Raw genomic sequence first — 72,089 nt, 5'->3', positions numbered from 1 at the left:
TTCTCAAAAGGTCGTTGAGGTTCTTCTCACCTTGTATGCATGACACAAGGCCTTTCTCAAGTTGCTCCTTCAACTTAGCATTCTCCTCAACAAGGTGCACATGCTCACAACAAGGGTTAGTAGCATTTGCATTATCAATTAACACCATATGAGGAAAGGTGGCTTTCTCCTTAGTTAGCTTTACTTGGAGTTGATCATGAGACTCCTTGAGGCTAGCATGAACACCCTTCAAGACTTTGTGAGCCTTGTCGAGAATGTCAAACTCCTCTTTAAGTCTAGCAAGATCAACCCCAAGTTTTGCCTTCTCGGAGTTTAGCACACGAGACACAACAAGAGCATGATCAAGATCTTTCTTTAACTTAGCATGATCATCGTTGTATGACTCCTCAAGAGCCAAACGAAGACCACGCTCTTCATCAAGAGCATTGGAAAGATCCGAAATCTCATCGGCATAGTCACGACTATGCCCCTCCATCTTAGAGATGGTATCTTCGTGAGCCTCGATCATGTCATTGGCTTCACCAAGTTGTTCCAAGAGAGCAACGAAGTGCTTCTTGGATTTACCCTTGAGTTTACCCATAAAGGTCTCAAACTCATTTTCCTCCACATTTGTCCCCTCATGTCCATCAATGCTATCCGTCGAAGAAGGATGATTAATGATGGTAGTTTTGATGTTGGGGGTTACCTTGTTGGTGGCTTTAGCCATGAGGCACTTGGCGGTGATGTTCTCATTGGGTGAGTCGAAGAGAGACACCCGTGGAGTCTTCGCAATGGCAACGGAGGCCATGGCAACCGACTCACCATCTTCATCATCGTCATCATCCTCATTGTACTCTTCTTGTACCACCAATGCCTTGGGAGGAGTCTTCTTGGTGAAGTTGCTCTTGTTGGGGAACGACTTGGCCTTGTCCTTTCTAATGAGCTTGCCACCATTGTCTTCCCTCTTCTCGTAAGGGCACTCCGCAACAAAGTGGCTCACATTGCCACAATTGAAGCAAGTCCTCACTCGTTGCTTGCCCTTTGCGCCACTTGAATTGCTCTTGTTGAAGTTTGGCCTTGTGTTCTTCTTGCTCCAAAATTGCCTTGAAGCAAGAGCCATGTGTTCATGATAGGCATACTTCGTATCTTCGAGGTTGCCCTCCTCTTCTTCCTCTTCATCCTCTTCCTCCATACTAACCTTGGCCTTTAGAGCAAGGTTGGGCTTCTTTACTCTTTGAGAGCGAAGAACCGCATTGTCGGCGGTCTTGTCCAAGATGCTCATAGCAACAAACTCATCCAACACTTCACTTGATGACAAGGTGTGGAAGTCCGGCCTTTGACGAATTACGGAGGACATGGCTTTGTGGTAGGGCATCATTGCCTTGAGGAATTTGCGCTTGATCCAATTGTCATCCGTGTCCTTACTTCCATGATCTCGGAGAGAGACCGCGAGTTTGGTTACTCTCCGAAAAAGCTCACGAGGTTCTTCATCTTCTTTCATTGCAAACTCGTCGGCTTCATCTTGCACCACTTCATAGTTGGAGCGTTGAATGCTTGCGCTTCCCCGATAGAGGGAAACAACTTGGAGCCAAGCATCTTTGGCCACGGTGTAAGGCCGGAGATGAGGAAGATCTTCGGGTGGGATTGCTTCTTGGATGATGAAGAGAGCATTCTCATTGAATTGATGATCCACAACTTCTCTAGGAGTGAAGTTACTTCGGTCATGCGGATAAAAACCTTCTTCAATGATTCTCCAAAGGTTAGTGTTCACATGATTTAAATGACGCTTAAAACGATAGACCCAAGAATCAAAATCTACATTCTTCTCAATCTTAGGGGCCGGGCCGGCATGATTCAAATGAGTGGAAGGGAGCGGTCCACCATAGACAGGTGGAGGTTCCACATGGGCAAAGATGCCGGTCCCATTTTTACCACTAGAAGAAGGAGCTTTCTCGCTAGTAGCTTCCCCCTTGTCGGAGGTAGCATCCGTCACCTTGTTAGCGGGATCACCCACTTTCAACGGTGCGGTGGAAAGTTTAAGCCCTTCTAAGAATTTATTAAACATGCTTTCGACCTCGGTCGTCATGGAGGTTTTCAATGTGTCCAACGCCACATTGAATTCCTCACGAGAGACCGCGGTTCCCCCATCTCCCGTAGACGAGACCGGATTCACACCGGAGTGCTCCTCCACACCGTCTACGACGTCAACCATACTCTTTGGACGGTAAAGTCCTTAATAAAGAGACGAGGCTCTGATACCAATTGAAAGGATCGATATAGTTGACTAGAGGGGGGGTGAATAGGCAACTAACAATTTTTAGCTTTTCTTTACCAAATTAAACTTTGCATCAAAATAGGTTGTCTAGATATGCAACTAAGTGAGCAACCTATATGATGCAATGACAACAAGCACGCAAGCAAATAAGAGATATAACACGAGTAAGCTTGCGAAAGTAAAGGGACGAGATAACCAAGAGTGGAGCCGGTGAAGACGAGGATGTGTTACCGAAGTTCCTTCCTTTTGAGGGGAAGTACGTCTCCGTTGGAGCGGTGTGGAGGCACAATGCTCCCCAAGAAGCCACTAGGGCCACCGTATTCTCCTCACGCCCTCACACAATGCGAGATGCCGTGATTCCACTATTGGTGCCCTTGAAGGCGGCGACCGGACCTTTACAAACAAGGTTGGGGCAATCTCCACAACTTAATTGGAGGCTCCCAACGACACCACAAAGCTTCACCACAATGGACTATGGCTCCGCGGTGACCTCAACCGTCTAGGGTGCTCAAACACCCAAGAGTAACAAGATCCGCTAGGGATAAGTGGGGGGAATCAAATTTCTCTTGGTGGAAGTGTAGATCGGGGCCTTCTCAACCAATCCCGAGCAAATCAACAAGTTTGATTGGCTAGGGAGAGAGATCGGGCGAAAATGGAGCTTGGAGCAACAATGGAGCTTTTGGGGAAGAGGTTAGTCAACTTTGGGGAAGAAGACCCCCTTTTATAGTGGGGGAAGCAATCCAACCGTTACCCCCCACTTCAGCCCCGCACAGAGCGGTACTACCGCTTGGCCAGCGGTACTACCGTTCCCTCCCGCGGTACTGCCGCTGGGCCCAGAGCGGTACTACCACGGTGGTCAGGGCGGTACTACCGCACACGAGCGGTACTACCCCCCACTGCCGCGGCAAGTACCGTAAAACCCGACACGGAAAAAGACCCCTCAAATCGAGGCGGTACTAGCACGAAGCCGCAGCGGTACTACGGCTGGGGGCTACAGCGGTACTACCGCTGTGGAGCGGTACTGCCGCTTGTAGTACCCAAGCGGTACTACCGCTCCGGCCCGCGATACTACCGCTGGGACCAGAGAGGGCACACTGAGAGAGGGGAACGAGCTTATCAACGAAGCGGAAAGGCTCGGAGGGTGTGCAAAGGAAGTGTACGTGATGATTCCACCCTAGCCTTTCCAAAGCGGACCTCCTCTTGATAGTACGGTGATCCCTACGAAACTAGTCCACCAAACTAATTCGAAAGTACTACACCGTCTTCGCTTCAAACTCCGAGGGGAGGGAATCGTCTCGTGCCAAAGGATGAATCTCTGAAAAACTCAATGCACACGATTAGTCCGCAAAAGCATTGTCATCAATCACCAAAATATCTTAGGGATAAATATGCCCTTACACTAGTCGTATTCACGCCGTGGTGGCCCAGTAGGTGGCAAATTTTTTATCTTTTCCCAGTTTTTTGTTTTCTTTTTTGCTTTATTTATTTTGTTTTGTGTCTACTTACAACAAAATACTTATTTATTTTATTTTATTTCGTTTCTAATTACTTATTTATTTTATTTTATGATAATTCTTTTTGCTATCAAAGTTTCTAACAAAAAAATTTCTTTATGAAAATTCTTTTTGCTTTTAATGATTTTGAACAGAAAATACTTTGATAATTTTAGTTGCATCAATTTTACACAATTTTAGTTTCAATAATACTAGAGGTTGCTTATAATGTTTTGAACAGAAAATACTTTGATAATTTTAGTTTCATAAATTTTATTTATGTTATTAAAGTTTATTTTATTTTATTTTATTTTGTTTCTACTTATATATTTTATTAAATTTTATATTATTTTGTTTCTAATTACTTATTTATTTTATTTTATGATAATTCTTTTTGCTATTAAAGTTTGTAACAAAAAAGTTCTTTATGAAAATTCTTTTTGCACTTAATGATTTTGAACAGAAAAAACTTTGATAATTTTAGTTGCATCAATTTGATATAATTTTAGTTTCAATAATAGTAGAGGTTTATAAAAGCATTTACTGATTATTTTGAGCTTCATTTTTTATTTTTCATGCATTTACTGATTATTTTGAGCTATAAGACCCTGAAATTGAAAAGTATTTCAAATGAACTCTGAAAAGGTTGAAAGTTGGCATGGTATCATTATTTCACCCACATAGCATGTGCAAGAAAGTAGAGAGGGTTACGGCAAAAACTGGATGCACTTCGTGTACAAAACGGACAATCTCGTTCGAAGTATCAGAGTTTCATACGGAAACTCGTATGTTACAAAAGGATTTCATTTTTTTGAACTTATTTGAACTCCATAGTTTTTCTGTGTTCGAAATGCACCATTCAAAGCCACATCATAAATTTTCAACCCTTTCTGACTTCATTTGTTATTTTTCATGCATTTACTGATTATTTTGAGCTATAAGACCCTGAAATTGAAGGCAACATATAGCTCTCATGAATAGATAAGTGACCAAATTAATAGAAGTTCATCATCACATTAAAACCAAAGTACATACATAGTTCTCATTGAACAACATATAGCTCTCCAGAGCATCTAATTAAACCATACATTGAAATTATGTAAAACATTTCAATGCAACAACAAATGCGGTCATAATCGCAACCAAGATAACAATTGATCCAACTGCATAATGATACCAAGCCTCGGTTAAATGACATATTTTCTAATCTTTCTAATCTTCAACCGCATTGCATCCATCTTGATCTTGTGATCATCGACGACATCCGCAACATGCAACTCCAATATCATCTTCTCCTCCTCAATTTTTTTTATTTTTTCCTTCAAGTAATTGTTTTCTTCTTCAACTAAATTTAACCTCTCGACAATAGGGTCGGTTGGAATTTCCGGTTCAACCACCTCCTAGATAAATAAAATCTATGTCACGTTGGTCGGCAGAATTGTCATAAACAATAAATGAACCAAATAGTTATAAAAAGATAATATATATATATACCACATCTGAATCATAGACAGGACGAGGGCTGACGGGGGCGGATACCAAAACCATCGCACTATATAATAACAAGGAATAATAAAAGTAAGAAAATTAGACAAGTATCTATCTGAAGTAAGAATTTTTTTTCTTTCAGAAAGAAGATAAGAACAAGAGGCTCACCATGGTGGTGCCGGCGACGAGATCGGCGCAGGCGGTCGACGGCGGTGAAGACGGGGACGGGACGTGACAGACCGCTAAACCTAGACAAATCTCGGGGAAAATGGAGCTCGGAGGTCGAGTTTCGAGAGGAGAAAGATTAACTAGGGTGGCTCAGACATTTCATCGAACACCTCATGTGCATAGGAGGTGAGCTAGAGCACCCAAATGCCCTCCCCTCGCCGGCCAAAAAAAACAGAGCATTGTGGAGTGCTCTGCTGTGGAGATGGGGTATATATAGGCAGCTCATTTGTCCCGGTTCGTGGCTGGAACCGGGACTAAAGCCCAGCCTTCTGTTTCGGTTCAAGCCAAGAACCGGGACCAATGGTTGTGGGCCAGGAGTGAGGCCCATTGGTCCCGGTTCGTGCCTAGAACCGGAACAAATGGGTCCACACGAACCGGGACCAATGCCCACGAGGCCCCGGCCGGCCCCTGGGCTCACGAACTGGGACGAATGCCCCCATGGGTCCCGGTTCGTGACTGAACCGGGACTAATGGGCTTGCCATGCCCGAACCAAAGCCCTATTTTCTACTAGTGAACCCCTCCTACGGAAACGGGTGGAGGCAGTGAACCCGTATTTTCCCTACTCACCGACATTACAATACTCAAGTGCGTAGCCCCTGACGAAGCCCAAAGATGGGCCTCCTACTTAATCTTCATCACAATCATCATCGACGCGGCGCTAAGGCTTCGGAAGACCCTGATATTCCGCTCTTTCCAAATTCCCCACGTCACAAGTATCATCAAGGAGGAGATGTCATTTCTATTTTGGTCCCTCATGCTAGCCATCATCACCGAGGTTGCGAGGCACCAATCTGAATCCAAGACGCGATGTAGTCCAAGCCAAATGGTGATATCCGTCTATACCCGGCGTGTGTATCGGCAATGACAGATGAGGTGAACAATGAACACTTGTGTGATTGCAAAGAGGACACAACCCACAATTTGGCCAACCACGACGGAGCAATCTGTGAGCGTCCAAACTATATCTTGGATGACAAGTCAGGCAAAGAACTTACATTTGGGGAGCCCAATCTCCCCAAAGCATGGGGACCAGGCCATGGAAGTTTACCCAGGAAATTGCGCCTTGTATGTTGAAGTCGTGGAGTATTCCCTATTGAAAGTGAATTTCCAGGAAATGGAGTCCTGAATTCCATGTGCAAGGTGAATATGCTCAAGCGTTTCACAAAGCGCAACGAACTCCTAATGTGCTCCACTGAGATGCCAAGGTAGGTGTCAATTTGACGAGCCAACGAGTTACTAACCGTGCAACTCTTCTTGTGCGAGAGTTCAAAAATCTTGTGGGCGATGTCCTTCAGGCGAACCCTCAAGCCAAGGGGGTCCGGAAATTTAGCTTTGTTTCCGTCTCCAATAGTAAATTTGTTGGTGGCCGCCATGATGCCACGGTCATTATCATCACAAGGAGATCCAAGACCCAACCAACTCTTTGGGGTGGGGGTGGGAGGGGGGCTTGGATAAGCAATCCAGTGACGAACGTCTCCAAATTAAGAATACACGACCCACCATAAGATTTTGGCTTCCAAGCTAGCTCCCGGTTAACTTTGCACTTGCCTTCAGTCATCTGATCACAGCCCGCCCAAAGGTATGCGCTCCTCATGTTTCAATCTTCTTTAAAACCTCGACCGGAACATCCAGCGACATAAGATGGTAAATCGCAATGGCAGTCACCACAACCTTGAAAATAACAACCCGGCCGGGAGTGGCCACAAGCTTGCCAGCTGATTTATCCTCAAGGTATTGGAAATGGATGTGCCTTAATCTTCTAACCGACGGCGGGAGCCCAAGATATCGCATCAGGAAGGAGGTACAAACCTTTGGGAAGGCTTGCAGGATGTCATCGAGGCCGATGGAGTCACATTGAATGGGCGCAACATGACTTTTACTGCAATTTGTGACCAGCCCAGTGACATTACCAAAACCAAGAACTGGATATCGCTTTTGATGAGAACAACAACAAAGGTAGCATCATCCGCATATCGTAGATAAAATGGAATGCCAGGGGTAACCTCTTTTTCTCTTGAGATCGTTCACTTCTGCTGATAGAGCAGACATATCAGTACATGTACAACCTTGCCATTGCAGGACTTAGGAGCACCATACCACACCAAAACTTGCAGCAACATCCATCGGGACCTTCTAAGCTACCCTATGTTATGTACTCACGCACCAAAGAATCTGTCAAGCCTAAGCTAGAAAGAAGAAGAATGGGATCAAGAGGAGAGGAGCATGACGACGCATCGGCGGATGATGTAGAGCCTGGCCTTGTGTTGCCTCAGCATCTTGCTCAGCCCCCCTCCTACTCCTCCTGATCCCTTGTGCTTGCTGCCATGGCTCTTCACCTTGTCCATCGTGAGCAAGATAGAGCGTCTCAACAGGAGGGTGGTTGTGCTAGCTAGGCTCTGCTCTTGCTCTGCTTCTACTGGATGTTTATTTGATTTTTCTGCTGTGGTTGTGGCCAAGTAAGTGTCAAGCGCTTATATAGCAGAGAAATGGCCACATGATCCTCTCACCTTTGCCTACTTACACGTATAAAAAGCTGATGTGACTGCATTGGGAAGAGCCATTTGGACGGGGGCATATACCCCTTGTAGGAAGTGGGGGCCGGGCTGCCGCTACCTCCACACCCACACATGCAACGACAGCCACGCTCAAGTTGCAACGGATTCCAATGATCGCCTTGTGGACAGCGGGAAAAGGGTCGCTCTTTTCCCATTTCCACTAGCTTCTTCCTCATTTAGGAGTGGATGGAGTGGGGTGGCCAGGCTAGGCGCCTTTCGTTGAGGAACTGTCCGGTCGGATCTCGGAGTGTAATATATATATGCTCAGGCCTGCCTATGTCGTCCTCAAATTAATTGGAGGAATCGTTTTACTATAATAATGCATGATGATAATGTTTCCACCATTTCAGTTTTTGTATCCACGCCTTAATCATTTTGTTCGGCTACCATGATCATCATTAGGTGTATGCATGAGTCCGTACATGTAATTGCAAAACTCTGTGCAGGCGGAGAAAAGGATGAACACTCGTTTGATGATTAGCTTTCGATAATGCCGGGGGCCCTGCAAGCAGATAACCTAAACAAAAGAAGGCATTTTTCTATAGTTTTATCTTTAGTGATTAAACAGGATTTCATTTAGACAATCAAGCCCTCTTCCTCTTCTCCTCCAACCACAGTGGTCTACTCTTTCGAGCATACCCGACGAGGGTAATTTTTCATTCACGTGTTGCCAATCGATGCTGCCCGATCGGGGTCATGCGCTCATATTCAACAGCCACACGCGCAGTTTGTGTCCCTGATGAAGCAAGCTACGCTTTCGAGCGACGGAAAGGCCGCCAAAACCTACCGTATCATTGCCGATGTTGGGTAGTTTATTTACTTACTGGTCGGTGGCGGCACGACGGCGACCTCGGGGTCGGGGAGGATGAAGATCACATGGAACGCGAGGGGGCAAGCGCGTGTCTCTCTCTAAAACCCAGCTGGCCGCTTGCTCCTCTGGCTCCTGCCATGGCTGGACTGGCAGGCGGGTGGGCTGACGGACAGCTCCGGTGTTGGTTTTCAGAGAAGTAGATATTTCTGTCTGATGCCCCCTCAACGAACAACCTGATATCCGGATAGGTAGTTCTAGCTAGGATATGTGTGTGTGCGTGTGTGTGATTAGGATGATGTAATCCTGGTCACCTAGGGACAGGAAACTATTTTATCATTGCTACAGAGTGTTGTCTCTTTGTTTGGGAGAAATTGGGATACGTATCAAGATGGCAATTGCGGATTTGTTGTACGCCTGATGTATGTTTCATGATACTCCTATGTGTTTTTCTGCACATAAGATTTGTATTATATCAAACTTCATAAAGTTTGGTCAAGTTTATAGAAAAAATATCAACATTCGCAATGCCAAATCAATATCATTAGATGTATCATGCAGTTAATTTTCATATCGTATATGTTTAGGAGTATTGTAGATGCTGATATTTTTTAATAGAGATTTGGTCAAATGTTTTATCATGCTAGGGGCAGAAAATCATTTCTCTACACTTGTGTATTTTTTGGTGGAAGAAGCCGTGATACGCATCGGAACGGCAACTGCGGATTTGTTGTATGCTAACTATATGTTTCAAGGTACATATTTTCAGATGAATATGGTAACAATTCGGTTTAGTGCATTATATGCATTGGGTGGCGTATTGTGTGCGACGAGTAAAATCTGTAATACACCTGCCTGAAAAAAAAACTGTAATACACCATGCAATGCTTCCCGGTGACGAGTTGCATAACGTATAATGACCAACAAAATTATAATTTTGACTTCTAAGACAAATACATGCACATAATTTTTCAAGCTCATTCGGATTTTTTTTAAAAAAATTAAGACACGAGACATGATCCGAAACATGAGTAGCGGATTTTTATTTAGACCTTTTTACCACACATATGCCACCTCCCCTGCGCATGTCTCTCTCCACTCTCATTTTTTATTCAAGTTCACACTTTGTCCAGTAAATCCACCAGTAATGAACTGGACTAAGGGGATCTTCAATGTGGACGCCTATTTCTTTCCTATATGTTTGGACCGAACGGTCCAGACACTTTTAGCCCCCTCGATAGTCTACGGGGCGGTCTGGACGTAAATTCGCATGGGGGTCCGCATTTTTTTGTCCATGGACATCGCCAACTCAGCCGTGTATCCCACAACAAACTCATTTTCCCCTCTGCCTCTTCTGTTTTCACTTTTCATTGGACAAGGGGTGGAAAAATCAAAAAAAAATTGGGATATAGTGTTGGATAGCAACTGTTCCTCGGCTGTCCACGTACATTTGAGGGAGTCTACTGAATAGCGTTGGAGATGCCCTAACCTTGCCATGAGGTACAACTACCTCTCACACATGGATGCAACGAACATAAATGCGTGCAAAGCGTGACATCACCATAATTCTCTTAATTCATAGAATTTAAATATCTCTTCAGGTAGTAAACCAGATTGATGACCTGCATTTATCGTTGGCTTCGTTACAACAAGATTTTTGAAACTGGTTTATCCTCTACATTTATTTTTTGCAATCTACAATGTTAGGGTGGTAACCATTCACTAGATCTAAGTCATAGTTTGCGTACTTAGGGAGTTGAAAAAAAAAATCATCTTGGCCAAATGAGATTTTGTTTTGAAAGCTTTATGGGGATGAAGTCAATGATGAAAATGTATCACAAATCAAATTAACAGTATGGAAGCAAAACATTTTTAATTTACAGATTAACAATCAATATTGATGTTTCAACATGAACCATGAGACTAGCCACATATCTTGTATCTCCATAGGCGACGGGCCAGAATATACCCCGGAACACTTGAATTCTCAAAGATACATCCGTGCACTAATTCACGATCAATAGGCGGGAGAGCTTCGTTTTTAGGTGGTTTTTTAATTGGTAAGGATTTGTTTCCTACTCCTTCCAATCTACGCTTCTTGACGACAGTTGTTGTCCAGTGAGCTGATCTTATGGGGCCTTAACATGATAGACTTGACACTACAACAAGTTTTGCATTGCTCCGGTCAGGGAGGAGCGATGATGGTGGCCGGCGCGCCTTCGGCTCGTTACAGTGTTTGTAGTCGTCCTTACGTAGTTTGTGGACCTAGATGTAATTTAAGTTACTTCTGGTGCTCTTTTTATTGCCTTAACAGTTGATGAATAGATCGGAAGTTTTCTTGGAAAAAAATATAAACATGTACTTCTAATGTTCTTCTCTTTTTTTAGATCATCTGATTTTCTTCTCTATCTTTAAATAATGCATTTGTATTTTTCTCCTTTTTTGAGATATGTATTTTTCAACTTTCCTTATTTGAGAAACCAATCACGCTCAAGTCCAAAATGGTCATGGGCTAACTTGCCTGGTCCATTACAGTCCAGTACATGAACCTTTTTTTTGTTCTCCGGAATGATGCGCTCGCCTTAAGGCCACCCTAAATGGCCAACCCAACTTCGCATTCATATTTTTCTCTGTTCGTTTTTCTGTTTTGGTTTACACTTTTGCAAACGTTACCAATGCATATATTTTTAAAAACTTAATATACATGATTCTTTTGAATGTTCACTCTGAATTTGAAAATGTTAACACAATGTAATTTTAAAGAATATTGATAGTATATAAAAAATGACCATATGTTTCTAAAACATGTATGTGACACTTTTTCATAAATCTTACACAATATAAAAATGTTCATCTAATTAAAAATATGTTATGGGGCATTAAAAATGTTTGTTACATTTCAATAATTGTACATGCGTTTTAAAAATATGCCTTTAACATTTACAATTTTTATAAAATGTAAAAAACTCACATTGTTTAAACAAATTTCAACGTGTATTTGAGAAATGCATGACATGTAGTCAAAACCATGTCTTAGAAAAATGTTAGTCATATATTTAAAAATGTTAAATGTGTATATAAAAATGTTTTATATTTATACAAAAAAGAACAATGTGTATGAAGAAAATAGACAGAAAACTTATATTTGAAAAATTGCTAATAATGTATTTGAACAATATTAAACATTTATCAAAAAAGTTCCTGATGTATACGAGAAACATACACTGAAAAAAAATGTAGATATGCTTCAAAAAAGGGAAAAGAAGAAAAAATCAATGAAAACCTGAAAACCCCAGAGAAAGAAACAAAGAAAACCGACAAAAAATAAATAAAAAGAGAAAAATAGAAACCAAAGTATACCAGAAACCATTGCAAACAGTGAAAAATCAATAGGAAACCACATAAAAGAACGCGTCCGCTGCTACAGTATATGCTGGCCCAGTAGTCCTTGCGTGGTAGGCGAACCAGAACTCTGCCTCGTAGTAGGCGATACATACCTCTAGCACCAGTGCATATGTTTGGGCGTGGCTCGGACATGTCTGCTCATTTGTTTGGGCATGTTTGGGCGTGGCTCTGTGCTGCTTACTGCGACGCCTAACCACGGCTCGCCTGCTGGGAGCCCGAACTGGATGGCCCAGTAACCACAAGCAGCATCACGTTGATATCCTGTGTGATAATTTTTTGTTTTTCATTTGTACATCACATTTTTATTTTATTTTTTATTAAAAAAATTAAAATATTCCAAATATATGAATATCTAAATGTTACAAAAACACGTTACATAAAAAAATTGAAAATATTAATCCTGTATTTGATAAAAGTTAATCTTGTATATGAAAAATGTAAAACATGTAGAGAAAGAATTCTGGTATATACAAAAATATGTATAATTTCAATGAAAAACTTAAAAATGTTAATCTTGTGTACCAAAAAATGTTAGTGTGTGTGAAAAATGTTAATCATGTGTATTAAAAATGTTCGTGACATTAAAAAGGTCACAAATTTAAGAAAAACATATGTGACATTTTAAAAATGTTTACACAATATAAAATGTTGTCTGTGTAGGCCAAAAAGAATGTTTCCTACATTCAAGAAGATGTATGTCACATCTAAAAACATAAAAAAATTCAAAATTTGTATTTGTGACATTTTCAAATAAAGTTTTGAACAATTTAAAAAACAATTGCATAGTTCAAAAATGATTTTTATCATTCAAATGTTTTTCCAACATGTATGAAAAAACGTTTATCATGTATTTTAAAAAACATATTCAAAATATGTTTTAGTAAAAATGTTAAAATGTATTTGAGAAATGTTAACCAAGTTAACAAATGTTTTACATATATACAAAAAATGTAAAATGTGTATGTAGACATGTGTTGGAAAATGCAAATCTTCTATTTGAAAATGTTAACCTTGTATTAAAAAAATTCTAAACATGTATAGAAAAATCTTGTGTGTACGAAAAATGTATAGCATGAATGAAAAATGTATAAATGTTATTCATGTGTACCATAAAATGTTAATCATGTGTAGGAACAAAGCTTGGGACAATTAAAAAACGTAACACATTTAAAAAATGTGTAACATTTATAAAATGTTGAGACAATACAAACAAAGTTTTTTGTAGATCAAAAAGAATGTTTCTATATTCCAAAAATGTATGTCACGTTCCAAAAACATCACAAGTTTCAAAAATTTATTCGTGGCATTTTCAAATAATGTTTGTACAATATAAAAAATACATAGTTAAGAAAGTTCTTTATCATTAAAAAATTGTTTCAGCGTGTACTAATTTTTTATTATGTATTTGAAAAATAAATTCAAAACATTTTTAGGAATAATGTTAAACATGTATTTGAAAAGTATTGAATGGGTATAAAAAATATTACATGTATATAAAAATATACAACGTATATGACAAAGTAGACATGTGTAGGGAAAACAAAACATCCGAAGTAAGAGACAAAGTAAAACAAAGTATAAAGAAAAGAAAAAACCCACAAAAAACCATTGCAAAAGTAAAGAAACCGAAAAAAGGAAACAAAAAGAGAAATAAAGAAACCCAAAAGTAAAAAAACCAAAGAAAGAAAGTGAAAAACCCCAATGAGAAAAACAAAAGAAAACCAAACAAAAAACGAAAATGAAAAACAAAAGAAAACCAATGATCCAAAGAAAAAAGGAAATGAAAACAAAAAAAGAATAAGGAAAAGAAAAACCCAAAGAAGACGGTCGAGCGAACCGATCGAGCCAATGACAGCTAGTGTGTGAGCGAACGCTTGAAAACGGGTCGGCTTGGTACTGCAGCGCATATATCTCAGTACAAGTGATACATAGACGTCAGGGACCAACCTCCTTGTTCGGCGCTCTCTGCACCAGTTAGGGCTGCTGGGGCCTAGGCGCGACGCTGAGCGGGCCGACCCATTAAACGCGAAAAAATAGCTGGTTGTTCCGCTCGTTCCGCCAGCGATCGTTTCGCTCCATTGTATCTACACTAGTATCAAGAACATGTTTCAGGACGGACGAAAACTCTAGCGTTCGCATGCCCACACAGCGAAAACAACCGCATCCTCGATCAGCTCCCTAATTTTCGCGCCGATTCCAACCGAATCGTGCGTCCTCGATCCTTCTTTCTCTTCTCAGTCTACATCTACACTAATATTAAACAAAACAAGAGAACATGTTTCAGGACGGACGAAAACTCTGGCGTTCGCACGCCCGCACAGCGGAAACAACCGCATCCTCGATCAGCTCCCTAATTTTCGGGCCGGTCAACCGCGCCCAACGCCCTCCTTCGTTTTCCCCCCCTCTCCCCACTAATCTCTCTATGTTCCCAAACTACAGGACGCCATGGCCACCTGGGGCAGGGGACGCGGCAGCGATGGCCCCGAGCTCAGCGGCGTGCAAGCCATTGGAGTCGCTGGCGAGGCCGAGGTCGGTGAGCCTGGCAGCGGCGGTCGGGTCCATTGAGCGCATGTCTTCCCCGCCACGGCGCCCCGATGCTCTGCACTGCCATCGTTGCCACCGGATTCGGCAGGGAACAGACTGATCCGAGGAGCCCGCGTCGTATCCGCCGTCCCAGCTTCCCGTTGCTCCACCGGTATCCTGGTCCGTCCTGGTCTTCGTCACCGGGCAAGATCCCTTAGCACCGCCGCCCCAAACGATCTCCAGCCGCCTCCACGCGCACGGGATCGAGCGAGGCCGCGCCTGCGTCCCACGTCCGCGTCATCCCGTGGGCCGTCAGCCTTCGCTTCGGCCCAGCTGCCTCGCGTCCAGCCTACAGCCGCCCTAAGGTGTAATGTTGTTGTTGATTATTTAAATGTATTGTCATAAGATGTGATGTTATAGCATATTTACTTGGAGAATCTCATGGATTATTCATTCGGTATATGTTTTTTCAACTTTTTCTGCTGATTAATATATCTGAAGGAGCAATCCTCATTTAGCATTTGGAAGCCCAGGTTTCCGTCACCCCGGACGTTGACGGACGGCAGCTCAAAGGGCGCGTGGCCACGACGAAAATGGCGCAGCTACCGGTACAATCCTTCTTGCTTACCCTCTGTCTCTCTCAATGCCACTATATGCAGGTTCTGACATGTGCTTTCGTTTGAACCCGGCTTGATTTTTTCTTTGGTAAGATTCAATGATGGTTGATGGAAGCCCATGCTTCTCACAAGTTGGATTGAAGTTTGATGTTCCTCTATTTGTACTATTGTTTCCTTACCAAATGTATCAGTACTGGGGTAGAAAACACTTACCTATTACATAGTTCTTCGCTGACAGCCGAATGTGCTGTTTGAACTGTTTCCCCCTATATGCAGGAAGTACAATTTGCATGTAATTTTTTACTTTTAGTTTCAGGTTATCCTCTTTTCTGTGTGCATTTACTAGACGCTTATATGAATCTATGTCATCTTTCATCGAGTAAAATGTAAGTCAGTTCAAGTTTACGTTGAGCATTTTTCAGTTCTCTCTCCTATTAGGCTAATTTAGGTAGTTTTACTGGGCCATGCATACTTGCTTCGTGTCCTTTCTTTCAGACATTTGGCAAATTAAAATTTCTCATCCAATGTTTAGCTATTTTCTCATTATATTTTCCTGAAGGTGTCCAAATACAATCAATTTACCCCCCCCCCCCCCTGTAAGTGCACCCAATTCGATGTTTTTGTCAATTGTATTATTTAGAAGGTCGCAAATTTCTGGCAACCATATAATTTAGAAATGGTATGATATATGTTGTCGTCTTGTGACCCCTAGTTGACAAGCAATTTTAAGTAAAAACACCATTTCACTCAGTTTGATTATCATTTTGCAGTCCTGGTATAGCAGAACTAGAGTTGAAGCTCTCTGAGTATACCAAAAAGATGTCATATCTGCAACAGATGGTTCAGGAGCTAGCCTCAAAGGTATAAATTCAACACTGGATCTTATTTCCGTATTCACACAGTTGTGATTTGGTCATATATTTAAAATCAATTTATACACTTCTATCTGAAATTCCCATGCATATAGTATTAGTTAGTTTGTTGACAGTACACTGCAGTATACTATTTGCACTAACAGGGTAGTCTCTGCTGCCCAGTATGACTATAATCCAAACGAAGACTATGCCGAGACAGAGCTGAAGTTGAGGGAACATTGCAATCGTTTATCGGAACAGTAAAATCCTTCAATATGATATACAGTAAGGTGAATATCATTTGTACTTCTCATTATCATTTTCCATGTGTTTTTCAGTTGTGAGAAGATATAAATTATTTGTCATTGTACGAAATCCATCCTTTGGCGCACATGATGGAGGCGCCATGGTTGCATGGGTTTGGTCCAGCTGCGAACCGCTTGTTAGAGAGGCTTATAAGTTATAACACAATTTAAAGGCACTTTCTACAGTTTTTGAATCGTCATATAAGTTATAAGTTATAACCCTAAGTAGACCATCTCCGGCAGAGCAAAAACTTCTGCCGAATCGACATATATGCTCCGCACCCAGGCAGGCGCTCCAGCAGCGGCAGCGGCGCAGTCATCGTCATCGGTGTCGATGAGGGGCGTAGGCACAGAGATGACGCCGATCGACAGTCAGGAGCAGTCGAGGAGTGGCACTCTGACCGGTGCCACCACGCCATCCCTCAGCCAGCTCTGCTCTAAATTCTGAACTCTTAACAAAACTGTGAAACAAATGTCAGTTGGCTGTAATTGTGCAAATATATTTCAGGTGCAGGCCGACCAATTGAGGGCACGGCGAAGAACAACATGACCAAGAGACTGTCCCCATTGGGCCACAAGGTGGAGAAGAAGCGGGCGAGGCAGAACTGGCGGGCACTCCGGTTGGCGCGGCAGGTGGAGTGCATGTCGTCCCGGTTCTGGTGCTGCAACTGGTTCCTGTGCTGAAAACCAAACAAAATTCAGATTGCGTCTGCAATGCGACCCGACTGAAGAAGCCTCAAGGTCACAGTGCAAGCTTCTGGGACAAGATGTACATGAAATTATTTGAAACAATGTGCTGTAGGTGTTGCTTTACTCTGTAATCTGTACAATCTTAATGGTTGTGACTTGAGATTCAGTAGCATGTTATGAGCTAACGGTAATGGCCTGCTGACTAATGTACTCGAAACTTTAAGTCATCTTTTCTTTAAGCTTAGTGGTAATTGTAGAAAAAGGAAAAACATGAGTTAATACTATGATCTTTTATCTTCACACTTATTGGCGCTTATTTTTCGGTGTTATATTTTATCTCACTACTTTCTGGTTGCTTCCTAGCTTTTCTTCAGGAACAAATATTAAATTGTGAATTCATTTGAGACCTTGCCATCTTATAATGAAGAATCTATAAGAGATTGTTCAGTTGACGTGTCTTCTCACACTTACATTGTGGGGTTTAGACTGTTTTAGGTGAAACTGTGAAGGGGTTGTGATATGTTTGATAACATTCAAATATGGAATTTTGATAACTCATTTATGTGCATGAGACCAGTAGATGGTAGGATGCCTTGGATGTTGATTCAGTAATGCCTGAAAAGAGTCTTCGGAATTGTATAGCTATTCTATCCGAGTGGTAACAGGGATAGATGTCGGTGATGTATTAAATCTCGGTACATTGTAGGAGATCTCATCAAAATTTAAACTCGCGGAGTTTAAGGAATGTATCCAAATCATTACACATATATGTGGATTGAAAATTTAAGCTTTAAAGTATTCGAATTTTGAATTCTGACAAGACGTGCATCGCACGTGCACACTTACTAGTATAACAAAGTTGATTGTTGCGCTCGCTCGATCGGGAGATCTCCTGGTTGACCTGCTACCCAATTGACTGTTGACTTTAGGAAAATATTCATAACAATTTGCAAAAGAATAGTAAAATCGAAAAGAGTGCACAAAAAAGTTGAAAATATCTCAAACCTGAGAAAAGTTCATAAAAATGACAGAAGTTCACAAAAATAAGAGAAGTTAACGAAGTAGAAAAAAAGTTCATCAATTTTGGTAAAAAGTTCATCAATTTGAAAAATAGTCCATTGAATTTGAAAAAAAATCATCGCTTTGGGAAAAAGTTCACCCACTTGAAATAAAGTTCACAAACTTGAAAAAAGTTCACGGATTTCAAATATAAGTTCATTGATTTTGAAAACAAGTTTATTGATTTTGAAAAAAGCTCACCGATTTTGAAAAAAAATCATCGATTTTGAAACAAATTTCATCGATTGTGAAGAAAAGTTCATCAAATATTTAAGAAAGTTCACAAATTTTGAAAAAAGTTAATTGATTTGGAAAAAAGTTCATGGATTTTTGAAACAAAGTTCACATATTTAAGAAAAAACATCGTTTAAAAATCACATATTTAAGAAAAAGAACAAAAAAAGAAGAAAAAGAAAAAGAAACGTGAACCGGAGAAAGAATAAAAAGGACGAAAGAAGTTACTATGCATAAGTTTGCGATGTTCATAGTGGTTAGCACGGCGCGCTGTGAAGCTACAAGTCTTGAGTTGGAATCTCGCCCCTTTACCTTTTTTGCACTTTAAAACAGATAGAGAAAAACGCAAACTGGGCCGGCCTAGATGGCAGCAGAGCACATTTGTAACGGGCGTCCATTTGCAAAATGGCCTGTAACGGGCACCCGCAGCGCCAAATAGGAACCGCCTAGACGTAGCACATTTGTTTTGATTGCTGCGAGACGAAGCATTTATCACCTCAAGGCATTCTATAGTGGACAAGCCAATATGGACACTTTACCGTTTTTCTCGTTTTCTATAGTGAGCCTTTTATTTTTCCTTTTTGTTTTATTTTTTCTTACTCATATTTACATCCTCACTATTATCACATTATCTTATTCAGCCAAGATTTAATAACTGATTCATTCTCATCCTCGTAAACAGTGGCGGAGCTATGCACAAGCAAAATTGTGCTATGGCCCACCCAACCTATGGCTAAGACAATAGGTGTCAAGGATAAAGTTAGCTGAAGAACTTAAAATTTTCAGGATTCCCTTTGGCTTATCCAATTCTGGCCCGCCCAACAAATTGTCCGTAGCTCCGCCACTACTCGTAAAGTCCATCGTATTGTTATAGAAATGCAGAGAAATAAGCTTTAGTTAATGCAATACATATATCCATTGTCATTTCCGAAATTCCAAATGCTTTATTCATTTGGAAAATCACTGTTATGTAGTGGTCGGCCTTATAGAGATACCTGATTGTAGAAACCGAGGTTTCTTACCTTCCTCAAGACCAAGTCTCGGAAGGCGCTTTGGGCAGGTTCTGTTTCCCCGAGTCGATCTGCCAGTTCCGGTTTCCTTACCATTTCACAAAAGATCCTCTTTCTTTAGAGATTTGATTCCCAACTCTTATATGTCCAAGGTCGATATGGAAAGTCTTTCAGCGGTTTTCCCTCACTTTGTCGTGTCAACAAACAATTCGAAATACCTCAAATTTTTCAGAACATGTCCGAGTCAAATAGCAATGATTCGAAGCGCTTCTTTTACCAGTATTCGTAGGGGTGGAAACGGATCGGATGCGGATCAGTTAGTGCTCTTACCACTTCCGTTTTCATATTTTCAAAATGAATATGAATGCGAATATGGATGTCATCGGATACATATGCGGCTCGGATGTTATTCGAATACGGATACGTATCGGATGTTTTCTTGATTCGGAATGGATACGAGTAATAGCAACATATTGCTTAAGTATATTAGTCAATAGCTATGTGACATGAAATAATCAACTTGTGACATACAATAAGTCAATGATAAATAGGTATATGAATAGATACTATTGTAATGCATAATAATTTCTAAGTTTAATCATACAAAGAGTAAATTTTGGCCACTTATTTGGCTTTTATGTTGGATAATTGGAATATTGGGGCTTGAATTTTGAAAAATACTTCCCATAATCTTATTCGGATACGGATATATCCACTTCCATATCCATATTTGTGTCAAAATCTCATACCATATTTTATTTTTTATTTGTTAAATAAACCCGGATACGGATAATTTCCATTTCCATTTTGGTTCGGATGCGGATGTTTCGGATACGAATAGGCATTTTCTCAAATACGAATATCGGATATTTCGGATTATCCGCTACCACTTTCCATCCCTAAGTATTCGACACTGGGTTATTCATAGCATTACTATACCTTAGCTATTCATAGCAGGTCGGTTATTTGTCAATACGAGTTTAGCTTATGACGTGTTCGGAAGTCCTACAAATTCATTATAAAAAACTAACTTTTTCTATTTTCTACTATCTATTAATGTGTATCTATCCATACCGTAACATTTTTTGAATGTTATGGGATTAGAGAAATTTACATGCTTTCTCATTGAATGATAAGAAATTCATGCTCACTTGTACAACACAAGGAATATTTTTAGGACCCTAGAAGAAGAATATAAGACTCGTGGGGAAGACTCAGTAGAGGAATATGAGACCCTATAAGACAAATACAGGACCCCAAAAATTTCTCGAATAGGAATTTTAGGATTCCATTCTTTTATCGCATTGGGATGTTTTGAATTCTTCAATAAACCATTTGTGGCGGATGTCAGTGGTTCGAGTCGCTTATCTCCAGCCCATGAACTTAGTGGATACTATGATAGCGATAGCACCGAATCCTGCCAAATTGGAAGCTCGGGTCGGTCGGAGACCCTTGGACACCAAAGGCGTCCTTGGGGTGATCTCGTAGTTCCTACGGGGTAGAGACAATGGGGTTGGTCCATGGATTTTTCTTTCTTTTACTACATTTTTCTCAAAGGGCTGAAGGGAGATAGTAAAATATCCTTGTGCTTCTGGCCCCCATAGTAGCAACAAAGAGTGTGCTAAACAATTAGCAGTGGATTGACGTATGAATACTCTATGAATAGTTTTTGAACTACATGTTGTAAACGACCAAGAGCCAATCCCAATTGATCTTGTAACAAATCCGCAACCAAACGAATACGTTTATTTTCCAAGTGATTCATACGAGGTCTGATAGGAGGTTACTTATGCAAACCCACGGGGGCGCTACATCCCTTTCCCAAATTAAATTGTTGTACAATGTCATTGTACTCAATTCCTGTCTTCTTTTCTGCAACATAATTTTCTTCTTCTTTTTCTATCTATAATAGAACCCTCATGTCATTTCTTCTTTGCTGTTATGTTTTCATCTAGGACTTTTTGAGTTGATGGTTAGATTAATTCATTGATCATCCTGTACCTTTTAGGGAAATTCATTTTCTCCATGGGTTCCAGATTCCGTTACTAGTCTTCGGAAACGGAAAACATTGAACCAATAAGAGTTGGGTATGTTATGTAGGATTAGACCATAAAGAAGCTATCATATCTCATTTCAATTGCTTTTGCACCGATAACCGAAGATTGTGTAGGTTGTAAGAGATGTGAATCTGCTTGCCCAACAGGTTTTTTAAGTGTCCATTAATACGTCTCCAACGTATCCATAATTTGTGATTGTTTCATGTTATTATATTATCAATCTTGTATGCTTTATATGCCTTATATCATTTTTAAGAACTAACCTATTAACTCAGTGCCAAGTGTCAGTTGCTGTTTTCTGCATATTTTTGGTTTTATAGAAAAACCATATCAAACGGAGTCCAAACATGATGAAACTTTTTGACGCTTTTTTCTGGACCAAAAGAGACCCAGGAAGCTTCGGGGGAGGTCCATAAGACAGACGAGGAGATGGCAAAGCAGCACGGCGTGCCCTCCATTTGACACTATAGTTCCCAAATGTTCCAAAACCCCCAGAGCGAGACTCGAAATAATTAAATTATCCCACCACCGCAAGTATCCGTTCTTCCGTGATCCCATCTAGAGGCCTTTTCCGGTACTCTGTCGGTGGGGGAATCGACCACGGAGGGCCTCTACATCAACCTTGCCACCTCTCCGATGATGTGTTAGTTCCTCACAGGACCTACGGGTCCATAGCAGTAGCTAGATGGCTCTCTCTCTCTCTCTCTCTGATCTTCAATACAATGTTCTCTTCGGAGATCGATATGATGTAATCTTTTGTGGTGCGTTTTTTGGGGTTCGATGAATTGTGGGTTTATAATCAGATTATTCATTGACTTGACACGGGATGACGATGCTAGTTCATCAATTTGATAAAGAATCACAAAAATTGAAAACACAATCACGAATTTGATATTTTTATGAAATATGAAAAAGTTCACTAATTTATAAAAGTTCATGAATTTGGAAAAAAATGTGAATTGTTTTCACAAAATCTTGAAAAATTCATGAATTTGAAAATAAGTGCACTAATATGAAAATAAATTTAAGGAATTACAAATATTTGACATACCAGTATAGTAAACAAATCTACCCCTAATAATAAAGGGACTATTGCTTCTGGTCGTCTGTCATGAAAATTGCCCCCGATGTTGCCATAAATTACCCACTATGCCATCCATAAATAAAACAATTCGGATTTATTTCAAAACTGCCACTGGGTTTGGTTCTTATAAGGTGATACACGCATGTAACACAAGCACACAGGTATCCCAATGGCTAAGGCGTCGGTCTACCACACTAGAGACCAGGGGTTGATCCCTGGTTCCTACCCCATTTTTCCTCTGTAGGAAGCGCGCCTCCTCCTCCCGCACGAGCTAATGGCCCGGCCCATGTGAGGGTGGTGGCGCCCCCTGTTTTCTATTTCATTTTTTCCTTTTACCTTTTCATTTTTGTTTTTGTTTTTCCTTCCTCAAGTTAATTCTTGGATTTCAAAAGAACCAAATTTCAAAATGTTGGGAGCTTTAAAAATATTGAGAAATTATAAAATATTTTATGAATTCAAAAGATATTTGTAAAATCATAAAATGTTCATGATTTCAAAAAAATGTTCGCATATTATAAAAAATCATGATTTGAAATTTATGTATATGAAATAAAAATGTTCATAATTTTCTAAAAATAATCCAGTGTTCAAAACATATTGTGGTATTAGAAAACAAATATACATGAAATTTTAGAAAATGTTCCCAAAAATTAAAACAGATCCGTAAATAATAAACAAAACAAATGGCCGCTTGCATAGAAGTTTTAATAGGGGATTTATAGAGGTCATTTTATGATTTTATTTAGTCCCTCGCATCGGCTTAAAAAAAGTTTTCCGTGTTTCATAGAACGCCGAGCCCCCAAAAAATTGACCTAGCTTTCTATGGGTTAGTTTTTGAAAGCTATATAAAAATGACTACATGTCTATTTTGCCTCCGTACACAACGATGTTTATTCTGGTACCACAGTAATGGGTATGGTAAACACCATTACGCTAGGTCAAAACGAGACAAATTATTCATCTGTCTAACTCAGGCAGGGTCCATCATTGAAGTTTGCCTAGCCCATTTTTTTTTGCGTTGTGGCGCCTTAGGAAATCAAACCGTGATACTTTTTAAAAGTCCCTTATCTCATCATGACATCACTTAGACATGGTTTGTGAAATGAAATTTTAAAAGTCCTTATGTCATCCTGGCATTTGATTCAGACTTTTCTTTATATCTACCACACCTGCATAATCTAATAGTTTTTCTCCCGTTGCAGCGCACGGGCATATTTGCTAGTAGTAGAAAACTAAAAGCCCAATAAAAACTGGACGGGAACCTAAAACGGAGAACAGCTAACTGGGCCAGGTCAGCGGTGTGTGTTTTCTTGTCCGTTTGCTTGACAAATGGAGAAAAGCTTGACCCAAAGTGGTGTGTTATTTTACTTTTTAAATCTATCTTCAATTGTTTTTTTTTGGTCTAATATAAAAGGAGAAGTCGCGTACTTTAAAGTTGACATCACAAAATCTGGATAAAAACTCGGTGACGATTCAATACTTAGCACTTGCATCACCAAGTTTACAGCACACCAAGTCACTGTAGGTCACACACACGTACGCGTCATGCACGACTGTGAGCGCCAGCCAGCAGCAGTCGAAGCGATCGTTCTCGCGTAGCAAAGCCCACAGTCACGCCACTGGTACTCCTTCGTCATACCACCACCAGTTACTTCAACGCATAGAGATTTTGACGTGTTCGACGCTGACCGCAGGGCACTAGTGGCGTGACGGTGGACGCCCCGCGGCTGGGGAGCGGGGAGGAGCTGTCTTCAATCTGTCACCGTCGCTTTCACCACGGGCGACTGCGAGCGAAGAGTCATCTCCGTGGCTCCGCCAGCAGCCAGCCTCTCTTTTTGTTCATTCAAAACTGGGACGGGGCACATCGGCTGGTACTAGTACATACACATTTCTAGCATGGACCCCTGGACGGCGACGTCCCTAGCAACTGGATCGATTTCTTTTTCAGCTAGTATTAAGCAACATGATTCTCATTCTTTTGGTGTTAGAGTTTAAAACGTATATTTTCGGCAGGGAGAGTGAAAAACGTACTCTATGTTATAGGGCATAATATGCTTAGCAGCCAGGTAGACCGTTGATGCATGCGGAACATGTGTTTTTTTTTTACTTTTACCTCTTGATGAAACTTTTTACTCCCTTGCCCTCACACTGTTGTACAGCTTTTTTTTTTTTGCTAGCAAGGTTACTCTTTTTGTCGCCGAATATTTGAAGTACCTCGGTTTTGAAATTCAGCATTTTTTTGTTATTTTTAATATAAACATGTAACTGGAAGGTTCTCAAAATATCGTACTTCCTCTGCTCCATATTAATTGTTGTTGACTTAGTGTAACTTTGTACTCAGAGAAAGTAAGAATAAACCCTTTTTCTATATACAGAACAAAAATACAATGTATCATTTGCACATAACTAGTGTCGTGCCCGTTAGCCGGCACGTCACTACTAAGAGGTATTTTGGCAAATTACCAGTGGCGTGCAATTTTGACCTCGCGCCACTAATAACTTAAACCTATAAGAGTTTCTCTGTCTCTACTAGTGGTCTCTTCATTTTTGTCAGTCGTCTCACTTGGATATCGCTCTTTCAGTGATATGACACAAGTTCGGAGATTTCAGTTGCAAGTAAGTTTCATGAATTTCAATTTTGGGCCGGTCCATTTCATTTGTGAAGAAAGATGGAGGTACGGCCGGAGCACCGAGTCCGACGCCGATGGCGCAGGGGCGAGTGTACTCGAGGCCCGGGACGCCGACAAGGCCTCAACTAAGAAAGAACAAAAGCTATATTGATATGATATTGACAATTATTGTTCTGTTTTAGCTATGATGGGTTAAAATGAACACGGAGTGAAAGAAAATAATGTTTTGCTTTAAAAATGTTTCCTATGAGAAGAAAGTTATCTTTAGCTGGTGAAAATGATGCAACTAACCATGTAGACATGCATGACAGGAGAATTATATTATCATGTGGCTAAAATGTATCATAATTCGAGAACTCGGAATAAGTGGCACTTATTGTAATCCATTATTATAGTGCTACTAAACTATATGGGTTTCATTTTTGAGCCAAATCTAAAAAAATGGCAATAGCTGAAAAGGCAAGCTTCTTAATAACAACACATAAATACCATAAATACTTATTGAGCGTGACAGACTAAAATGGGAAGAAGAATGTAGTATATGTTCCCTTCTCTAGTTCATTTTCTAAGTCAGAGATTAGAAGAAACAAAGAAGATCAATTTTGTTTTACCAATCAGGATATAAGTATTACTGCTTGAAAGCTATAGAGATAGATTGTATGCGACAAGAGCTAGCTCTCCACAACTATCCAAATGCTCTTTTATCTGTAGACATTTATAATTAAACCAAATTTCCTGCTCCTGTCTATATGTTGTTGTAGTTTGACTGCTATTACAACAATTAGATTCCACCGTGTTGACTGGTGTTATTGAGTCAAAACAGAATGACATTTAGCTCGAAAAACTGAATCTTTTGAGAAACATTCTTATGAACAAATGTAATATGAAGCAATGGATATTGACTCAAGAAAGAAATAGTTAATTTTCTTGGTTAACGATACTTGTTGTTTTGCAAATATTCATAGGAAACGTTAAAAAATATCCTCTAAGTGATAATGAATTGTGTGCTAGAATTCACCTTTACGAAATGAACATTTCATCTTCTTTCACTGTATACTTACCAAGCGAAGATGGATAATTTTGTCAACCAAAAAAATAGATGTAGTAACTAAGCATCATCAGTATACATGGCAACTGTAAAAAGGTGAGTGTGATATCCTATTACCTGAAATAAAAAAAAGTTAGGAATATTAGGAGTCTAACTTGGACCTTACTGAGGAATCAATTATTCATTACGATGTAAAGCACATAAACTCTCCATTTTAAAATCCAAATATTAAGAAGTAGCACAAAATGTCATTTATGTACTGGAAGAAAGAAGTGTAAGAATTTGACTATTGGAGCTTGAAGGTAATCTACCATTTATGCATGGATGTCATCCAAGAAAATGATTATCCAATAAAATGTAGCTATCATCAACCATCATTCGAGTTAACAAAAAAATCAACTATCATTCTTAACCCTGTTATTGCTTAACAAATCTCTCATATTCCCAACATAAAGAAAAACAACCATCATTCCGTTGCTCTTTACTTGGAACAATTTCTTATACTGTCGGTTTGTTTCCCTTTGAAAATGTATACAACTCTCGGTTTATACATTATTACAAAGCAGAGCAAAAAAAAAGAGTTTCAGTAGGCGACTAAGGAATCTCATATGTCAATCAATCATACTAATATCTTCAGTAGAAAAAGTGTCGATGGCAGATAATTAGCACATCTTAGTGAACTGAATACACTCTTAAGTGTTAAATCATATGGTCGCCGTAACAAACTGGCACTTTCATCATGTGAGACTAATTTCCCTCCAATGACAACGACAATGGAAGGGAAATGTAGCTTTTTCTATACAAGATTGAATAGGACCAAACCATATTTTTTTTTCAAAATCGCAGTCCATTCTTCCACCAAATAAACAGATGTTGCACCACACAACTATGCACAATGGACTAATCGAGTATTTCATAAGCAGTCAGATTTGGCAATGAAGAGGAAGGAAGAAGGACATGTCCAGTTAGATTGGAGAGGAAGGGTGGCGAGGACTTACGCTATTATCTCAGAGCGCAGGTCTCTCTACTCTTGCCTCTCCCACGAGATAGCATGCCATCCTCCATTAATCGCATTCGGTGCCAATCAATTTCGACTATTGTACCGCATAACTAGAGACCTAGCGTCAACGACAAGAAGAGAACGCGACACCGGCAAGGTGGAATCTGGGTCAAACTGGTCGACTGGATCTCACGAAACGTGCATGTATAGGAAGCAAAGCATGTGGATATATTTCCACACCAGGAAACACAAGAGACTTAGGCATGCTAGAATTATGATGCCTGCAACATTTGTCGTTGGACCCAAACTCTTCTCCATGAAAGTTTTTTCTGTTCCACATCCGATATCTCAAACAATTCCGTCCCATCTTCCTTTTCTCCAAAGCTGGAGAACGCCATGGAGCTGGGGCACAACACAAACATGTTGATGGCTTAACCCTAGGTTGGGATCGAGTTCAGATCAAATCATACGCATGGTAGTTTTACGGGTAAAAGAGATGAAACGCGTATGCATGGTAGTTTATAGGAGTAAAATAGATGAAATATTTTTCCTATAATGGCACTCGTGGGTTATTTCGGTCAACTTTAATGTCAAAGGGCCATTGGTAAAACCTAATGGTTGTTATTTTGTAGTGCGTTAATCATATGGCCAGATGTTACTGATTATTGTGAGATTTTCTATCAGTTTCCTCTATTTTTCACCATTTGTCATTTTAGTAAATAATAGACTATTCCTTGTTGCATCACTTCCAGGTTAGTCACTTGTTCGGAGTTGCCATCCTAAGACTCATTCATGTGTTGACTGTGACGAGAGGATGCCACAAGGTTGGTCGGGAGTTAAATTGTAGGTTCGTGCCTTCCAGATTGGTTTACGCCTTATTTCATTTGTAAAATGATATAAGGCGGGTTGCGAAAAGAAAAATAGGTTGCTCAAAAGAGAAAATACGTTATGCCAATTTGACCATTCACACCAATGTTCTCAATGTATAAATTTAGTCACGAACATCTGAGAGTTATTCACAATCCCAAACAAATAATGTCGCACGCCAAACCTCCAACAACCCAAGTTGCACGGAGCAACTGCTCATAGGACATGGTCTTCATGCCAACACATTTGATATCGTTGCCCCTTAGTACGCATAGACCGAGCCGACAACCCCACTGAACCCGTGGACACATAATTGCCACCCAAGTCACGATGAACTACTCCTCAAACACGTTGTGGCAAGAAGAAGAAAAATAACCACTCCTCACGTCTTTTTATGCTGGTGGTAGTTAAAAGTGTAATTTTTTTTAGAGGATTAAAAGTGTAATTAGTGTGTGGATGATCATATGGTCCAACTATGAACCATCAAGGATGAAAAAAAGTTAGATGGCATAGAATAATTGGACGAAACATAACCCATGTTATTTTATATTGGTATATACTATTACCTCTGTTCGAATTAAGTACCGCTGAATGAGTGTGTCCAGAAGTCTACTCACTTTGGACATAGGGAGTAGATAATACTCTCTCCGTCCCTAAATATGTGAAATTTAATCAAACCCAGAGAAGTCAACGGCAGCAAATGAAAGTCAAAGCCATCCAGCATAACTCCCCTGAGAAAAAAAAACGTCTAAATAAGCAGAACCGCACCACAGTTGCAGACAAACGCCAACAAAACCAGCGAAGAACCGCACCAAGTTTACACCACACCAAGTCACTGTAGGTCACACACGTACGCGTCATGCACGACGGTGAGCGCCAGCGAGCAGTCGAAGCGATCGTACTCGCGTAGCAAAGCCACTAGTATTTCGTGATACCACCACCAGTTTACTTGAGCCGGAGAGATTTTGACGTGTTCGACGCTGACCCAAATTAACTATGCGTCGCCCCGCGGCTCGGGAGCTGTCTCCAATCTGTCAGCGTCGCTTTCACCACGGGCGAGAGCGAGCGAAGAGTCGTCTCCGTGGGTTTCCGCCAGCCAGCCAGCATCTCTTTTTGTTCATTCAAAACTGGGACGGGGCGCATCGGCCGGTACTAGTGCATACACATTTCTAGCATGGGCCCCTGGACGGCGACGTCCCGAGCAACTGGATCGATTTCTTTTTCAGGTAGTAGTCGTATTATGCAACATGATTCTCATTCTTTTGGTGCTGGAGTAAAAAACGTATATTTCTGCGGGGAGAGTGAAAAAACGTACTAGTATATGTTATATAGAGTAGCTTATAGGGCATATGCTTAGCAGCCGGGTAGACCGTTGATGCATGCGGAACATGTGTTTTTCACTTTTACCTCTTGATGAAACGTTTTACTCACTTGCCCTCACACTGTTGCACATCTTCTCTTTTTGCTAGCAAGGTTACTCTTTTTGTCCCCGAATATTCGAAGTATCTCGGAAATCTTATTATTTATTTGCAGTGGCGTATCTAGGGGGTGGACAGGGTGGTCCATGGACCACCCTGGAATTTCCCCATAATATATATAGCATAGAGAAAAATATATTTTTATAATAAATAAATATATTTATGTGAATATTTTGCATTGGTGGACCACCCTGGCATGTTGGGCTAGCTACGCCACTGTTTATTTGTGGCCTAGAAAAACCCTTTGATTTTGGATGGATTCCAAACCAGAAACAAGGATCGCATACCAGAAAATAGAGTTTAAATGATTTCTATAAGCAATTCTTCCTGGAGCCGCAATCAAAGAAGCGCTTCGCTTCTATTTTCTTTCACCAAAATAACTGCCATGGCCAATATCATAAAGCTTGCATGTGCGGAAAAAAAAATCATAATGCTTGCCCACTACTGACAAGAGATTTTTCTAACTTGAATGTCTCACATTAGGGGCAGCCCATCACGTAGATCTGATCTCGACCGTCACGCCGGCAATATTAAGAACCAGATCATATAACCACATTCAATGAAATAACTGAAATTCGATGAAATTTTGGAATAAGAGATAAATAAACAATTCTATCCACTTTTCTTAAGTATAAGTAAGGGATAGGTACTTATTCCCGAGAACGCACAAGCACTTGACCGAAGGGGACCAACGATTCTACTCCTCCACCGAAAGCAAGGGATGTCGTGAACGGTGGGAGGTCAAAGAAAGAGAATTGACCTATGAATATAGTGATCCATTTTTTTTGGTAAAGAGGAACTTGTCATTTTGAATTCTTGGGCTCTGGTTTGAAATTCAGCAAATTTCGTTAATATAAACATGTAACTGGAAGGTTTCCGAAATGTTGTAGGATAAAACTTTTTTTCCATAAAAAAATACAATGTACCATTTACACATAACTAGTGTCGTGCCCGTTAGCCGGCACGTCATTAATAGTAGGTATTTTGGTAAATTACCAGTGGCGTGCGGTTTTGGCCTGGCGCCACTAATACCTTAAACCTATAAGGGTTTCTCTACTGGTGGTCTCTTAATGTTTGTCGGTTGTCTCACTTGGATATCGCTCTTCCAAAAATCTGACGCAAGTTCGGAGATTTTAGTTGCAAGTAACTTGTATGAATTTCAATTTGGATTCAGTCGATTTCATTTGTGAAGAAAGATGGAGGCGCGGCTGGAGCAGCGAGTCCGACACCAACGGCGCTGGGGCGAGCATACTTGAGGTCTAGAGACGCCGGCAAGGCCTCAACTAAGAAAGAAAAAAAGCTACATTTGATATGATATTGACAATTATTGTTCTGTTCTAGTTATGATGGGTTTAAGTGAACACTGATTGAAAGAAAATAAATTGTCTGCTTTAAAAATGTTTCCTATAAGAAGAAAGTTATCTTTAGCTGGTGAAAATTATGTAACTAACCATGAAGACATACGAAAGCAGAATTATATTGTCATGCAGCTAAAATGTATCATAATTTGAGAACTCGGAATAAGTGGCACTTCCTATAACCTATTATTGTAGTGCTAGTAAACTATATGGGTTTCATTTTTTAGCCAAATCTTGAAAAAATGACAATATCTGAAAAGGCAAGCTTCTTAATAACAACACATAAATGCCACAAATACATACTGAATGTGACATACTAAAATGGGAAGAAGGACTTAGTACATGTTGCCTTCTTCAATTCATCTTATAAATTAGAGATTAGAAGAAACAAAGAAGATCAATTGTGTTTTACCATTCAGGATACAATTATCAGTGCTTGAAAGCTATAGAGGTAGATGATATGGGGCAAGAGCTAGCTCTCCACACCTATCCAAATGCTCTTTTATCTGTAGATCTTTCATGGTTAAACTGAATTTCATGCTCCTGTCTATAGTTTGTTGCAGTTTGACTGCTATTACAACAATCAGATTACACGATGTTGAGTGGTGTTATCGAGTCAAAACAGAATGACATTTAGCTCGACAAACTGAATCTTTTGAGAAACATTCTATGAACAGATGTACTATGAAGCAATGGATAGACTCAAGAAAGAAATAGTTATTTTTCTTGGTTAAGATACTTGTTGTTTTGCAGATATTCATAGGAAACATGAAAAATAGCCTCTAAGTGATAATGAATTGTGTGCTAGAATTCATCTTCAGGAAATGAATATTTCATCTTCAATCATTGTATACTTACCAAGCGAAGATGCATAATTTTGTCAATCAAAAAAATAGATGTGGTAACTAAGCATCATCAGTATACGTGGCAACTGCAAATAGGTGAGTATGATATGATGTTACCTGAAAGGAAAAACTTTGAGAAAACAGGAGTCTGGCTTGGACCTTATTGAGGAATCAATTCTTCCTTAAGATGTAAAGCACATACACTCTCCCTTTTTAAATCCAAATATTCAGAAGCAGCAAAAAATATCATTTATGTACTAGAAGAAAGAAGTGTAAGAATTTGACTATTGGAGCTTGAAGGTAATCTACCATTCATGCATGAAGGTCATCCAAGCAAATTATTATCCAACAAAATGTAGCTATCATCAACCATCATTGTTATTCACACAAAAAATCAACTATCATTCTTAACCCTATTATTTCTTAACAAATCTCCCATATTCCCAGCATAAAGAAAAACAACCATCATTCGGATGCTCTTTACTTGGAACAATTTCTTATTTTCTTATAATACTGATTTGTTTCCCTTTAAAAATTTATACAACTCTTGGTTTATATTACATTATTACAGAGCAAAGCAAAAAAAAAGAGTTTCAGCACGCGGCCAAGAAATTTCATATGTCAATCAATGGTACTAATATCTTCATTACAAAAAGTGTAGATGCCAGATAATTAGCACATCTTAGTCAACTGAACACACATCTTGAGTGTTAAATCGTATGGTTGCAGTAACAAAATGGTACTTTCTTCATGCGAGACTAACATCCCTCCAATGACAACAACAACGGAAAGGAAATATATCTTCGTTTCTTTGCAAGATTGAATAGGACCAAACCATATCTTTTTGGGTCAAAATCGCACTCCATTCGTCCACCAAGTAAACAACTGTTGCACCACACAACTATGCGCAATGGACTAATCGCGGATTTCGTAAAGAGGAAGAAAGAAGGACATATCTGGTCAGATTGGAGAGGAAGAGTGGTGAGGACTTACGCTATTATCTCAGAGTGCAGGCCTCTCTACTCTTGCCTCTCCCACGAGATAGCATTGCCATCCTCCATTAATCGCATTCGACGCCAATCAATTCCAACTATTGTAGTGCATAACTAGAGACCTAGCGACAACGGCAAGAAGAGAAGGCGACATCGGCAAGGTGGAATCTGGGTCAAACTGGTCGATTGGATCCGGTGGGATCTGCATGTATAGGAAGCAAAGCAGGTGGATATATATCCACATTAGGAAACATAAGAAACTTAGACATGCTAGAATTATGATGCTTGCAACATTTGCCGTTGGACCCAAACTCTTGTCCATGAAAGTTTCTTACGTTCCACGTCCTATATCTCAAACAATTCCTTCCCAACTTCCTTTTCTCCAAAGCCGGAGAACGCCATGCAACTGGGGCACAACACAAACATGCTCATGACTTAACCCTAGGTTGGGAATTCAGATCAAATCATATGCATGGTAGTTTATGGGTAAAAGAGATGAAACGTGTACACATTGTAGTTTTATAGGAGTAAAATAGATGAAATGTTTTTCCTACAATGGCATTTATAGGTTATTTCTCTCAACTTCAATGTCAAAAGGCCATTGGTAAAATGTAATCGTTATTATTTTATACTGTGTTAAACAGATGGCCAGATGTTTCTCTTATTATGGGATTTTCTAACTATTCAATCTATATTTGACCATATTGTTCATATAGTGTATAATAGACTAGTCATTAATGTGCCGCCGTGGGGTTCGTCACTTGTTCCGAGTTTCCCTTCTAAGACCTATTCGTGTGTTAACTGTGACAAGAGGATGGCACAAGGCGTTTTGGAAGTTATACTTTTATCTTGGCGCCTACCGGATTGGTTTACCTCTTTCTTCATCTGTAACATGATATAGGGCGGCTCGCGGAAAGAAAAATAGGTCGTTCAAAAGAGAAAATACGTTATGCCAATTGACCATACCATTGAGCATTCACATGAATGTTCTCAGTGTATTACACGAATTCGAGAGTGTTCACAATTCCGAACAAATAATGCTACACTACCCAATCTCCAACAACCCATCCGATAACATTGCCGCAGGACGCCAATACATCCGATAACATTGCCACAGTATAAGTCAAAGACAAACCCGCTCGGAACACGTCAGCCGAGTCGACAACCCCGCTGCACCAATGAACACATAACTGCCACCCATGTCAGGATAAACTACTTCGCAAGCACCTTGTGCCAAGAAGAAAGGAAAAAAATACCACTCCTCAAGTCTATTTACGGTGGTGGTAATTAAAAGTGTAATTAGTGTGCGGATGATCATATGGTCCAACTTTAAATCGTGAAGGATGAAAAAAAGTCAGATGGCATAGAATAATTGGACGGAACATAACCCGTGTTTTTTTATATTGGTATATACTACTACCTCAGTTCAAAATTAAGTGTCGCTGAAATGAGTGTATCTAGAAGTCAACTCATTTTGAAGTTTCGCAGAAATGAGTATATGTAGAAGTCAACTCATTTTGAGCGAGGGAGTAGATAATAAGTGATTATCAACTTCCGGAGAGAAGTCAACGGCAGAAAATGAAATTCAAAGCCATCTAGAATAACTTCCCCGTCAGAAAAAAAAAGAGTCTAAATAACCAGAACGGTACCACACTTGCAGACAAACGCCAACAAAACCAGCTACTGTGCGCCTGCCGACCTCCCTCGCGGCCACGTCGGAGGGCAAACCAAAACCACCTGAACCAACCAGCCAACCAGCCGTCCGCTTGACCCCGTTCTGACCCTTTCAACGGAAAGACGGACCTCCACCCCACTCCCAGTCTCCCACGATTCCACTAGCGTCACCACCGGCGTCACCCTCACCGGTCACGTCCACACGCTGACGCCGTCGGCTGTCCCGCCCCGGGAGGGAGGGCAACACCGGAAATAAACAACCCAACCAACCAACCCAAACCCGAGGGCGAGGCCCCGAAAACGCGCACGTTTCGCACGCGAACCCCGTTAGCCTTAACCAGCGGGTTTGTTTAGCCGGCTAGCTGTCCCCGACCGGTGCGATCCAACAAAAAGGGAAGGGGATTTCCGCAGGCAGAAAGGGGAAGAGCGCACGGACGAGCGCGCTGCTCTGCATGCGCCGCGTGCCCTGCGACGTCAGCCTCGTATATAACCCTCGCCCCCGCCTCCCCTGTTCCCGCTCACTCCAAACCACCTGAACTCACCACACTACAGCAGCTCTCAACCTCAAGTCACCGCCACCACCAAGAACACCACAAGAACACAAGAGCACGCAGAGACCGACACGCATGACCTTCAGCGTCTCGGCGGCGATGGAGGGGGGCCACGAGTACATGATCCGCTTCGACGGCCACTTCGACGACCCGTCGCCCAGCACTGCCACCGCCGAGCCGCCGCCAGCGCCGCCGCAGCCGTTCGCGGGCAGGGCGATCTCGCCGGAGCAGGAGCACAGCGCCATGGTCGCCGCGCTGCTGCACGTCATCTCCGGGTACACCACGCCGCCGCCGGACTTCTTCCCGGCGGCCGCGAGCAAGGAGGTGTGCCCGGCGTGCAGGGTGGACGGCTGCCTCGGCTGCGAGTTCTTCGGAGCGGAGGCAGGGACAGGGCCGGTCGCGGCGGCATTGGACGCGCCGAAGGTGACTGCGGCGACGGCGGGCGGGCCGCAGAGGCGGCGAAGGAACAAGAAGAACAAGTACCGGGGCGTCAGGCAGCGCCCGTGGGGCAAGTGGGCAGCGGAGATCCGCGACCCGCGCCGCGCCGTGCGGGTGTGGCTCGGGACCTTCGACACCGCCGAGGACGCCGCCAGGGCCTACGACCGCGCCGCCATCGAGTTCCGCGGCCCGCGCGCCAAGCTCAATTTCCCCTTCCCCGAGCAGCAGCAGCAGCTGGGCGACGGGAATGCCGCCGCGGCCAAGTCCGGCACGTGCTCGCCCTCGCCCCGCAGCGCCGACGTCGATGTCCGGGTCCCGCAGGCGTGGCAGCAGAACGGCGGGCAGGAAACAGGGGATCAGCTCTGGGACGGCCTGCAGGACCTGATGAAGCTAGACGAGAGCGAGCTCTGGTTCCCGCCATCTGGAAATTCGTGGGACTGAACTGAACCTGCTTGATTAGATCCTAGCCGTTGGAGATCCTAAAAAAAAAGATCCTAGCCGTTGGAGTGAGTGGACAAGACCATTTCACTTTTTTTTCTCTTCCATTTTACCTCTGTTGCATTATTTGGGCAAAACAGAGTCTGTGAATTATAAGTAGGACTGTATGAAGATTGAAGAGTATACATATTAACAAGGCAGTTTTGGGTTTGTGCTTCACTTTTTGAATTCAGAGATGGACCAACAAACCATCTTCGTTTTTACTCTTTGTTCCTTTATTAGAAGATATATAAACCAACTATATGAAAATAAAAATCAAATCATGTACATTTATGAACTGATTTCAGAAAGTAGGGAAGGTTCAGCTTACATTGTTGTAAAATGTAGAGAGAATAAGTTTTGTGACTTGACATCCACCATGTACAAACATTGATAAAACATAATTAAAGGGATTTTCTCCTGTGGTACATCACTCTCCATCACTTGGCTAACACTTTTTTCTTGCTGGATAACAGATTGCATAACTGGATCGATAGTTTACAAGTATCTGGCAAATGAAAAGCTACATTGGTCATTTACTAGTAAGCCACCGGTAGCCCATTGATATGGAACAACAAAGTGATACGTATAGAGACGTTGGTCGAAGTGTTGTTCTATTCCGTTGTATATGCCGAGCACGATATCACAAGTTCACAACAGAAGCAAATATACTCCGCTTGCTTTCCTCCTCTCGGCAACCATACCCTTTGATTTCCTTCGTCCATTAGGTGTGTCTTTTCCATCTACGTTCATGCGGGAAAACAAAGTGTTCCCGACCCCCTGTCGTCCTTTCTCTGCGCTACCCTTGGCTCCATCCGCTGTCTCCCTAGCCTGCTCAGCACGGCTATGTCGTGGCACATGGCAATCTTCTTCCTGATGGTCTAAATAAAATAAAATACTAGCATTAGATAGAAGTGTATTACTACTCAAAATTTGTACACAAACTTGGCTTAAAAAAAACAAATACAAGACATGAGAACTAAATGTATTATCTGGACAGGAATAGATCGAAAACAATTACTTCCTCACAGTTAGTATAATGCAACAAGGACACATTGATACTAGCAGCAGTGTACTAAACATATACGACTAACTACTAAGCAGAAACTATAGACAAGCAAGCCCTCAAAGAACCATATTTGTAGCAACCAGTGGCGATTGAACCCCTCCAGCTCCCATAACAAGTAAAAGTGGCGCTGGCACAACTGTAGATCGCAAGGATTCGATAAAACTGGCTCGAAAATTTGGCCAAGTTTGTATTTAATAAAGAGTTGCTACCCCGGAGTTCAGACTTCACCATAATCTCTACTTACCTATTAACCATTCAGGAATCCAATTACTACCGGTATGTATTATCTCAAATAAAGGATCAACAGATTGCAAGATAACATTTGGTGAGAGAACAACCAACCAATTACACCAATAAGTACTGGTGAAACATTGCTGCATTGCCAAGAGGTATTAATTGGATCCCCATATCCTAGTCATCACCAGCAGCCAGGGTAGAGGAATGAATTACACTAAAAAAACTGGCATGGGATCAGATGGTGTGACAGGCAGTATCGTGAACCAACAAAAATATCTTATTCTGTTCAAGCATGCATCTTGAGTAGAACATGGTGAGGCTCAAAAGGATGTTAAGATGGCCTTCCCACAGATTATTTCATTGTAAACAAACAGACCAAACAAGATACACACACTGAAACAGAGTATAAGAAAAACAGAATTTGGTGGAATCACCTTCAGCTGCTGTTCTCCTTGTAGCAAGGGTCGCGCCTCCTGCTGCTACTCCCAGTTTTGATGATGGCGTCGTCTTCGCCATCTCTCCGGTGAGGCTGTACGTGCGTGTCTTGGGCTCTTGGCCGATTGCCGTCAGAGCACCGCGAGGAAGAACCAGAGGATGGAGCTGCCTCGGCCCTCAATCAGTCATCAAACCGCGAGTGCGTGCGGCGGCAGATGACCTGGGTACAGCAGCAACCGCGATGAGCCGTGGCAGCCTGGCAGGAGAGCAGAGGGAGAGGATATCGCCGCCTCGCTGGTATTCCGTGCGGTATTCTCCTCCACCTCCTCGCCTCCCGGGGAGGAGGCCGGAAGACGGCGGCGGCCATAGCTTCCGCGGCGGCGCTGATCTGAGGGCAGCAGGGGGGAGGGAGAAGGGGAGTCCCCTTCGCGCGTGTCCCGGCGCCTGGCAGGAGTAGGAGCAGCGGGCGCGCCGCCGGGGATGGACGGAGGGGAATCCAGCCGAGAGAAGGGGATCGGGAGGAAGACGAGAGGAAATGAGACAGGGGTAGGATCGACTTGCGCAGGGCCCAGCTGTCAGAGAGCAGATTGTCAAAGTGTAAAGAAATTAGGGGCAAATGATAATGATAGTGAGGGGCAAAGTGTCAATATTCAAGGAAAAGGATGGTTAAATATCTATTTTTCTTGCGAGTACGCTTGAGAGCATATCATTGCGTTGATAGAGGAGAGCAAGTACAAGGTAGCAGAACTGGCTCCTCTACCGTGGTGAATGCACGGTAGGGTGCTACAGTATCCTACCTTTGAGCCACCTATCAGCCTTCAGATCTAGTATGAATGGCTCAGATTTCTTGCTACAGAACATAAATAGTATACATGCTACGGTGCGAAAATAGTACATCTTGCTACATGGTTCAAACAGTAAACCCCACTACAGTGTAACCTGTCGTGCCTTACGCGTTTTGCATTGCACGGGGTACTGTAGCACCCTGTCGTGCCTTGTGCACAGCAGAGGAGCCGGTTCCAGCACTCTAGCCACGTACACCAGAAGACGCATGGCTAAATATCTATTTCCTTTCTTGGATGCCCTCCCATCCTCATCCTCATGCATAGCAACATCATGCCATCGGTGAAAACTTGATAGTATTTCTTCTTCGCCCTCCATCTTAGTGATATTGTGTGTGTCTCATATCCGCGCTCATGTACCATTGACACCACTCTAGAGCCATCCTCTGTAAGTAGAATGATGATAGTAGAATTGAGATGTAATGGAGTCTGTAGATCAACCCATTAGGGCTTCGGTCCAAATAATTATCTTGAGTGGAATTGTTAAGGCAAACATGATTTACTTTGAGTAAATTTGTAATCCTTCGGCACGCGTTATCGTGGCCAATGGGCACAATGAATCTGGTGATTCGCACGTAGATCAGGTCCCGACAAGCAAGGTGGTGTGCTCTTCACAGCATGAGTTGCCACTAAGGGATGACATGTCTTGGTGATCGGTGGTCGATTACGAAGGTGCACAACTTTCTCAACTTCGACAAACGCAATGCTCTAATTCGGGTGTTCTAGATATGTTGGCCTTTTTCCTCGAGAGCAAGGGTTCTGGGCGAAAAGTGTTACCCCAACCCTGGGCCGAGGCCGCTGGTGGCGGAGTCTTTGGGCATCGTTTCCCTTCCAGGTATCCTTGGGAACTTTGTTTCTTTGTATGTGAATAGCTTGGTTTCTTGGGTGAAAACCTAATCTCCGGGTTTCAAAGCAGGCAACGTCGACATCCACATCGTTTGCCTTGAGAGGGCGGTCTCTCACTTTAGTTAATGAAAGTAAAGCTTTTTACTCTAATTTTTAAAAGTAAATGTGTTGGCTCTGCAATGGTATATGGTAGTACATTGGGCACGTAAACACAAAAAAGATATTTGGATGGAATAATGAATAACTATCGGTTGTTTGTTCGACCACTATATTTATGTAGTGAGATTATGAGATCATTCATGTGAATGCTCAATAAATAAATAGTATTAAATTACCATATAGTATATCCATTTTCGAGCAACCCGGCCCATTTCCTATTTCGGATGGAGAAGGAGGTAAATAATCCGACTAGCGGGAGATGCTATCTAAGGAACTACTGTGGAAGAAAGTGATCCTAGCTCACTTGGTTAGGGAATATGATGTACAACCCAACCATCTCAAATTCGAGACTTCAGGGATGCGGATTTAAGTTATTTCAATAAAAAACGATGTGGGGCCTCCCTTATCGATTGCCTTTTAAAAAATGAACTATTGTGGACCGAGTGGCGAGCTGAACATATTCTACTATTCATATTATATCTGGCAAATAGAAAATAGTTAGGTTTTATCTTTGTGGAGAACAATGGAGCTTTATTGCTTAAATACAATGTGTTTGCAAATCCTTTTTTCGAAGCTCAACAATGTAGATCTAAGCCGCCAATTGCCACACCATACAGACAATCCGCACAATTAAAGTAGCTAACTCATGAGCAACCAACTTATACTCTCTACTCTTCTTCTACAGAAAACTTATACTCTCTTGACACTTGAACACATTAAGCTCGGTCATGAGCCTCGGGATAGCAACTCGGAAAAAGTGACTGAACCAAGAGCAATCATCTTCTTTGAAGTGTAAAGCGGTTTGTTACATTGTATAGTTCCCATGGGAATAAGGTTTATGGTACCAATATTTTTCGTAACCTTGAACACACATGTTTACATAGAAGGTGGCGTGGAAGATGTTGAATATGAAAAAAATAAACCCTAAAACCATGGAACTTCAAATATCCTGTACAAAAAGGGTAACTTATAGCCCCGCAAAAAAAAGAGGGTACCTTATAGTGGTAGGGAAACAATCGTACAAGCGTAGGGGAGTAAAAAGGATAAAGAGGTAAAAGTAAGAAAAATAATCTGCACGAATAGTTACTAGCATGACTGGTTACTAGGGCACCAAAAGAATGAGAACCATCAACCTCGCTAGCATGAGTATTTGACAAAAAATACCACATTAGGGGTTACCGTCCCACAGAACTACCACTTTAAAAAAAGTGACTGATAACTACCAATTTTTTTTAATTTTGTGACTAAAAACTACCACTTTTGAAAAATGACCAGTTTAGATGATTTAAACACGTTTATGACATGCGGGACCCACCCATCAGGGCTGACGTGGCGGCAAAGTCAATTCTGTTTATTTTGACCGTTATTACACCGTCACCCTAAACGCTGTTATGACATATGGGACCCACCGGTCAGGACTATCTTCTTCTTCTTCCTCCACTTCTCTCTATTTGGCATTTCAACAAACACCTCCTGTGCATCGCGGACGGACAGCTGCAGCAAGGTGACGGTGGCGATGGACTCGGCGTTGAGCTTGGATGATGGCAGGCTGACGATGGGGCGGCCCTTGAGCACGACCTCGACAGCGGCCTGGCACGCCTCCTACTGGCCGGACCAGAGCAGGCCGACGGAGCCGTACACGGGGTTGACCATCCAGCCGCACACCTCGTAGAGCAGCAAGTGGAAGAGCGCCGGGCGGAGGCCGGCGTCGGGGCTGGCGGCGAGCAGGTTGAGCAGCTCGACGCGGCCGTAGAACTTGGCGAGGAAGACGGTGGCGTTGGCCTGCGCGTCGGGGCTCCGGATCCAGTCCAGGCAGGGGCGGATGGTGCAGCCCTCAAGCTCGTCGCCGACCAGATCCGCTGCCTCGCGTCCGCCGCCTCGCCGGAGTTCCCTTCGGTCGCCCCTCATCTCCGCCTCCCGTGGTTGGTGCCTAGCGCCGTCGCCCGCTCGTCTTGGTGCGCGAAGAGAGAAAGGAGGAGGAGGAAGAAGATTGATGCTGACAGGTGGGCCCCAGTTGTAATAACAGTCAACATAACGGTCAAAATAAACGGAGTTGACTTTGCCGCCACATCAGCTCTGACGGGTGGGCCCTGCATGTCATAAACGCGTTTAAATCGTCTAAACTGATCATTTTTAAAAAAATGATAGTTTTTAGTCACAAAATTAGAAAAATTTGGTAGTTATCAGTCACTTTTTTGAAAGTGGTAGTTCTGTGAGACGGTAACCCCTAATGTGGTAGTTTTTTGTCAAATACTCTCGCCAGCATCTCACTGTCGACAAACGAAAACCTTGCTAAGATCATGCAAGCTGTCTACCCCCGGCTGCTAAGCATAGACGCTATCACATACACGTTTTTTTACACCAAAAGAATGAGAATCATGTTGGGCAATACGATACCGAAAAAAGAAATCGATTGTAAGTGTTCCCATCATGGGGTCCATCTTCGAAAAGAATCCAACGGTGCGTAGTACTGTACTACTAGCCGATGTGCTTCGGAGCGTAGGTGACTCGCTCTCGCCGGCGAGACGCCCGGGGTGAAAGCGACGCTGACAGATCGGAGACAGCTCTCCCCGATGGATGGATAGTTTTAATTTTATTCTTCGGTCCACGTCAAAATGTGAGAAACTCCTTGCGTTGAAGTAACAGCTGGTATGTCAATGGGATCCTGCCTCCAAAACTTCAGCCATGTCGGACTCCGGTCCCAACGGAACAGCCGAGGAGAAAGACGCTGCCTTGACGTCGCGGCAAACTCACGTCGACCCGCCGTGGACCACCCAAACCGACGTGGACGGCTGGCGCCGGTGTTCACCGTGCAGCGAGCGCTGGACCAGCTCTCATGCGCCCATCAATTTTGTCACTCGCTCAGCACGCCACAGACTACACCAACACACGATGCTCTGCACTAATAACCACACACTTGCCTTTCACATTGGCTCTCGTCCTCCGCCTTTTTTTTTTTTGGCGTTGCAAAGCCTCTGTCTCTATCGAAGAATTCGAGATCCCTCTTTTCTCCCTGTACAGTTGTGGGCAAGTAGAATGATGCAACAAACACACTTTTGTATATACTTCGACTTTGTATACGCACTGATTTTTTCACCAACTTTATCGGACATTGTAATTTCGCTGCCAAAATCACTGTTTTGACCCTTTTGTAACTTTAGCACAAAATGAATCTCGTTCAAAACTTTAGGCCGGTCTAGCCTTTTTTAGAAACGATTAACATTCTGACATTTCTGCTACACTATGCAACGTCAGGGACTTTGGCATCGCGGCCCCTGAGCCACCATCGGCAACCACTGCACGGGGAGAAACGCCAGATACTATGGTGTTGCCAAAATATGAAATGCCATGAACTTCAGTGTTTCTTAGTGACCAGCAACGCCGAGTACTTTGGGTTTTCAAAAGAAGGTTCTGATCACGCTAAAATTTCTAGCGAGGTTCATTTTTGTGCTAAAGTTGCCTCAAAGGGTCAAACGATGATTTTGGCCTAATTTTGCAATGTGGTCATATTCTCATGAAATTGTATGACATGTCTTACATAAGCACAACCTGATAATAAATACGATTGTTGAAGGATTACTAGGGCTGCTTATTTTTCGATGGATCGGCGTTGGCGACAATCTATAATAAAGAACAAAGCATCAAAAGGCTTCGAATAAAGCCACCTCCTTCACCTCCTCATTAATGGGCACTTGAGGAGATGATTCCTAAGGCTTTGGATCCCGTTTGGCACGGGCATCGCCAAGATATGATAGAATGCATTTGGTGCCCTTTGCGCAGGCCAGACACTGGAAGAGTTTTAGAAGGACAACAATAAGAAACAAAGCATCAACATGCAAATGCCGATGGAGAAGCATGACAAGAGAGCGGTGGAATAAGAGATCAATCTTCTACGCATGAAACAAGAGATGGCGGTTGTACATAAGAAACGCTAGATAAAAGCCATGACGTTTAGAGAGAAGACATGAAACTGCCAAATGCCAAAGGAAACAGGGAGGAAAGAAAAATATTGGTTAAGCAAGGTATACTCCCCATTCTGTCGCACATAGTTATGTGCGGCTCAACTACATAGTTACATTGTCAGAGAGATGGGCAAACTTTGATCTGGCTGACTCTGTTAGCATTGCCAAATCTTCTTAATTTTGGCAAGTGTCACGACAAAGCATACTATACAACTGGCACGATGATGATTTTTTGAGGGAAATGTTATTGTCCTGAAGTTTCCTGTGTGGGCATGGCAAAACAAATGTTTTTTTATGGCAATTTATGTCATCGTAAGGAAGGAAAATCTTTTTGCGAAGGTACAACAAAAGACAATTTTTCTCATAACAGCAAAAGGCGCCTTTTTTAACACATGATTGCACCATACCAAAGATTAGTCGGGTAGACATGAACATAGTAATCATACGTTTTTTGTATCCTTCGAGTAGGTCTCTAGGGCTAGTGTCGGCTAACCTACTCGAGAAGCAGTGGTGGACCTGATCCTTGTGGGGGGCACTTATCCCCCGCGCCTTTCCGCCGCTGAAGGACCAGTCTAACGATGACGATGATGACGACATGGACTGCGACAAAGGTGCCACCGTCCAGGCCGGCGAGACTTACGATGTCACCGTCCGGCGTCCGGTTTATAGGAAATACTAGCAAGATGCCCATGCGTTGCATGGAACATCAAGATGCATTTGTATGAGTAGTTCATCTTGTGCGAGAAAAGGATGGACGAGGGAAGGCCTTATTTGCAAATGTGGAGAGGGGTGTGTGTATCTTTTTGCAAAATTGTCGTAGTTTCCTTCCTATCCGTCGGATATAAATCGGATGGCCTATATTGCAGGATGGCAGGCACACCATCATCACCAACTCTGTTTTTTATAAGAGTAGAGATATCGAAATTATGTTTGTTTGCATGAATTTCATCGTGTTTGCATGAGTTTTATCCAAATCTATCCGAATCTAATTGTAATGCTGGCGGAGGTTTACGACAAGCGTTGGATGGTCGGCTTCTCAGTCACTGCCCGCAGACAAATATTATGTCTGTTTTGGGGGCCGGGGTCGGAGATGCCCTCAGTCTTATTATTAAAGTTTGTCTGGGTTTACCTCAAATAATGTAAAAATCTACAGTACCAAATCAATATCTCCAAGACATGCACTTTGATGTTTTTATAATTTTCTAATAACTAGATTCATGTAAAATACTTCCGACAACTCTACCATTTTCAAATGCCTACCTGATTATCCCGCATGTCCGAATAAACTCGATGTTATCTACAATTACATTCAAAGAGAGTAGAAATGGTCCATGTAACTAAGAGAAGACCTCGTGGCCGTCGACACGAGGTAGAATCTTTGCAAGGTTCGTATCTAAGCTAATTCAACATTTGCTTCATGACGTTGGCGTCAACATGTTTTGTCCGGCAAATAGACATGAAAGAGTAATTCTACACATACTGATGGCTTACAGGCTTATTAGGAATGAATGGTTGGGATTTAATTTAGGGGACGGGCACACAAATGAAATTTGACCGCGGGGGTGGGGTGGGGGGTGGGGGTATAATTAGAGGAGCACACGCCATCGGTTCGTACCTTCCGTTAGGCAACACCTGTAAGTCTAAGATTATTGTCCATGGAATCTATCTCAGGTACCGTCAAGGTTTCCTATTGAAATTGATGCGTCGGCCGCATTATGTCCACCCGGCCATTTCTGTTCGAAATTACGATGCCATCGCCATTGGCTCTGTCTTGCACAAACGTTAGAGGTGCCGCGATACGTTGGCATTGTTTAAGCTCATAGCCTCCAAGATATTCGGCAACGGATTCGGTCATACGGTCATTTAAACCATGTAGCATCCAGCTAATGTTAACATTGCTTGCCAATGAACATTTATGTCATGTGGGTTTGCCTAGTCGGTGAGAGTTGCGAGTGACTCCGATTGTCATCGTCTTCATTGGCGAACCAGGATCTCAACACTAGGGTGCCATGATTTAAAATGTATGCAAATTTACACTATAAATAGTTAATTTTGTCTAAACACCATTAGAGTTCCAACAAAAAAATTGAGCAAAAGGGGTTTCCCCTGGTTTCTATTAATAGAAACCATTATAGTTCCAACAAATAAGCCCCAAATTGGATTTGTCTACATACAACATGGCAGATGAGTATGGTTGAACACAACTTTTCCATTGATCGGGTGCCTATTTATGCAGAATTACAACCGAAGCTAGGACGTGTGCTAACCACGTAGTGAGCAGGATTAGGACTGCTGATTGTCTATCTGGTACTCGCTAATAGTCTAACACTAGTAGCAGAGGGGTACCCCTGATCCTGATCGTCTCTTCCCCTCTATGTGAAATTTATCCGTGTTGTCGACCGGGAGCAGTAAGCAGAGGTCGCTCTCGTCCAGCTTCATCAAGTCCACCAAGCCGTCCCAGAGCAGGTCCCCTGTTTCGTCCTCGTCCGCGCTGCGGGGCGAAGGCGAGGGCGAGCACGCGTCTGACTTGGCCGCGGCATTGCCGCTGCCGCCTAGCTGCTGCTGCTGCTGCTCGGGGAAGGAGAAGTTGAGCTTGGCGCGCGGGCCGCGGAACTCGACGGCGGCGCGGTCGTAGGCCCTGGCGGCGTCCTCGGCCGTGTCGAAGGTCCCGAGCCACACCCGCACGGCGCGGCGCGGGTCGCGGATCTCCGCCGCCCACTTGCCCCACGGCCGCTGCCTGACGCCGCGGTACTGGTTCTTCTTGTTCCTCCGCCTCCTCTGCGGCCCGCCGGCCGCCGGCGCTCTCGGCGCGTCCGATGCCGCGACCGCGCGCCCGGCCTCCGCGCCGAAGAACTCGCACCCGAGGCACCCGTCCATCCCGCACGCCGTGCACGCCTCCTTGCGCGCCGGGAAGAAGAGGTCAGGCGCCGGCGTGGTGTACCCGGAGACGACGTGCAGCAGCGCGGCGACCATGGCGCTCTGCTCCTGCTGTGGCGAGAAAGCCCTGCCGGCGAACGGCAGGGGTGGCTCGGCGCTCGCGGCCGCGGAGCTCGGGTCCTCGAAGTGGCCGTCGAACCGGATCATGTACTCCTGGCTCGCCCCCGTCGCCGGCGAGACGCTGAAGGTCATCTGTGACTCTGTGTGTGTTCTCGCCGCCGCTGATTGCCTGATTGTGTCTTTGAGCTGAGTGATGGCTGGAGGCTGGAGGTAGCTCGGTGGTGATGGTTGTTTGAAGTGAGAGTCTGGGGAGGGAGGTAGGTATATATATGGTCCGGTCGACGTCGCAGGGGACGCGGCGCATGCAGAACAGAGGGCACCGACCATTTTGGATTTTGGATGGGGGCTAGCTCAACAACGCGTGCGAAACGTGCGCGTTCGGGGTGCCCGGGTTTGTTTTGTTTATTCCGGTATTGCCCTCCAGGGAAGGGACAGCCGAGCCGAGCCGACAGCCTGCGTGTGGACGCGATGGGATCGCCAGCGGTGACGCTAGTGGAAGAAGAAGAGAGTGGGGATCGGGATGCGATGGACCCATGGCCCATGGGGCTTGGAATCGTTACGGATAAGGTCGGTCCGTCAGTCCGTTCGTTGAAAGGGTCAAAGAGACGGTTCTCAGATGGTTTTGCTCGCCTCACGTGGCCCGAGGTCGGCTGATGATGCACCCTACTAGTAGCTCGATTGCTTGTTGTGTTTTCCTTTTTTTTCGACAAGACAAAAGGCTATTTATTAAGTATAGAATAAAACATTAGAAAAACATCTTTATAAAAATAAAAATACATCCATCCATTTTTTAAATTTTTTACGGGAAAACATCCGATCCATTCATCTTCAATAATGATAGTACAACGAACACCGAAAATAATAAAAAATACATCCAGATTCATAGACCACCTAGCGACGACTACAAGCACTGAAGTGAGCCAAAGGCGCGCCGCCGTCATTGCCCCTCCCTCAAGGGCAGAACTTGGTGTACTAGACAGTCGAGAAGTCATCGTCCTAAGGCCCATAAGACCAGCGCACTAGAACAGCAACCGCCGTCGATGAAAGAACGTTGATTGGAAGGATCCAACTTGAAGACACAAAAAGTAGACGAACGACGAACAGATCCGAGCAAATCCTCCATAAGCAAATCCATCGAAGACACACCTCCACACGCCCATCGATGATGCTAGATGCACCACCAGAACGGGGGCTAGACTGGGAGAATCTTATTCCATCTTCAGAGAGCCGCCGCCGCCTTCGCCTCGCCTTCCTAAGAAGAACACAAACCCTAACAAAACTCAAAAAAACATCTAAGAACAGAGCACTCCCACTGGCAAAGGCCCAGATTCACCGCGCCCCACGGCCCTAAGGCCATCGGAGACGAGGCGGATCGGCGCCGATGCCGAAGGGAGGCGGAGGAACCCTAATTTTTTAGGGAGGAGGCGGCTGCGTGGAACTATAGGGAAATAGCATGGTCACATAGCTGTAAATACATCCAATTTTTTGGATGCCAAAGTATTCTCTCTCCTGCATCCATTGGCAACATGTTATGTGTAAAAGTCGTTCCCGTCTCTAAGCTTCCATCTCAGTGGAGCAAACTTACTTAAACTTGAGAACTCGTAAAATCAGCTGTAGAGAAATTGTGGATGTAGTGTTTTGTCGTAACGGGGCGTAAGATAGTATTCCCTCCGTTCAGGTTTATTGGGCCTACTAACCAAAACACAAAGACCAAGAAAGAATACTATTGGGAGCCACCCGTGAATTCCGGAAATAGTAACACCTAACTAGATTAATTGGCGCTTATTCCAAAGCATCAGAGCAGTCGGCTGCCCGCTCGGCTTTGGCATGCAACCAGCCACGCACACGTATAGTGGGAGGTAGTTATTACCTTGTATCTAGCATCTAGTTAATGCTAGATACATCCATTTGAGGGGCAAGCTTGGGATAAGCTTTTTCGGACGGAGGGAGTACTTTTCTGCATGCAGCGATTCAGGCAGACCAATCATGCATGAGTTCATCCTAGGAAATCGAGAAAAGTAAACACATAAATCTAGCGGGGCCTTAGAAAACATACCATGTCTGAGTTGCTAAAGGGCCTAATAAACCCGAACGGAGGGAGAACTTCTTTTCATTCCAATTGAACGCATAACTGCAAATTCCGAATATTTAAAACCAAGATATTTAAAGCACTATATTGGGAAACAAAAGAAATAACTTTCAATGCTAGCCACAAGAATTGTACAAGGGTAAAGAGGTTAAAGTAAAAAAAAACACATGATGAATTGATGATCCGCATGCATAATTAACTCATGTGTTACTGTGGAAAAAATGACAAGAAGATACTGGAACATGAATTTGAAAGAGATGATAGAAGCAAGAGTTCATTTTGGTCATGGTATTAAGAAATGGAATCCTAAAATGGCTGCTTACATTTCGGCAAAGCGTAAAGGTACTCATATTATAAATCTCGCAAGAACGGCTCGTTTTTTATCAGAAGCTTGTGATTTAGTTTTTGATGCAGCAAGTCAAGGGAAAAGTTTCTTAATTGTTGCTACCAAAAAAAGAGCAATAGACTTAGTAGCATCAGCTGCAATAAGGGCTCGTTGTCATTATGTTAGTAAAAAGTGGTTCAGTGGTATGTTAACGAATTGGTCGATTACGAAAACTAGACTTTCTCAATTTAGAAACTTAAGAGCAGAAAAAAATTGGGAAAATTCCACCATGTCCCAAAAAGAGATGTGGCAATCTTGAAGAGAAAATTATTTACCTTGAAAGGTATCTCGGCGGGATCAAATATAGAGAGAATTCCTTATTTGGCCCTTTCTTAAATTTTGCTTCCCTTTTTGGCCCAAAAAACTTGTTTCTTCCCTTTTCGACACTCAAAATTTATTTTGTTCCCTATGTGACACTATCGTCAGTTTTGGCTAGTAACGGTGTTAAGTCTGACCTAAAAAGACCGTTTTACCCCTAGTGTAATATGTGACCCGATTATTTACATGCAAACACAGAGGTCTCATTGTTGAATAAACAAACAAAAAATAGTACTATGTGTATAATCATAAAAAAAGTATTGCAGGGAATGATAATAATAATAATATGAGTGAAACAATGACGACAAATTTTTTTTTGCGGGATAAAAAGAACAATGACGACAGTCCAATCGATCAAGAGCTTAGCTCTACCGGTGGCGTGAGGTAATAGACGAGGGTGCACTGTTCCAGGCAAAAATCGATTAAGCTGCTAGCATCCTTGCTTATTGCTTATTGTGCTTGCTTTGCACGTAGTGTGTTAGCTCCTTTGAAGCACCGATACCCACACAAGTACTACACGACAAGCATGCACACACACTCAGTAAGCACGCACGCATTGACGCATGCAAGCGGCAGCAAGCGCGCTGCCATCACACACGCAGCACGGTACCAGCAAGGCAGCAAGCACGCGGCGGCGGCGGTGGCAGCAATAGCCGGGGGCACGCTCGCGCAGTCGAGCCCAAATACTCGATCCAATCTTTTTTTCTGACATATTACCACCAGGGGCAGCATTGTCTTTCTACATGCCATTTAACAACGCCGGATGGAAAAATGATTGAAACTGTCAGATAGGGAACAAAATGAAGTTTAAGTGTCAAGAATGAAAGAAAAAAAAATTGAACCAAAAAGGGAAACAAAATTTAAGAAAGGGCTAAATAAGGAATTCTCTCTTAAATATATGACGAGATTGCCACACATTGCGGTCAACATTTTTTTACTCTGGCACCAAGAGATGAGAACCATGTCCCTCAATCTCAATGCCTAAAAGAATCCGCTTTCAAATGCTCGGGACATCGTTGTCCTAAGAGCTAAGACGCACTAGGCGACGTGCCCCGTCCCTGTTTGGAACAAATCAACAAAAGGCTGGTTGCTGGTGTACATGGGTGCGCACTGAGCCACGGAGACGACTCTTCGCTCTCGCTGCCAACTCGTCCGTGGTGCAAGCGACGATGACAGATCGGAGACAGCTCCTCCCGAGCCGCGGGGCGTACGTCCACGGATGAATTGTTTTGTTCTCCGGTCAACGTCGAAAACGTCAATATCTCTTTGGCTGACAACAGGGAAAGGAATTGTGTGACGGTTAGCTTCGGTTGCTTTCGACCGTTGGTGTTTAGCGTCGTGCATGACGCGTGTGTGTGGCCTGCGTTGCACGTTGTGACTTGTATGGTGTAAACGTGACATATCTGGGTTCTTGTGCCGTGTCCTAGCGATGGCGGAAGGCGCGCCCCCAACGGCTCCTGTACGGCCGGGCGATCCCCGCGACGCGTACGGGTGGCGGGCGGCAGCTGAGGTGTGCGACGAGTCGGAGGCGTGGACGGCGGTGAAGAAGGGCGTGGGGGGCAGGGCGGTCCAGGCCGCGCCTCCCCTCTGGCCGGCGGCGTCCGGTGGTAGTCGCTTCTGGGCGCTGGCGGGGACAGCTCCGAGGACGACGAGGTAAGTCAGGTGAGTGATGGTGGCAGTGATGGTCCGTCGCGGGCACGGCGCCCGTGCTCGCTGGCTGATTTTGTCGTGCACGCCGAGGAGCAGGGGAGCTCCTCTCAGGCGGGTCGCCGCCGGCGTTTTGCGCCCGGTGGTCGCGGTGCGTGCCGCCTTGTGGCGTCGCGTGGCGGGGTGCCGCGGGTGTGCCAGGGGGCGGACGCGCTTGCGTTCTTGTCGGTGGCTAGGGAGGCCACGACACAGGAGCTCGCTCGGCTGGATGCGGAGCCCATGCGGCCGGAGGTGGTCGCGCCGGGCGGCGGCGGCGGTGCGGCGCCGTCCTCGCTCGTGGTGGAGCACGCTAGGGTTCCCCTGGCTGGGCCGCTGTCATCAGTTGGGCTGTGCGGCCCAGTTGGGTGGCCCATCCATCCGCTCTCGGGGCCTAGCTCCACAGGGGTGGGGTCGGAGCTGGATCATGGGCCCGCTCTTGCGGTGGTGTCGGCCCAGGAGGCCCTTTCACCGCCCGCGGCCCGGTCGGGTGGGGAGATGCTAGGGTTGCCTCCCCGCCTCCCCTATAAATGGGTGTGGGTGCGCCGGGGCGTGCTAGATCCCACTTTAGGGTTTCCAGCCACCGCCGCTCAAGTGCGCCGCTACGGCAAGCAAGCTCGTCGGGTGCGCCGCCTGTCCCCTCCCCCTCCCCTCCGGCGCTCCTTCGTCGAGGTGGTGCGGATGGGCTCGCGCGGGGGAGCGGCGTGCGGAGAAGTCGCCGATGTCGCCTCCACTGGATCCGGAGGTCGAGAGGCAACGCGAGCGTGACCTGCGCGCCAAGGCCAAGATGCAGATCGCGATCCAGGAGGCGGAGGCGGGGGGATGGGGGCCACCCCCTTCGTGGTGGATCAAGGAGCAGGAGTGTAAGCACCAAAAGAAAGAAGAACACCGGCGTCGCGGTCTTGAGAAGAAGGAGTTGAAGCGCAAGGAGATGCAGCATCCCCTCTACGGCGACCGGGTCGGAGACCCCTACGCCAAGAAGCAGAAGCAGTGGCCGGGGTCCGCGTCCGATCCGCGGCGTGCGCTGCCGCCGGTGCCATCGTCGTCCAAGGGCACGGCGGCCGCGCCGATCCAGGTGGAGGGGGAGGAGGCGAATGGGCCGGAGTTCTTCAAATGCGGGCGGGTCGGCCACTTCCAGAGCGACTGCACTTTCAAGCCTCTCTGCATCCTCTGCCATGAAGAAGGCCACGCTTCGGCCTATTGCCCGACTCGTGGCAAGCCGCTGCAGCTGCAGATCATGGGGAATGCGATCACGGGCCAAGGTTTCTTCTGTCTGCCGTATGAGGAGGGGTCGGCGGACACGGCTGCGGGCGCGGATCTGGGCTCTGACGCGGCCTTCATCTCCGCGGCTCCGGGCCTGCTCTCCTCTGCCGTGCTGGAGGCGGAGCTGCCGCACCTCTTTGAAGGGGAGTGGGACTGGCAGGTGCTGCCAGTCGGCGCGGACTGCTTCTCGGTGGTGTTCCCCAACAAGGCGATGCTGCGGATGGCGACGAGGAGCGGCAAGTTGTTCCTCTCCCTCAACAACATCATGGCGAAGATCCGAGAGGTGCGCGAAGAGGAGCCCAAGGCTATGTCAATGCCAGAGGTATGGGTGAAGCTGTGGGGCGTCCCCCCAAGCAGCGGCAGACAGACCGGCTCATGGCGGCCACCACCATGATCGGCCGCCCCATCGCGGTCGACAAGCTGTCCCTGATCAGGGTGGGTCCGGTGCGGATGTGGTTCGCCTGCCGTGCACCTGACAAGCTGCGTGGCCGCGTCGAGCTCTGGTTCAACGGGGAGGGCTACGGCATCAAGTTGGATCCCGAGCTTGTCGTGCCGGGCCACGGAGCGGCCCCTCCCCCGCCTCCTCCCTCCAATGGCAAAGGTCCCGGCGGCAAGGACAAGGACACAGACCAAGACAACAACAAGAGCATGGGCGACGACTCCATCGACACCGCTGCGTGGGACAAGCTGGGCATCCACGACAAGACTCTGGACAAGATGGCGGGCACGTCCAAGCGCAGAGGGGCGGCTGCGGCGCGCGGTCCGGTGGACGCCCCTCTGGAGGTGAACTAGTATGACTCCAATCTGGCTCTCGACTCCGAGGCGGAACGGGGCGCGACGGCCTCGTGCGATTCTGGTCGCCGCTCCTCTCTGCTGCCTGGCGTGCGTTCTTCGGGGCTCGCAGGTGGTGACCAGGGGTGCGGCTCCGTCATGTGGACATCCCCTCCTTCAGGTGGCGTGAGCAAGAGCGGCTCGGTGAGGCAGGCGAAGAAGACTGCGGGGCACAAGGCGACTTCGACGATCCCCCCGATGGAGACCCTGGGCGCCCTGGCCACTCCGAAGCAGGCGGTCATGGCGCTGGCCTCTCCGCTGGCTCCGGCTGGTGGCGGCCCTGCGCAGCCTCTGCTGATCTTGCCGCGGACCTGCTGGCGGAGGCCGTGACGCTCCCGGTGGCCAAGGCGAGGCGCTCCAAGGCGGTGGCCACGGACCCGACCCCGACGCACACCATCGGCCGTCCCAAGGGAGCCAAGGGCAACATGCCATCGCTCCAATGTGCTCAACTTCTGCAGGCCGAGAAGAACATGGAGATCGAAGGTAATCCCCCCACCTCTCGGTTTACTATTCTCGATTCCTTCTCGGATGCTCATTTGGGGGAGATTTTGGGGGATAGTGGGGTGGATTTGGTGAGTGAGGGATAGGCCCGTGCGCTGATTTCTCTAGTCCGTTCGAAAGAACTTGCGCAGGCAGCACTAGCGAGTGCTGCAGCTGCGCGCGCGGCTGCGTTGGTAGGGGGAGCAGGGGAATCCTCGACCGTGGCTGCGATGCCCGATCAGAGTGTGGTACCAGCAGGGGCTGCTACCGCCTCTCCTCCTCGTCTGCCCCAAAAGACGAGGCGAGTGGCAAAAGTGGTGACCTCGCGTGGGATACGCCTACGCAACCGCATAATCTAATGTGATTCCTCTTTTGGAATATCCGTGGCTTTGGCCACGCTGGGAGACGGACCCAGCTTAAGGAGTACATGCGCAATGAGGGCATTGACGCGGTTGGCATCCAGGAGACCATTAAGGCTGATTTTCGTCACCACGAGCTGCTGGCGATCAACCCCCTGGAGCGCTTCGCGTGGCATTGGTCTCCTGCCCGCGGCCACTCGGGTGGCATGCTGCTGGGCTTAAGCAATGCCTGCTTCGAGGTGCTGTCGTGGGAGACATGCATCTTTTTTTATCTCTGCCACGTTAGTCATAGGGCATCGCTGCGGGAGTGAGTGGTGCTCGTTGTGTATGGCCCCGCTGACCACTCGCGCTCGCTTGAGTTCTTGGACGAGCTCCAGGCCAGGGTGGGACTCGCAGTTACTCTTAATTTGCCTCTGGTGATGGGGGGGGGTGACTTCAACCTGATTCATTCGAGTGCGGACAAGAACACCCCAAACATTAACTGGAACAGAGTCTCCATGTTCAACAACGCGATTGCGGCCATGGCACTTAGGGAAGTGGCCAGAACTGGGGCGCGGTACACCTGAACCAACAAGCAGCTGTCTCCGGTGCGATCTGTGCTCGGTAGGGTGTTTGTCACGGCCGATTGGGAACTGTGGTTTCCCATGTGCTCTTTGGTAGCCGAAACACGTATTGGGTCAGATCATGTGCCTCTGGTCCTATCCACAGGGGAGGACAGGCTCAAGCGAAGTCCGCGTTTCTTCTTCGAAACAACCTGGTTCGAAATCCCAGATTTTGATCAGGTTTTCAGGCAAAAGTGGGAGGCTTGCGTCAGCAGGCTAGGCCCCCAGCGCGGGCCCATGGAGCTGTGGGTCGCGTCTGGGGCGGGCCCCCGGGCGTCTCTCAAGGGCTGGGGGGAAACCAGGGTCGCGAAGACAAACTTCGACGGGCACGTCTTGTCCAGGAAATCGCGGCTCTGGATGCTCAGGCCGATGCCCGCCCTTTCTCAGAGCCAGAGTGGGCACACCGCTACGACCTGGAGGGCCAGGTGGAGACGCTTCTTTGGGCAAAGGAAGAGTACTGGCGACGGAGAGGGGGGCTTAAGTGGACCTTGAAAGGCAATGCGAACATGAAATATTTTCACGCCTACGCGAACGGTCGTCGCCGCAAATGTGACATCCTTCAACTGCAATCGGAACAGGGGCTTCTGTTGCGCCAGGGTGACATTGTGCGGCACGTGTATCAGTTCTACATCCAACTGATGGGCACGTGTGAGCCGCCTCTGGCTCGCCTTCGCTCGGACATGTGGGGTCCGGCTGGCAGGGTTTTTGAGGCCGAAAACGACGCGCTAGGCCTCGCCTTCACCACTCAGGAAATCGATGCCGCCATTCATGGCATGAAGTCTGACACGGCTCCCGGCCCGGATGGATGGCCGGTGGCCATGTTCAAGCGCTTCTGGGCCCTCCTTCAGGGCCAGATCCTTGGGGTTTGTAATGGTTTTATGCGTGGAGAGGTAGACATCTCCCGTTTAAACTTCGGGATCCTCTCCCTCATCCCTAAAGTGCGGGGGGCTAATAATATTAGGCAATTTAGACCCATCGCGTTGATCAGTGTTCCATTTAAAATATGTTCTAAGGCCTGCTCGACGCGTTTGTCTCCGGTAGCCCATCGTATTATTAGTAGGAACCAGTCAGCATTCATTCGTGGGCGCAACATTTTGGAGGGACCCCTAGCCTTGCTTGAGCTTGCCCACTCGCTCAAACGCACGCGTCAGCCCGCGATCCTTCTTAAAATCGATTTCGAAAAAGCTTATGACCGTGTAAATTGGGATTTTCTTAGACAGGTCCTCTTGGGAAGAGGCTTCTCGCCCGTTTGGGTCCACCGCATGCTACAACTGGTCTTGGGGGCCAAACGGCAATTGTGGTCAACGGCGAAGTTGGCCAATACTTTCGCAATAAGCGAGGGTTGCGTCAGGGAGACCTGACTTCTCCGCTGTTGTTTAACTTTGTGGCCGATGCCTTGGCTGCAATGTTAGATCGAGCTAGATCGGCTGGCCACCTAAGGGGGGTTGCCAACCAGTTGGTTCCGGGTGGGGTTTCCCACCTTCAGTACGCAGAAGATACGCTGCTACTGTTCGAGCCTGACAGGCATAACATTGCTACGGTGAAAGTGCGTTATATCGACTAGAGGGGGGTGAATAGGCGATTTTTATGAATTCTTCACTGAGGAATTTGCGGGTGAGGAAATTCCTTAGCGAAGAACTACTAGCAGCGGAATAAGTACTCAAAAGTAAACATAACAGAACACAGGCATGGTCATCATGATGAAATGAAGACAAGCACAGAGTACAGAAAGCGTAATCACATGATAACACATGATGAAGACAAACAAACTGAAGAAATTGAACTGAGTAAATTTAGAAAGTCTTTAGTCAAAGTCTTCAAACACAGATATGAACAGGCACACAACACAGTAATGAGGAAATGAAAGAGCTGAGGAAATAGAACTAGTAGGCTTGGTGAAGACAATGATTTGGTAGACCAATTCCAACTGCTGTGTCAGTTGTACATTTGGTTGAAGCGGCTAGGTATTTAAACCTGAGTACACCCAGTCCCGGACACACAGTCCTCACCGTATTCTTCTTGAGCTAAGGTCACACAGACCTCGCCCAATCACTCGTGGCAAGTCTTCAGGTGACTTCCAAACCTTCACAAACTCGGTCACTCGGCGATCCACAATTCCTCTTGGATGCTCTAGACCATGACGCCTAACCGTCTGGAAGAAGCACAGTCTTCAAAGGTAACAAGCGTCGGATCCACGGAGGATCAATCTCTTCAGTGATGCTCAATCACTTTGGGTTTGTAGGTGTTTGGGTTTGGGTTTTCCTCACTCGATGATTTTAGCTCAAAGTCCTCGGAGGATGGGATGCTCTCAAATGACAAGTGTCAGTTTCTCTCGGAGCAGCCAACCAGCTAGTGGTTGTAGGGGGGCGGCTATTTATAGCCTAGGGAGCAGCCCGACATGATAAGACATAAATGCCCTTCAATGATATGACCGTTAGGTGGGTAGATATTTTGGGACAGCTGGCGCGTAGCACAGCAACGGTCGGATATTTGAGGCTCAAATTCCTCAGGGCTATCATGTTCCTCACTGTGTAGGCAATCCGCACTGGCGAATTCCTAACTCCTCAGTCAGAACAAATTCCTCAGAGACCAGAAGAACTTCGTCTCTGTCACTGAAGAAATTGACTGAGTTGTATGAGATTTCCAATGGCTTCACTCGAAGGGATTGGTAGGTGTAGGATTTTGAGTTGAGCATCACATGGAAATTTTTCCTTAGTATTTCCTCGACCCCCTTTAACAGTACGGTGTTTCCTATGACTCAAGAAAGAGAAAATGAAACTACGAAAACAAAAGTCTTCACGCTTCATGTTCCTCATATGAATGCCAAGTCTTCAAGGTTACACCAATTTCTTCACTTTCAAAGTCTTCAGAAATCCAAAGTCTTCAGTCGAAGAACTTCATTTTTAGGGGTCGACTTTCTCTGTAAATATAAAACTCCTCATAGACTTATAGACCTGTGTGCACTCATAAACACATTAGTCCCTTAACCTATAAGTCTTCAATACACCAAAATCACTAAGGGGCACTAGATGTACTTACAATCTCCCCCTTTTTGGTGATTGATGACAATATAGGTTAAGTTTTCAACGGGGATAAACATATGAAGTGTAAATACTGATATTGAGGAATTTGATTGCAAGATATAGGAGAACTCCCCCTAAAGATGTGCATAGTGAGGAATTTGCTTTTGAAGCAATGCACACTTGAAGAGTAGAATCATGAAGATCTCCCCCTATATCTTGTAATTCATACACGCATTTGACATATAATATGAAGAATTTGAAATGCATGATGAAATATGGTGACTGATGTAATTCAGCATGCGTGCATTAACATTGGCGAGGAATAAGCATGCAGAAAATCACAGCAAAAGTATCAGGTCACCATAGAGTTTAAGTTTACAACTCGATCCAGCAAAGTCATCAGAAGAACGAGAGTTGTAACTTAGAAAACAACGCCCATATAAGATAGACCCGCTTGAAGACTAACTCAAATTTCCCCCCCTTTGTCATCGAATGACCAAAAGGGTTGAAAATGAGGACTAACGCCCCTGAAGAATATCATGTTGATGGAGGCGCGCCAGCGTTGTTGGGGTCGTTTGTTGATGTTGGGCCTGCCGCAGTGTCGTCCAAGTCTTCATGCTCGTCGGTGTCGCGCGATGAAGAATAGGAGCTGGCCACCAAGGAAGGAACCTTGACCTTCTTGTACTTCTTCGGTGGAGGAGCAGACCCGTCAAAATCTTCCTTGAGACCCATTTTCTTCAGATCTTCTTCGCTATAAATGTGAGACAGAACAGCCTAGGTACGGTTGAAGGTTTCATGGAGGTAGTAATGGTTTTTCTTCACTGCATTGTGGGTAGCAGTCATATTGTGAAGAATTGAACCAAACTGACGCTTGACCCATTTGTGATTTCGATCAACCTTCTGGTGAAGACTGAGGAGAAGCTCACGATCAGTCATCACCCTGGGAGTTGTGCCTTGAGGATTTGGCTTGGTTGCGTTGGCGGCAGAGTCATGAGTGGCAGAGTCGTCACTGGTGGAGTAGGATGCAGCCTTGCGAAATTGACCATCCAATGGACGAATGCCTTCATCAATAACAGCTGGTGCCTTGCCCTTTTCATCATCTGAGGAATAGGTCCGCTTGAGGACTTCAATCGGGGGCAAGTAGCTGAGGTGATTCTGAAAATCAGCCTTGTAGTTGAGTGAAGACCTTGTCCTGAGGAATCTCATAATCCAAGGTGCATAAGGCTTCAGCTCAAACGGTGAAAGTGCAACAATTGCCAGAGTCCTCATGAAGAAATCATGGTAGTTGACGGGTATGCCATGAATGATGTTGAATACCAGATTCTTCATGACGCCAACAATTTCCTCATCATAGGAGTCGTGGCCTTTTATTGGACTCATAGTCTTCGTCAGAATGCGATAGACTGTCCTTGGTACATACTGCAATTCCTTCACGAGGAATTTTGTTCTTGGGGCCTGACCTGGCTTCAATGGCTTCATCAGCACTTGCATATAGTGGTCTGTAAGCTCAGGTTCTTGGTATATGCAACGAGCAGCTTCAAGGGGAGGACTGGGAGGCAAAGCACGAAGCAAGTCAGTGGCTGGTGCCTTGTAGTGAGTGTTTTCAGTCATCCAGTCCAGCACCCATGAATTCACATCTTCAGAGTCTCCGATGATGTCCAGCGTTGCATAAAATTGAATAATGAGTTCTTCATTCCAATCACAGATTTCAGTGCAGAAATTTAACAGTCCAGCGTCGTGAGTACACTGAGGACTGGTGCAAAGCACGGCAGAGATTCCATATCCACGTGAGGAATGTGCTGATGATCGAAGACTTTGTCTTTGTTAAATAGCACTGAGGAATAGAAATTTGCCTGGCTGGCAGTCCAGAAACGCCTCTTCCTAATGCGAGCAGAGTCATAGGGGTTGTAATCTGTGAAGAATACATGCTCGCCGAAGAAATCATCAGTCTTGAATTTTTGATTCCTTGAGAATGGATCCTTTGGCTTGGGTTGAGGAGTGTCAGTCAGTTGCATCACAACCTCAGGAATCGCAATCTCAGGTTCTTCAGGCTGAGGAATTTCTGGTTCCTCTTCAGTGGCAGTCTGCGTCTTCAAAGATTCAGCGGCAGCAGTTTCTTCAGCACTAGTGGCTGGAATTTCTTCGCGAACAGACGAAGTGGGGTGAGTTTCTTCAGAGCCCAATGGAACAGTATGTGTTGGGGACTGGGGGATTTGTTGCAATGGCGTGAACAGAGGAGAGTTGGGATGCTGACTATCCCAAAAATCATCATTCATCAATGGAGTAGTACTCCCAATGTCCACGTCAGAATTTTGTTCATCCAATTCCTCAACACCGGCCTCTTCAGCAGTGAACTGAGGCATAGGCGAGGAGACAATTGGAGTTGAAGGGATTGCGTCCGCTTCAATTTCTTCATCCATCTGCTCTGAGGAAGCAGCAGAGGGAATGTCTTCATCGGATTCAGTTGGAATCACATAATCTTCATGAAAAGGAATAAGGTCCTTTGATGGCATGGTTGAGATAGGAACAACATCAATTGGGTTGTCAAATGAGCTAGTCAATGGCTTCATCTTCTTCGGGGCTGAAGAATCTGATCAAGTTGATGCCTTCCTTTTCTTCACAGCTGCACGCTCTGCAGCCTTGGTCTTCTTCACATCTGATGCTGATGGAAGGATCGGAGTTTGGGTAGGCGCTAGTCGTGTCATGTGGTGCTGTGTGGGGGCATTACTTTGGGCACTTTGGCGCATTAGGAACAAGCTTACGATCGAGGGAGTCTTTCCCTCACATCCGGCTGATGTTATCTTCAAATGTGTTATCTTTTTGCAGTAGTGGGCGCCGCTGGGAAGTGTGCTAGAATGAAGGCGCCAAAACGTTGATCTGCTGCAGCTTGCTCTTTCCCGTCTTCCTCAGGTCTACTCTTTGGCAAGAGCTCCTGCGCCGCCGCCGTAGGGTTTGGTGGCACCTTTTGGCTTCATTGCTGCGAGCTTGCGTGCTCTGGTCTAGCCGTCTACGGCTTGTAATCCTGAACTTGCTGCCCTCGTTTCTTTCGAGGGCCCTGGCCGTGTTGTAAGACTTAATCCATATGTACGCTGCCTGTTGTGGGCTTTATTAAGTTAAAGACGGACGTGTCGAGCGTCTTCGTTCTAAAAAATATATGTTAAAAAAAGACATTTAAATCAATTAACAGAAAAACAGGCGAAAACTGTAACGACAGCCGGAGCAACTAAGATGAAACATGACATGTCATGATTGGCCAGCCTAATTACCAACACATGCATCACACAAATGTTATCGTCATCATCATTACTCTTCGAGACAGCGTCTACGACTTCTCCACGAGTGGCCACTAAGAGCGTCTAGAGCTGGGCCTCTCATACCCGTCTCAAACATCTGGACAGGCCGTTTGGTCGGTGACTGGTCAAAAAAAAATTGATCCAACCGGACCTCTTAAACCGCGGACAAACGCTCGGGCTGACCGGCACCCCTTATATCCGACCCAAATATAGGGCGGATATGGAGCGGCCCAGCCACGCCCCGACGCGTCTGCCTGACAGACCCGGCCCACCACCGACCCCACAAAAAATCCCTATCCAGGCACCTTGCTCCAAACCCTAGTTCCCTCTCTCCCTCTCTCTGTCGCTCCTTCCACTCCTCTCCCTCTCCAATTTCGATCCCATCCACTACGACGAGCAGCTTCGGCAACGACTCTGGCTCTGAGCTTGACTACGAGGAGGAGATGGCCCTCCGCATTGCGCTGGAGCGGTCCAAGGTGGAGACCGGCGGCAGCTTCGGATCTCGATTGTCGCCGCACCTTCCATGCCGGCGCAGCGCGGGCACCGGAGTTGGACCCTCCCGGCCCGCGCGTAGCAACGCCAGGACAGCATAGTCCGCGCAGGCCCCGCGCCGTCTCCTTCCCCCGCCGGCCACTCCACCATGCGGCCAGTGTTGGGTGCTTGGTGCTTGTGCCCGCGCCGCTGGCCCGCACGCGCTCGCCGTGCGCCGCGAGAGGCAGCGTGCATGGGAGAGGAACGCGCCGGAGCAGTCCGCGTGCCGCTGTCGCGGGTCGGAGGCGGACCCTGACGAGGACGCGCGTCTCCTCGCATGGGTCTACCGCCGCTCCCTCACGACGGCGGAGACGGAAGCTCGCCGCCTCCGACAGAAGAAAGCGAAGGCGCTCCGGCTTGCTATTTGTCGGAACGCGAGGCGAGGTAGGCAGCAGCGCAGAAGGCTCGGGTAGCCAGGTTGAAGTGGGAGCAGGACAGGGCAGTCCGTCGGATGAAGGGGCTCATCGCCCTCTCCGACTCCGACTCTGACGACAGCGATAGCTGCACGTCCTCGTCGGACGACCAAGACCCTCCACCAGCCGCGGACGCCTATAGCTGTGCCGGCGACCGGAAGGGCAAAGGCCCGGCGAGGAAGTGGTGATTCCCCTCCCCCTCCTCAATGTTTATATCGTTTTTACTTGTAGAAGTTTAAGAACTTATCCGGTGACGAACTATGAGCTTTTGGATGTAGCAAAGTTTGTTAATGTCTGTTTGCAGCAGATCTTGTGTTCGTTCGCAACCGATTTTTGTTGTCCGTCATTTGATCACGTAAGGTAGATGAACGTTGCATGTGTAGTACGGATATAAGGCGCCGGATATGAGATACGCGAATGCAGAAAGGCAAATATGAGGCGTGCCCGGTAAGTGCCCGCGGACATGCCCGGGCGCGTCCGCGGGCGTTCGAGGGGCAGAATTTGGTCATCGCGGCTGTAGATGCTCTAACGAAGACCTTACCGGAGCCACTGCGCAAAGTCCACGTTGACCTGTGCCAAATAGTCAGGAACACACACGCCAACGACTAGACATCTTCATTATCGTATGCGAGCAACAATGGAAAGAATATGCAAGGCGCGTACCACATTAGATCACGTGAAACCCAGTGAGCAGACATGTCAGTAAGCCAACCAAAACAACCTCTTCGAACCACCACTCGACTTCGTCGACTTGGCTGGACACATGTTGACCACAATGTCGTGTGCGTCCAACCACGAGAGAAGGCCTTCTCTCGTGGTTGGACGCATTGCCTAACCCAGCCCCGAGGGAAGCGATGCTATGCCAATGTCATCGCCTAACCCAGACGGATAGGCTTTTACGCGAAGCACATGGTTCGAGTGGCGGAGAGATCACAAACTCCAATTGCCCCACTGCCGAATGGACGTGGTGACTAAGCTAAACTACTTTACCCAAGAGCAACCTTCTTCAAATGGCACATTGAACTCATGGATGAGCTTCAAGATAGCAACTCAGAACAAGTGACCGAATAGACAACAATCATGTTCTTTCAGGTGTAAACAGGTGACAACATAGGCGCAATTTGATCACACCACCACCAATGTGATCAGATGTGGGAGTGGTACATTTGTAAATTTTTCCATGGGCAAAAGTTTTAATGATACAACTTACATGTTTGTATTACAATTAACGTCAAATGTGTAACATTAAAAACCAAGTTACTTTAAAGTTCAGAAACAAAAAGAGCAACTTTCCATCCTAGCAAAAATAATAATTGTACAATGATAAGGGAGTAAAATAGCTAAACGGGTTAGGGTAAAAACACAAGATGAGTTGAACATCATAAGGTGAACAAGTTAAATATGTTTTTGCGGTTAGTAAACAAGTGAAATTGCATGCATAATAATTTAACTCATTTATCTATCCTGGCTGCTAGGCATATATATGTCATATCAAATATACGTTTTTTTAGTGATGCACCAAAAGAATGAGAATTATGTTGCAAAAGGAAATCGCTTTCAAGTGCACCCGTTGCCATCTTGGTGTCCCATCCTAGAAATGAATCCAAAGATCAACAAAAAAGGCCGGCGCGCACGGGGCACGGGGCATCCTACAAATTTACGGGTTACCATTGAAGATGCTCTAATCTGGGAGTTAACAGTTAGATTAGGGTAAAATTACTGTACACATACGCCACCCGATTCTCATACCAATGCGCAATTGTTAGCGTTAGTTAGCAGCAGAGCTCGTGAGTAAAATCCGTTTAGTTCTTCGACCAACTTTGTGTTAGATGTTGCAATTTTACAGTGTGGTCTCTTTGGCTACGGTTAAACACAACTTTTCCATTGATCGGGTGGCTATTTACAACCGAAGTTAGGACGCGTGCTAACCAGGATCTAGGAGCGTCGTACATGTGTGTTGATTGATCTGCTGCACACTGACAGTAGTCTAACTGCTAGGTAGCATTTGTCTAGCACTACAAATAGGCACCCAATCGTCTCTGTCCAAGGTGTTGTCGACCGGGAGCAGTAAGCAGAGGTCGCTCTCGTCCAGCTTCATCAGGTCCACCAAGCCGTCCCAGAGCAGGTCCCCTGTTTCCTCCTCGTCCGCGCTGCGTGGCGAAGGCGAGGGCGAGCACGCGTCTGACCTGGCCGCGGCATTGCCGCCGCCGCCTAGCTGCTGCTGCTGCTGCTGCTCGGGGAAGGGGAAGTTGAGCTTGGCGCGCGGGCCGCGGAACTCGACGGCCGCGCGGTCGTAGGCCCTGGCGGCGTCCTCGGCCGTGTCGAAGGTCCCGAGCCACACCCGCACGGCGCGGCGCGGGTCGCGGATCTCCGCCGCCCACTTGCCCCACGGCCGCTGCCTGACGCCGCGGTACTGGTTCTTCTTGTTCCTCCGCCTCCTCTGCGGCCCGCCAGCCGTCGCCGCTCTCGGCGCGTCCGATGCCGCGGCCGCGCGCCCGGCCTCCGCGCCGAAGAACTCGCACCCGAGGCACCCGTCCATCCCGCACGCTGTGCACGCCTCCTTGCTCGCAGGGAAGAAGAGGTCCGGCGCCGGCGTGGTGTACCCGGAGACGACGTGCAGCAGCGCGGCGACCATGGCGCTCTGCTCCTGCTCTGGCGAGAAAACCCTGCCGGCGAACGGCAGCGGTGGCTCGGCGCTCGCGGAGCTCGGGTCCTCGAAGTGGCAGTCGAATCGGATCATATACTCCCGGCTCTCCTCCATTGACGCCGAGAGGCTGAAGGTCATCTCTCGCTGCCGCTGATTGCCTGATTGTGTCTTGAGCTGAGTAATGACTGGGTGTTGTCTGAAGAGGGAGCTCTGCAGAGATCGTCTGTGTCCGTCCTGGAGCTAGGTGGTGATGGTTGTTTGAAGTGAGAGGCAGGGGAGATATATATATATGGTCCGGTCGACGTCGCAGGGGACGCGGCGCATGCAGAACAGAGGGACCGACCATTTTGGATTTTGGATGGGGGCTAGCTCAACAACGCGTGCGAAACGTGCGCGTTCGGGGGCCTCGGGTTTGTTTGTTGGTTTTGTTTATTATATTCCGGTATTGCCCTCCAGGGGAGGGACAGCCGAGCCGAGCCGACAGCCTCAGCGTGTGGACGCCAGCAGTGACGCTAGTGAAAGAAGAGTGGGATCGGGATGTGATGGACCCATGGCCCATGGAACCTGGAATCGTTACGGATAAGGTCGGTCCGTCAGTCCGTCTGTTGAAAGCGTCAAAGCGACGGTTGGTTTTACTCGCCTCACGTGGCGCCGAGGTCGGCTAAAAAGATGCTTAGGAGTTGTTTAGAGCAACTCTAGCAGACCCCGCGTCCGGCGCGAACCCGCATAATTCTGGCGATTATACGGGCTCGGTTCATTATTCTGGTCAGACCAGAGCCCGCACGGATGTCCGGCCCGTAAATATTTTTGCCGCAACCCGCAAACGCTACCCCCGAGCCAGTATAACTGTGGGTTTGCGGGGCAGATGCGGGTCGAAACCCTATCGCCCCGCAGACGCGTTTCCCCTCAATTCCCCACCGCGCCGCTCGATTTGTCGCCGCCTGCGAGCCTTCGACCGCCATGGATGACTCGGGGGATGAGGCGGAGCGCCGCCGCCGCGCCAGATCTGACGGCGCGCGCAAGCGGGAGGCGCGTCGGTGGCTCAACCGCGGTACCCGGCCGCCGCCGGCCTCAACCGCCGCGAGCTCGAGGACTTCGATCTCGAGCTCGCCCGTCGCCGCCACGCCTCCTCCGGCAACTGGTCCGCGGGGAGCTCATCCGGCAACTGGTCCGCGGGGTGCTCATCCGCGGGCGCATCGAGCTCGCGGCTCGTTCCGGTGAAGAGGGAGCCGGAGGAGGCGGTGAAGAGGGAGCCGGAGGAGGCCGTGCCCGGCGCCGCCGCGCCGAGGCGTCATCGGGCCCGAGTACTACCTCCCCCCGGGGCAGGAGGAGCTCCTCGAGCGCGTCGTCCTCGAGCGGTCGACGAGGGAGCAGGAGGAGATGGAAGAGCGCATCCGGCGCGAGCTCGAGTACGAGCGGCTCTTCTTCGAGACGGGCGTCACGGCATCGCAGGCGCACACATCGAAGGAGGCTGACCTGCGCGTGATGAAGGCGGAGCAGGCGAAGCTCTACATCGACCTCGACTCCGACTCCTCCGACTCTGACTGATCGCTGCCGGTTGGCAGCTACCGCAAGAGCTCCATTGAGCTTAATTTTGTTGTAGTGGTTCGGTAGCGTAGGCCCTGTCTAGCATCTCTGACCTTTAATATGTATGTATGTGGAGTGTACGAACTTATGCGAAGAAGAACTATCTATGCGAGCGAGCTCCGGTAAGCTGCTGCTTAAATTTCTCGCGCGAAACAACTTTTTTTTAATATTACGTGTTTGTTTGCGGTTTCTGTTCTGCCGCCGCATTTTTCAGCATGCATAAGCGCCCCCGTGCGACCTGCAAACATAGTTTACAGTTCGGCAAAATGCAGGATCTGCTAGAGTTGCTCTTAGAAAAATAAACTGAGTTTTTCTGAAGCACCGGTGCCTATTTCTACAGGAGAGACGCTTAGTTAAGCGTATATCCTGTACAAATAAGCACCAATGCTTAAAGAAAGCCTGGTTTATTTCTCTAAGCACCTCCTCTAAGCACCATCCATTGTACAAGGCCTGATGCACCTACTAGTAGCTGCATTGCTTGTTGTGTTTTCCTTCTTTTTCCGAAGAGACAAAAGGCCATATACTCCCTCTGTCCTTAAATATTTGTCTTTCTAGAGATTTCAACAATGACTACATACGAAGCAAAATGAGTGAATCTATACTCTAAAATATGTCTATATACATCCATATGTGGTAGTCCATTTGAAATCTCTAAAAAAACAAATATTTAGAAAAGGAGGGAGTATTAAATAGTAGTACAAACCTAATAGTAAAAACATTTTTATATAAACTAAAAAATACATTCAAATCTTGGAGGTGCCGAAGTTTCCTTCCTTCTGCATGGATTGCCGACGTGTTGTGTGTTGGAAATATGCCCTAGAGGCAATAATAAATAGGTTATTATTATATTTCCTTGTTCATGATAATTGTTTATTATCCATGCTAGAATTGTATTGATAGGAAACTCAGATACATGTGTGGATACATAGACAACACCATGTCCCTAGTAAGCCTCTAGTTGACTAGCTCGTTGATCAATAGATGGTTGCGGTTTCCTGACCATGGACATTGGATGTCGTTGATAACGGGATCACATCATTAGGAGAATGATGTGATGGACAAGACCCAATCCTAAGCCTAGCACAAGATCGTGTAGTTCGTTTGCTCAGAGCTTTTCTAATGTCAAGTATCATTTCCTTAGACCATGAGATTGTGCAACTCCCGGATACCGTAGGAATGCTTTGGGTGTACCAAACGTCACAACGTAACTGGGTGGCTATAAAGGTGCACTACAGGTATCTCCGAAAGTGTCCGTTGGGTTGGCACGAATCGAGACTGGGATTTGTCACTCCGTGTAAACGGAGAGGTATCTCTGGGCCCACTCGGTAGGACATCATCATAATGTGCACAATGTGACCAAGGAGTTGATCACGTGATGATGTGAGTTACGGAACGAGTAAAGAGACTTGCCGGTAACGAGATTGAACAAGGTATAGGGATACCGACGATCGAATCTCGGGCAAGTAACATATCGATAGACAAAGGGAATTGTATACGGGATTGATTGAATCCTCGACATCGTGGTTCATCCGATGAGATCATCGTGGAACATGTGGGAGCCAACATGGGTATCCAGATCCCGCTGTTGGTTATTTGCCGGAGAACGTCTCGGTCATGTCTGCATGGTTCCCGAACCTGTAGGGTCTACACACTTAAGGTTCGGTGACGCTAGGGTTGTAGAGATATTAGTAGGCGGTAACACGAAAGTTGTTCGGAGTCCCGGATGAGATCCCGGACGTCACGAGGAGTTCCGGAATGGTCCGGAGGTAAAGATTTATATATGGGAAGTCTTATTTTGGTCGCCGGAAAAGTTTCGCACTTTATCGGTATTATACCGGGAGTGCCGAAAGGGGTCCGGGGTCCACCAAGGGGGTCCACCAGCCCCGGGAGGCCACATGGGCTGTAGGGGGTGCGCCTTGGCCTATATGGGCCAAGGGAACCAGCCCCAAGAGGCCCATGCGCCAAGAGATAAGAAAAAAAGGAGAGTCCTAAAGGGGGAAGGCACCTCCGAGGTGCCTTGGGGAGGAAGGACTCCTCCCTGGCCGCACCCTTCCTTGGAGGAAGGGCCAAGGCTGCGCCCCCCCTCTCCCTTGGCCCTATATATAGTGGGGGGAAGGGAGGCCAGCAACATCTAAGCCCTGGCGCCTCCCTCTCCCTCCCGTGACACCTCTTCCTCCCCGCTTGCGCTTGGCGAAGCCCTGCCGGGATCCCGCTACTTCCACCACCACGCCGTCGTGCTGCTGGATCTCCATCAACCTCTCCTCCCCCCTTGCTGGATCAAGAAGGAGGAGACGTCGCTGCTCCGTACGTGTGTTGAACGCGGAGGTGCCGTTCGTTCGGCGCTAGGATCATCGGTGATTTGGATCACGACGAGTACGACTCCATCAACCCCGTTCTCTTGAACGCTTCCGCTCGCGATCTACAAGGGTATGTAGATGCACTCCCCTTCCCCTCGTTGCTAGAGTACTCCATAGATTGATCTTGGTGATGCGTAGAATTTTTTTGAATTTCTGCTACGTTCCCCAACAGTGGTATCAGAGCGAGGTTTATGCGTAGTTTCTATGCACGAGTAGAACACAAAGTAGTTGTGGGCGTAGATGTTGCCAATTCTTCTTGCCGCTACTAGTCTCATCTTGTTTCGGCGGCATTGTGGGACGAAGCGGCCCGGGCCGACCTTACACGTATGCTTACGTGAGACAGGTTCCACCGACTGACATGCACTAGTTGCATAAGGTGGCTAGCGGGTGTCTGTCTCTCCCACTTTAGTCGGAACGGATTCGATGAAAAGGGTCCTTATGAAGGGTAAATAGAAATTGGCATATCACGTTGTGGTCTTACGTAGGTAAGAAACGTTCTTGCTAGAAACCTATACAAGCCACGTAAAAACTTGCAACAACAATTAGAGGACGTCTAACTTGTTTTTGCAGCATGTGCTATGTGATGTGATATGGCCAGAAGATGTGATGAATGATATATGTGATGTATGAGATTGATCATATTCTTGTAATAGGAATCACGACTTGCATGTCTATGAGTATGACAACCGGCAGGAGCCATAGGAGTTGTCTTTATTTTTTGTATGACCTGCGTGTCATTGAATAACGCCATGTAAATTACTTTACTTTATTGCGAAGCGCGTTAGCCATAGAAGTAGAAGTAATCGTTGGCGTGACAACTTCATGAAGACACAATGATGGAGATCATGATGATGGAGATCATGGTGTCATGCCGGTGACAAAGATGATCATGGTGCCCCGAAGATGGAGATCAAAGGAGCAAAATGATATTGGCCATATCATGTCACTATTTGATTACATGTGATGTTTATCATGTTATGCATCTTATTTGCTTAGAACGACGGTAGCATAAATAAGATGATCCCTCACTAAAAATTTCAAGAGACGTGTTCCCCCTAACTGTGCACCGTTGCGAAGGTTCGTTGTTTCGAAGCACCACGTGATGATCGGGTGTGATAGATTCTAACGTTCGAATACAACGGGTGTTGACGAGCCTAGCATGTACAGACATGGCCTCGGAACACATGCGAAACACTTAGGTTGACTTGACGAGCCTAGCATGTACAGACATGGCCTCGGAACACAAGAGACCGAAAGGTCGAACATGAGTCGTATAGCAGATACGATCAACATGGAGATGTTCACCGATGATGACTAGTCCGTCTCACGTGATGATCGGACACGGCCTAGTTTGACTCGGATCATGAATCACTTAGATGACTAGAGGGATGTCTATCTGAGTGGGAGTTCATTAATCAGATGAACTCAATTATCATGAACATTGTCAAAAGGTCTTTGCAAATTATGTCATACGCTTTAGTTCTACTGTTTAAGATATGTTCCTAGAGAAAATTTAGTTGAAAGTTGGTAGTAGCAATTATGCGGACTGGGTCCGTAAACTGAGGATTGTCCTCATTGCTGCACAGAAGGCTTATGTCCTTAATGCACCGCTCGGTGTGCTGAACCTTAGCGTCGTCTGTAGATATTGCGAAACATCTGACATACACGTTTTGATGACTACATGATAGTTCAGTGCGTAATTCTAACGGTTTAGAATTGTGGCACCAAAGACGTTTTGAAACGTCGCAGAACATATGAGATGTTCCGAAGACTGAAATTGGGATTTCAGACTAGTGCCCACGTCAAGAGGTATGAGTCCTCTGACAAGTTTCTTAAGCCTGCAAACTAAGGGAGAAAAGCTCAATCGTTGAGCATGTGCTCAGATTGTCTGAGTACCGCAATCGCTTGAATCGAGTGGGAGTTGATCTTCCAGATGAGATAATGATGGTTCTCCATAGTCACTGTCACCAAGCTAGTAGAGCTTCGTGATGAACTATAACATATCAGGGATAGTTATGATGATCCTTGAGCTATTCGCGATGTTTGACACCGCGAAAGTAGAAATCAAGAAGGAGCATCAATTGTTGATGGTTAGTAAAACCACTAGTTTAAGAAGGGCAAGGGCAAAAGGGATACTTCATGAAACAGCAAGTCATTTGCTGCTCTAGTGAAGAATCCCAAGGTTGAACCCAAACCCGAGACTAAGTGCTTCTGTAATGAGGGGAACGGTCACTGAAGCGGAACTACCCTAGATACTTGGTAGATGAGAAGGCAGGCAAGGTCGACAGAAGTATATTGGATATACGTTATATGAATGTGTACTTTACTAGTACTCCTAGCAGCACCCGGGTATTAGATACCGGTTCGGTTGCTAAGTGTTAGTAACTCGAAATAAAAGCTGCGAAATAAACGAAGACTAGCTAAAGGTGAAATGACGATATGTGTTGGAAGTGTTTCCAAGGTTGATGTGATCAAGCATCGCATGCTCCCTCTACCATCGAGATTTGGTGTTTGCGTTGAGCATGATTGGATTATGTTTATCGCAATACGGTTATTCATTTAAGGAGAATAATGGTTACTCCGTTTATTTGAATAATACCTTCAATGGTCTTGCACCTAAAATGAATCTCGATCGTAGTGATACACATGTTCGTGCCAAAAGATATAAAATAGTAATGATAGTTCCACATACTTGTGGCACTGCCATTTGAGTCATATTGGTATAAAATGCATGAAGAAGCTCCATGTAGATGGATCTTTGGACTCACTCGTTTTTGAAAAGATTGAGACATGCGAACCATGTCTATTGGTATATATGCATGAAGAAACTCCATGTAGATGGATCGTTTGGACTCACTTGATTTTGAATCACTTGAGACATGCAAATCATACCACATGGGCAAGATGACTGAAAGGCCTCGTTTTCAGTAAGATGGAACAAGAGAGCAACTTATTGGATGTAATACATTTTGATGTATGCAGTCCAATGAGTGCTGAGGCATGCAGTGAATATCGTTATGTTCTTACTTCACAGATGATTTGAGTAGATGCTGAGTGTATTTACTTGATGAAACACAAGTCTGAATTATTGAAAGGTTCAAGTAATTTCAGAGTGAAGTTGAAGATCGTCGTGACAAGAGGATAAAATGTCTGTGATATGATCATAGAGATGAGTATCTGAGTTACGAGTTTGGCACACAATTAAGACATTGTGGAAAGTGTTTCACAAGTAATACCGCCTGGAACACCATAGTGTGATGGTGTGTCCGAACATCGTAACTGCACCCTATTGGATATGGTGCATACCATGATGTCTTTTATCGAATTACCACTATCGTTTATGGGTTAGGCATTAGAGACAACCGCATTCACTTTAAAAGGGGCACCACGCAATTCTGTTGAGACGACACCGTTTAGAGAAACCTAAGTTGTCGTTTCTTAAAAGTTTGGGGCTGCGATGCTTATGTGAAAAAGTTTCAGGCTGATAAGCTCGAACCCAAAGCGGATAAATGCATCTTCATAGAATACCCAAAATAGTTGGGTATACCTCCTATTTCAGATCTGGAAGCAAAAGTAATTGCTTCTAGAACGTGTCCTTTCTCGAGGAAAAGTTTCTCTCGAAAGAATTGAGTGGGAGGATGGTGGAGACTTGATAAGG

General features: G+C 45.5%; 3 protein-coding genes and 1 long non-coding RNA gene across 4 annotated transcripts; 1 reads left to right on the top strand and 3 right to left on the bottom strand.

Annotated features, from left to right (window-relative positions):
• Positions 1-35,060: 35,060 nt before the first annotated feature.
• LOC123182899 (ethylene-responsive transcription factor ERF109) lies at positions 35,061-36,203 on the top strand. Its single transcript, XM_044595569.1, has 2 exons — positions 35,061-36,006; positions 36,038-36,203. The coding sequence occupies exon 1, from the start codon at positions 35,184-35,186 to the stop codon at positions 35,985-35,987; it is 804 nt and encodes a 267-aa protein (XP_044451504.1). The 5' UTR covers positions 35,061-35,183; the 3' UTR covers positions 35,988-36,006; positions 36,038-36,203.
• Positions 36,204-36,405: 202 nt separating this feature from the next.
• Positions 36,406-38,330, bottom strand: LOC123182900 (uncharacterized). The gene is made up of 2 exons (XR_006492365.1): positions 37,764-38,330; positions 36,406-36,904 (listed from the first exon to the last, which is right to left on the bottom strand). It is a non-coding gene; the product is annotated as an uncharacterized lncRNA (long non-coding RNA).
• A 7,329-nt stretch (positions 38,331-45,659) lies between these two features.
• LOC123174943 (ethylene-responsive transcription factor ERF109) lies at positions 45,660-46,803 on the bottom strand. The gene has a single exon (XM_044590118.1). The coding sequence runs from the start codon at positions 46,700-46,702 to the stop codon at positions 45,902-45,904; it is 801 nt and encodes a 266-aa protein (XP_044446053.1). The 5' UTR covers positions 46,703-46,803; the 3' UTR covers positions 45,660-45,901.
• Positions 46,804-63,701: 16,898 nt separating this feature from the next.
• On the bottom strand, positions 63,702-64,737 carry LOC123174929 (ethylene-responsive transcription factor ERF109). The gene has a single exon (XM_044590113.1). The coding sequence runs from the start codon at positions 64,623-64,625 to the stop codon at positions 63,828-63,830; it is 798 nt and encodes a 265-aa protein (XP_044446048.1). The 5' UTR covers positions 64,626-64,737; the 3' UTR covers positions 63,702-63,827.
• Between the last annotated feature and the right edge of the window lie 7,352 nt (positions 64,738-72,089).

This window comes from Triticum aestivum, chromosome 1D (assembly GCF_018294505.1).
Source record: "Triticum aestivum cultivar Chinese Spring chromosome 1D, IWGSC CS RefSeq v2.1, whole genome shotgun sequence".
NCBI classification, from domain to species: domain Eukaryota; kingdom Viridiplantae; phylum Streptophyta; class Magnoliopsida; order Poales; family Poaceae; genus Triticum; species Triticum aestivum.
This window is presented reverse-complemented; position numbering and strand designations above follow the sequence as displayed.

Bases quoted from the DNA above. Each gene is read 5' to 3' on its own strand.
- LOC123182899 (XM_044595569.1), top strand. From the start codon at position 35,184: ATGACCTTCAGCGTCTCGGCGGCGATGGAGGGGGGCCACGAGTACATG.
- LOC123174943 (XM_044590118.1), bottom strand. From the start codon at position 46,702: ATGACCTTCAGCGTCTCGCCGGCGACGGGGGCGAGCCAGGAGTACATG.
- LOC123174929 (XM_044590113.1), bottom strand. From the start codon at position 64,625: ATGACCTTCAGCCTCTCGGCGTCAATGGAGGAGAGCCGGGAGTATATG.